We start from the raw sequence: 71,635 nt of genomic DNA, 5'->3' as shown, positions 1-71,635 counted from the left end.
CTTATGTGTTCAGACCCTTCGCCTCCATGTGAACTCAGGAACTGGAGACAAAATTACCCTGCCCCTCTCTTTTGCATCTTTTGATAAACATAGTTTTAATGGATTATGGAGTCTGAAAGCACTTTATATCAGGAACAGATCCCAAGAGCAAAATTCATTTAGTTTCTCTTACATTATATGTAGCTGTTCATCAAATTTATTGGGCAAGGTTCCTAAGCACATGGAGCCCAGACCAGCACTGAGAGAGGCTCTCTCTTCTTTAGCAATCCTTTGATCAGACTGTCAGCATCATTTATTTGCTTGTGTTTCATATTATTCAATGCTCCAGTAAGTTATTTTTCCCAGTTGACTATCAGAGGCAAAGGCTGCTCTTTCAAGTTGGATTTGCACCTCTCCCCTTCCTCTCCATTTCGATTAGCTATGGAAATGATTTTTTTTTTTCCCTAGCTTCTTTTGCCTGCCTATCTGTATTAGAAGCTTTAGTCACACCAATGGCTGGAGAAGACTCCCACTGGTGTCTTCCCTGTAGGAAAGGCTGTGGCTTGCAATTAGCACACCTAATTGCTCTTCTTGACCTGCTGCTGGCCAGGGCAGAGCACGCAGAACCAGCTGCAGCATCCTGCCTTTCCCCCAGCTGGCAGCAAAGGGATGTGGGGGCTGTGAGTGCTATGGGTGGAAGAAAGGACATATCACCACAAACAGGTGGGGCCAGACAGGGGCAGGGACTGGTTTATTGCACTGGGAGACAGAGAAGGCTATAGGAACATAATAGCTTCTTGAAATTGGATCTCTGCCTGTGGGGAACCGTTGTTCTACTGCGTATGCAGCCATTATTTTTCTGCTAACGACTGTGTGACTGCAGAGACATGGCAGGTGGTGAACTGCCCAGAGCAGCTCAGGCTGAGCAGAAGTGGTCAATTTTGACTGGGCAGGAGCTCTAGGTTCCTCCACTTGTAGATGCCAGGGTAAATACCTTTAGGCACAATTCCCAGCACACTGGGAACAGCACATATTCCAGAGGGCAACTTTCCAAGTGTGGTGTGCCCTAAACAGCTGGTCACTAAAGTTTTCTCAGAGGAGATCCCTTATATCAAGACATTTAACATAGAGTTCTATCAGATGTGTTCAAGATAGGAGAATCTCTCTGGGCTGCCTTTGACCCCAGCTGGGCATTAACTCTCAGGTGATCCCATAGGAATGGGATTTGGAGAGATCAGACTGGAGGCAATACAGATCCATGGGATTTCTCACCACACTCAAACCTGGCCTCACCTGTCCCCATATGCATCACGTCATACGTGGTTCACTGGCAATGTTTTTAAAGTTGCCATTAAGAAATAGATTCTGAGACTGATTAATACTAACGCATATGTTCTTGGGATGCTCCTAACCACATCTATATATTTTAACTTAACAATATTGCCAAGGGACTCCTCCTTTTTGGTGCTCCACCAGCTCCTACTTTATAGTGAAAGGTGATGGAGGAGAAGTCAGGATACGCCCCTTTGTTTAGAGCCAGCTGTAAGAAAATGGTTTTGTTTGCTCAAATGCACTGGATACTTTGTGCAAGTAAGCTGCATCTTCCTGCAGTGCAGGTTAGCCATTGCACATGTAAGATGGTGAACAAAAGTAAGAATAAATGCAGCAGTTCTGCAGCTCTTTCTAAGCGAGTCAGGGAGGAGGACAGCAAACCAGATCTCTTCTCCCTGTGCTGTGGATCTCAGATATTAGCTAGATCACATAGTCCCTTTGACATTAACTCTGAAGAAGACCCACCCTGGATCCAGAGTCACAAGATACCCCCTGCCCCTTCCTATGCCACTAACTTGCTGCAGGATCCAAAGCTGGCTGCTCCCAACCAGCACTGGGCTCTATATTTCCCTTACAATCAAAGTTAGGTATAATTACTTTCATGCCATTTTGCAAAACATACCAAGTGTCTCATGAAGGTTGCTACATTCTTGTTAACTTTTATTTTTTTTGTAACTGGGGAAAAAATAAAACACAGATTATAGTAGCTGATGAGAGCCCTTGCACGCACATTTATATTACCAAGGCAGTGCTAAGAGCTGAACCAAGAGCATCACAGCTGAGCAGCCAGCAAACAACCAACTTTCTTCTAGTAACTTGACTCCCACACAGCATTGGAAGTCTGCAGCCTTTGTGGTTGTCTCAAAGTACCCAAACCTATCCAAAGCTGAACATTCTACAGCAAGGAGAGACAAAACCACTCTATAGAAACAACTTGGTAACATCGATCCAAAGAGAGAAAATATTGTCTATGCAGACACCAAATTACTCATGGGAAACAGATATGACTCCTTCTTAAACACTGTTTTTAAGAAGTAGTCTGAGAACATACGGTGGGGATGCTACAGCCAATGTGATGGTAAGAAACTCATGCAACACAACATCTCAGAAAAGGATTTAACCTCAACTTCATAAATACTGCCCATCAACAATTCCTGCATGTAGCTATAACACCTCAGAAAGTTTAATTACCACTTATGAAATGGAAGACAAAATGAGCTACGTGACCTTTCCCACCCCAGATCCTGTAGGTCAGCATTATTTAAGACAACAGGGAGCCTGAAAAGCTAAACATTAGTGTTGGCAGATGAACAGATGGATGGATCACTGCCAGCATAATCCATCTTCCCACTTGCCTTCGTAGGACTGGGTGACATTCAAAACTAACTACTTCCCTATGCAAAGAGAAATGCATGCAATGCAATGAGCAGGCTTTAAAATGGACTCATCAGCTGGCAGGATCAGTGGCAAAATGCTTTATGGCTGCTATTTAATGTTGCAGGCGAGGCTGTAAACAAGAGACATCGGGCTGTGACGGAAGCGACCACAGTGGATTTGCTCTAAGCTAACCCCTGAGCAAGTTGTAAAAATCTGTCAGGATGCTGTCATTTTTCCATTGTGGATAAATGCTCTAAATCTAATTAACCTTTTAATCAGAGCAGATAAAATTATGGTATTATCAAAGGGGATGTTCTACCTACAGTTTCATGGAAAATTTCCATCTCTGCTCAACTTGAATTTATTTTTTTTTTGCTTGGGGCTCTATGAGTAAATCCCCCAAACACTGAAAAACAGAAAACAGTGAATTCCATTTCGTAGGACATTTCTTAACATGGCCAGTTACTGTGCAGGCATCAACTCACCCGATGCCAGATGAGACTTGGTCCAGAGCTTTCAGACCCAACTCAAATACCTGTTGCCTGAGCACAGAGAATGCTCCTGCTCCCTGACTGGGGCGGGCACAATAGGAACTGTGATGCGCTGCACCAGAATGAATCATGGTACCCTCCCCAACAGAGAGGGCACTGAAGCTTCCAGAATCCCACATATCCCAGGACTTTCTGGTGCTCAGCAGGAATTCAAAAGTAAAATAATTTCCTTCATCTGCTAGCTATAGCAGACTGTTCTGTCAGCTACTACACTACAACATGACTTTTCTAAATTGAAACAAGTAACTCCAATGTGTACCTTTGTGCCTACAGTATGCCAAAGGACAGAGATCTCAGTTTCTGACTGGTCTACAATATCACCCAGATTAGACTGTATGTTGTCAGGTTGGTTTTTTTTACAATGGCTGAAGTCTTCAGGATTTTCTACATCTGCTGGCAACCATTAGTACAGTTGACAAAGTCAGCCAGTGCAGCCAAGTATAGAAATAACCCCAATCAAGATCTGAACCTGGGACTCTAGGTGAATGAAGCTTCCTGACTAATCCACTGCAGCATCTGGCTTCCCTGAACTTGCTTGTGTAATCTGAACCAAAAAAGCACTCATTTCCATTTACTATTGTCCATATGCCAACTTGAAATATACTTGCATATTAGCATTTATGCACCATTCAGTACAAAATCCATATTGCTCTTTTCAGCAAGCAGCAACAGCAAGAAGAGCGAGTTGCAAAGAGAATCTGGAGATGGAGCTTGTAAAGATTTCTTTCTAAGCATCATATAACTCTCTTTGCAGATGGACAGCGATGGAAAAGTTTTGGGCCCCTCACTACAAGAAGGACATTGAGGTGTTGGAGCGTGTCCAGAGAAGGGCTACAAAGCTGGTGAAGGGTCTGGAGGACAAACCTTATGAGGAACGACTGAGGGATCTGGGGTTGTTTAGCCTGGAGAAGAGGAGGCTGAGGGGAGACCTTATCACCCTCTACAACTACCTGAAAGGAGGTTTTAGAGAGATGGGAGCTGACCTCTTCTCCCTGGCGACAAGTGATAGGACAAGAGGAAATGGGTTCAAGTTATGTCAGGGCAGGTTTAGATTAGATGTTAGGAAGCATTTTTTCACTGAAAGGGTTATTAAACATTGGAATAAGCTGCCCAGAGAGGTGGTGGATTCACCATCCCTGGAGGTGTTTAAGAAAAGGGTAGATGAGGTGCTTAGGGACATGGTTTAGGAGTGGTGGTGTTTTTATCAGGGTAGGTTAATGGTTGGACTTGATGATCTTAAAGGTCCCTTCCAACCTCACTGATTCTATGATTCTATGATTCTAAAAGTTGTTACAACCTGCTCCAGATGGGCCATGTTTTCTTTTCTGCATGAAGCTAGTATTTATTTCTTTTATATAAAGTGTCTACTAGTGATCCCTCTGGAACACAAGTTGGGTAGCAGAGCAGATCCAGGCCTAGGCGGAGGAGCCCCTAGTACAACAGCCTCTAATTACCTTGACCAGCCTCAATCTGGGACCTCCACCTTTGCTCCTGCCACCCATTGGCCTGGGACCTGCATTTAAGTCCTTGCCCTGGTCCTTGCCTGAACTAGGCTGTATGTATACTGATTCTGGCCTAGCCAACTTGACTTCTTGAGTGACATCAGAGCTGTGTTGGGACTATGGCTTCTCTGGTGTTTGTTGGACTGTTTGCTGAACCAAGATACAGTCATGGGGCCCACTCTGCTCTTCCCATTTGGGCACAGTGGGACCATACCCCTTGTCCCAGGTTGCTGTCTCAACCTGCCTCGCTGCCTGGCTTCTGCCTCACCTTCCTTTCCAGAGATGTCCACCCTTACTTGCTCCCTGACAAGGAGTTTTCTCAGCCCTTGAGTTTGGCAAGTATTATTTCCCCAGGTTAAACAGAAGAAAGAAATGTTCACATGGAACAAGAATAAAAAATCAAGAGTTTTTAAATGTCCCCTGCAGCAACCACTGCCAGGAGACCTTTCAGGATGTAGAAGCAAAGCAGCTCAAGCCTGTCACAGGCTTTCTGACTTCTGAATGGCAAACCACCCAAATGAGAGCCTTCGAATGTTAATGATCTGCTCTAACAGATAAAGGGTAAAGGTGTGTTTGCTGTCACTGCCCAAATCACAGAAAAAATTGTGGCAGCCAATTAACTATTTCTAGATAATGCTTAACCATCAAGGCTAGAAGACCATTAAACTTTCACATCCACTGAAAGAGAAAAAGGCTACATGCCTATAAGAGATTACAGTCAGAGTGGTAATTCAAGGTCCTCATGCTGCTATTACTCCCAATCATATAGATGATGGGTTCTTAACTCCAAAAATTGTTGTATCCCTTGTGGGCACGTGCTGTGTTAGACTTAATCATGATAGATAGCAAGGAATTGATCATAGAATTAAAAACATAACTGGTTGCTTAGTTACCAATGATCACTACACAGTTATATTTGCTGTGTGCAAACAGAGCCCAGTGCAAAACAATTATCCGTCATTAGGACTCTAAAAATGTCAGTTTCAGAGAGCTGAAAACAAACATGAGCCAGGTAATAAACAGAATTTGAGTAAAAAAATGCAAATTAAAATTGGGAGCCTATTTTTTTTTTGCTAAATGTTCAAATAGCCACAATCCTGTGGCTGAGGAAAGTAAATATATTGGTTCGGGGAAAAAAAACCCAGGATTCTTCTTTATTGGGAAAGTGAAAGCAAGCATGTTATGTGTATAAACACTGCGAAAATAGAAAGTAGTAAATAAAAATGACAAGCTAAGAATCGCACAAACTGGATAAGGAAAAAAAGACACTGGGAGAATTGAAGAGTTTCAGGATTAATGATGGCGTGAAGGAGCCAAAATACGTTTGGTCTTAAAAACAGCATAGTGTCATTCCAAAAATGAACTGGAACTACAGTCAGTAGCAGTGCCATGAATGTAGAGTAAGTAGAAAGCTACCTCTGTCAGCTGCTCAGCCATAACTGTCTTGGGAGATCTGCAGCATTAATCTGAGATTATTCTTTTTTTTTTTTTTTTTTTTCTGAATACGAAATGAGATGAGAGTGGCCTTAGACTTAAGTCAGTTTGGAAAATACATTTCGTAAGAGCAGCACATTCCTGCTCATTGGGAACAGAACCTAGAATAAAGCAGACTACAGAAAGGTACATGATTTCATAGTGAAGATATTTAACGTCTAGAACAATTTTCTGGGTGCTGTGGTGATTAGTGGAAATGGTTCGGGCATGCGAAACAGCCCTGTGTCTGTGTGAGGCAGACTAGAAGAGCTAGCAGGTGCAATGGTTGCAGGGATCTGTGAATGTCCCTCCCGCTTCTTGAAACACAGATATACGGGTATTGCTATTTAATACACTGTGAGGAGCCACACTCTTATTTTTTATAATAAGGTGCTATTCTTTCATGTTCCATCCCCAAAGACCAAATCATTATATCTCTCATAACTGTGACCTTCCTTTAGCAAGGTCTGTCTTTCATCTATCAATCAAACTGAGCCTTGGTGCCAGATCTGTGGATAAGCTGCTGTACTTGGATGCCTTAGCAGCAGCACATTTATGAGAGTATGCACCACGCAGATGCTGGCAGGTTAGATGCTCATGGGCTAACCCGTGTACTGAATTTATCACCATGGCTGTAAACAATTCATGCTCAGCATTGCGGGTGTCCAGTTTCTCTTCTTCTCAGCAGTTCATCTTCCCTCTCCTAAAATACATGATAACAAAAGCAGCTACAGACATTTCTGCCTTCCTTGCATGTGCTGTAAAGTGCAGCTATGCTATATCTGATCATGTCCTCATGACAATTTAAGCTCTCTGAATATAGGAATAGTCAGGGCTGGATGCAGCCACAGTAGAAATGGGTTTGGGTTGAATGCTCTGCTTCTCTCCAGTAAAAACTGCATGTCCTGTGTACAGGAAGAGTAAGAGCCATAAGCGCTAAACCCTCTACGAGACCTGGGCTGGAGAAATCCCCTGCCCTGAATAACCTGCAGTTTACAGAGAAGGAATGAAACGAGGAAATAGGTCAATCTGACTTCTTTATGCAACACAGCACAATACAGTCAAAATAAATTCTATAGGGGACATACAGCATCTTTTTGCCTTTGACTCTATTATGAGATTGGTTCTTATTTGGCCAGAAGAGCGGAAGCAAGGAACAGACTGCGCAATTTTGAGGTTGATAGTGAATGAACAGAGACAAGTGTGTTCCTGCCTACTCAAGAGACATACAGAAAGTGCTAATTGTGCTTCAGTGTCAGAAAGTATTTTCCTGTTGTTGAGTTTGAGCAGAAGCCGAGGGAAAGATAGGCTACAAGAGTCATCAGATCAACATTGCATTTGCTGTGGCAGCTATTGTGCTGTGAAGTTTATCATTAGCCTGGGCAGGATGTATGCAGTGTACCAAGAGATGCTGCTTACATATGTATTAACAGTTGTGCATGGCAATGTGTGCATGTGTTACATAAAAGATTAATCCACGTAGATGCTTACTGAATGGGATTGGTTCATAAACACCACAATCTGCCTGCTCTGGAAAAGTATTAGAGACTTAGGAACAATTTCATGAGAGTAAGTCTGTGTGAAAGATGGGAAGTGCCTCTCTCAGCTGCTGTGGCGTCCGGGCCATCTGTCTGAAGGGTTACACTCTGCCCTGGAGGTCAGCATGTAGCAGCTGAGTCCATTTCTGTACATGCAAAGCCATCTTCCCTGTGTAAAGACAGGGCTTTGCCACCTCCTGACAAACTGGGGAGTTCCGTTGCCTCTTCTGCCCACTGTAGATCTACCCCAAATTAGCACTGCTACTAATGTCTTGTTAACTATAAAGGCCCTCAGGTATGTAAACCTAGACCAAATGAAAAAGACCCCAGGAAATAACGGGCTTACCTCATCATATCCCAGCTGGCAGCACTGCTGAAAACATGGTGGAAAACTTGATTTATTAAAATTAATGAAGGAACTGGCTAGTTGTGAATAATTCATTACCTATCAGCTGCTGCTGAGGTAATAGGAGCCCAGCAGATCCTCTTTAGCACCACACAGTGCCTAAAATCTTTAAATAAAATGAAGTCAAAGACTGGCTATTTAAAGATTGAAGGGCTCTCTCCTTGTGAAGTGGGACGCCCTGATTCCTGTCGCTGAGGTCATCCAGCTGCCATTTGCAAAAAAGATGAGGAAGCCAGCCAGCTAACATCACCGATTTTTGTCAGGGTATGAAGCATTCTGCCTCAACTATCAACTTCTGCAGAATATAACGGCTCCATTTTTCATTATTCTTACTGAAATCAAGCTTAGATTTTGGTATTTACCATAAGCTAGGGATGTCTGAGGGTGCTGGCTTGCATTTCTGATCATTATGTATGAAAATAAATCAGCCGAACATGCAAAGAAGTAGGCACTACCATCTGAGAATGCAGATCCTAAGGTGCAACCTCTGCTGCGGCTCAGGGCTTTTGTTAGCACCAGCAGAATCAAATTACCCACAGCCTGGGCAGTGTCAGGGCTGGATTTTGGAAGCATGTCAGATGCCCAGGAACACAATCCCGTTAACTTAATCTAGTGCCACTTGATGAAACAAGGGCTCTTTTTCAACTCTGCTGAAGTCCAGATAAAACCTTTGATAAATGTGTAAAAGCAGCAGCAAAATCAGGCACTGTAATTAGATGGCTGATACTCCTCTTCCTGTATGTCCTCCTGCAGAGGTCAGAGTTAGCTAATAAATGGAAAAACAGATAAATGCAATGAACACCCTCCTGCCTCCCAGCTGCTGGTATGGGGTCTCCTAATGCAGTCACAAAACTCTTCACTAGCCAGAGCTAAAGACCCTCCCTGAAGTCCATCACTTTCTCTTTCCAACTGGTGATGATGGGAACTGGCCCACAGGCCAGCACTGTGTCCCGTGGTGGTACTGCTCTCAGCTCCAGCTCTGGCTTGCATTGCCTTCCTTTGTCCCCAGCTGGGCACCTAGGAATTTGTGATGCCCTGATAGTACAGCAGCTCTGGATCACATTAGGACTGTTGGACAAGACAGCCTTTGACTCAAAATCCTGATGAACAGGGAAAGACCCTGATGCCTTGTTGACCGCCTCGAGCCAGATTTTATTTCTAGATGCCATTCTCGCTTCAGCCAAAGGAGATGATTTTGGCCAGGCCTCCGTGTCTGAAATATTTTGGTAGAAGTACTCTGATGTAGGCAACTAGCATCATAAGACACTTGACCTAGCCCCAGGAGACTGCCAGTTTCCTCTCCTCTCCAAAAATACTGCTTCATCAGTCACTTGTAAGAGTGTTTTAAAAATTAAAGCCAGCTTCCGTTGCCTTGAAACGGATGCAGCACTTTCTTCTCTTGCTGTCTGTTAATAGCCTCTCTATGGAAGGTCACAGGATATTGATCTATGCTCCCGAGCTTTGACTGGACCTGGGCTGAAATCATTTGGAGAAGCCACAAACTGATGTTGCGACTTCTGACCCTGAAGGGTGTGAATGAAGCAAATATTGTTCCTTTCATAGCTGTACAGAGTGGGAGATGCTGTGAACAGGTTGTAACACAGTAACATGTGAGACCTGATGTCTGGTCCCTGGTCTCCTAGGGTCCTCCCAGACAAAACACTCCAATTCCTGTGTTTCAGCTCTAGTATCTGTAAAAGGAGATAATAAAACTACCTTCCAGCATCTGTGAGAACTAGAACTTTCCTCTCCTTGCAGTCTTGCACCTTGCACCAGGGAGTCAGGTAAGGCTTCCTAAAACTGAAATGTAATTATTTGGAACTAACTGAACTCTAGGACTGGTGTTCAAGTGTAACAGCTCCAAGCCACTGTCTGAGCATAAGCTACCCTGAAGGACACGGGTGCCTTCCCCTCTCAAGCTATAAGGAAATGCAGGTATGTCGCAAGGACATGACTGTGGTATCAAAGGACCAGTCGATGAAGCATACCTGCCTGTCTTTACACACCACCAGGGCAACAATGTGTGTGTGGTTTTGTCTTTGCAGCTGCTTTTGGCCTTTCACCATTGTTTTCTCCTTTTCCTTCTTTCTCTCTCATTCTCCCTCTTTTCTTGTTTTGTTTTTGTTTTGTTTTGTTTTGTTTTTTAAACAGTCATCTGTTGTCTTCTGGAAAGGGCACCTGCCTAGTGATGATGTACAATCGCTCTGGGAGCTGGTTTAAGAGGCACAGTGCCCCTCTGACTTGCCAGACAACAGCAGTTGCTATGTGGCTTCCTTTGCTTTGTTCCTTCAGGAGACCAGTTGGTATTTATAGCATTTTCTCTAAGCAAGGCATCATCCCTGAGATATGCTCACATGAGAATGCTTCAGGGAATTCCAGCTGGGAGGTGAAAGTGAAGGATTTAATCATTAAAAAAAAAAAAAAAACCACAAAAAAACACACCACCACAAAGAAAAAAACCAACCACAACAAAACAAACCAAACAAAACCAAACAAAACAAAAACAAAAAACAAAACCCCAAAGAAATCCTGAAGGAGATGCTGTTTCCTTCCACGTGATCCTGTGAGGTAGGGACTGTATGAGAAGTAGGGAAGCAAGAATTTTACCGGTTCAATACAATCCCATTTTTTTTCAGGAATATATTAAAAGTCCATTTCAATGCAAAACGTTTTGAGGAAGAGTGGAGGCTGGAGCCTGTTCAAAGATTCACCTGGTTTCCACTTTCCCAGCCTAAACAGTGAAAAAAAGTTACAGAAGGGTACAAAGCAGCCTTGTTGTTATTCCAGACAGAAAGGAAGGCAAACTTGGTGCACAGCAAGAATAGCACAGTTTAGATATTTCTGTTAAGTTTGTTTGTTGGGGTTTTTTTAACCTAAAAGATATAAAATGGATGTAATTGAACTAGGACTTTGGGGACACTGGTGTGACTGGTCTGGGATCACAAAACAGTCTGTATGTTGCTTGAAGAAACAAATTTGTTTCCCTGGGGTATGACAGTGAGGGAACAGAAGGGCCCTTCTCCTGGTTCTCCCAGTTCTGTCCTCAGTGGTGGTGTGCTGAAGGCACACTCAGTGCCACTGACAAGTGAGCCCAACTAAGTGTTAAACTTGGCTTAGTCTAAGCAGGGGAAGAAAAAAGTTAAATGCTTTTTTATTTTCTCTGAGGATATGGTGGAACTAAGCCAAAAGTGTGTATTTGTACTGCTTCGCCCAAGGCAGCATAAGCACCTTCTCTAGTGAATCACTAGGTCCCCAAAGTTTTTGCACCTCCTAAATGAATGCCAGGTATCCTGAGGAAACACTGCCCGGTGCAAGGACACTGTGACACTGTTGGGCTAATGCATGATGGGCATCCATGGCTGAGGATCTGCAGGATTCTGCCCCAAGCTCCCTAGAATGATGACGTTTGGTATGTAATCCCCAGTATCTGACTTTTCACTGCCCCAATTTAACTCAGTTTTTCTGCCTAGTGCTATTTTCTAATCTTCCAAAAAGCATTTTCCCAATCTGTTGCCTAGTATCTCTCAAGAAGCTGGTGACAGCAGTTCCTCACTGTTCAGGGCCAGCATGAGTGGGATGTTGGCAGGTAGGTGCACAGGACAGCTTTGGAGGTGAAGGAAGACAGAGATGGACAGAAGACTGCTGCCACCATGATGCTGTGGACAAGTCACACAGAGCAAGGTTTGGAAACAAAACTTCTGCAACACAGAGATAATGGGGGCAGGGGCAAAACCGCTCAGATAAATCTGAGGCTTCCTTGCAGCTACAGCAGCCATGTTAGAACACAGGAAGTTCCATTCAAATACACGGAAACACTTCTTTACGGTGAGGGTGACAGAGCACTGGAACAGGCTGACCAGGGAGGTTGTGGAGTCCCCTTCTCTGGAGATTTTCAAGACCCGCCTGGATGCAGTCCTGAGTAATGTGCTCTGGGCAATCCTGCTATAGCAGGGGAGTTGGACTAGATGATCTCTAGAGGTCCCTTCCAACTCTGAAAACTCCGTGATTCCGTGATGTTAACATGCACTAGATGAAGACCAGGCTCAACTGTTCTAATGTGAATTGCCTGGCTGCTTTAATTGGATATAGGCTTCTAAGTTCTAAAGTCAGTGTGTGACAAGACAAACTGGTATTTACCTCTTATCTCCTTTACTTGGCTTGCCCAGTGCTGTGTGGTCAGTACATATGTTCCTGAGCATGAGAATTGTCCACAGACCTGATGAATGTTTTTGCAAGAGGAACAACTAACATTTTACATCTGAAGTATCTGTTCAGACTCTGAGTTGAGGAAAAGCTACTTTGGCCTGAGTTCAGTTTCTGCTCCACGGAATGCCTCCAAGGCACCGATAACCATTATCAGCAACCAGATAATAATCACTGAGCTGCAGGTCTACTCATTGGCAGTGCAATGACTGCACCTGGATACCCGATGGCCTCTGACTATGTGATACTTGTATCACTTGTGCAATGCAGTCAGTGTCCCTCTGGACTTGCTGAGGGACACACCGGTCTTGTGCTATAATGGCACACAGCACTAGAGGACCAGTTACCACAAAGCAGTGTTTTAAGCTGGGAGGTTATGAGCATGGCTGAGGACGAGGTAGCTTTCTAAGATGGGTGCTGGCACGCCGGGCTTCCCGCTGTAGTCCGTGCCAAGGGGCTGGCACAGGGAGGGATGCAGAGTTGCCGAGTCCGACTCCTACCTTTCTCCTTTGGCTCTCTGTTATCCTAGATGATGTAGGATAGGAACAACATGGGGGAGAGAAAACACCTCCACTGCTTCTGAGCACTGCACTGCCCCACGAGCTAATTTGATTAGGTGGAGCACCAGGTTTTCAGCCAGGCCCAGCAAGCCACCAGCAGCCAGGAGCAGCAGGCTGTGTGGTGCAGAGCCAGCAGTGGTTCCAGGCTCAGGCTGGCCGTGCCCTTGCACCAATATACTGACACACCCAGCCTGGCTCCACTGGGGTGTCTCCAAGCCTGTGAAGCAAATTCCTGCTAATGTGGCTGCAGGTTATCTTGCTGACACCCATGTTTCAACCAGCAAGACACTGTCTCAGCCTCCTTATCTCCACCTCTGGTTGGGCTTTGTATTAAGAGAACTCAAACTCTGTCCCCACCCCCATTCAGCTTCAATGATGTAAAAGCAGAGGAAGACATGAATTACTCTGCATTAAGGACTGCAGGGTCTTTCTCTAAAGAAAGCAAAGCAGGATCCTTCAGTACAGTGTAGTCTCATACCATAAGTTTTCTTGTCAGGTTCCCTCACTGGGAGGGAAGTCTTGAGGGTAAGAGTCTCCCTGCTGCTCCATGACCCCATGGACAACTGGACAGTGCATTCTACCATGTGCCCATCAGCCAAGCCTGGCACATGGGGACAGGGGCAAGAGGCTGGCCACTGCCTTGCGAAGGGGCTTCCCAGACAGGAGTGTGCTTGGAGGAGGGCTGCTGGAAGACACTTCTGACTACAGCTCTCCTCCCTCCTTGCAAGATGATTCCCCTCAGTGAGGACCACCCCTGTGTTTGGCCTAGAAGCAGGTTCATCTCCATCAAATTACCACAAACCCGTCCTCACAGTCAGTACATCAAACAGAAAGGAAACTGGAAGACCTGGACTATTGCATGTAAAGACGCTCTACCATAGGCCCAAGTTTATCCTCAGTTACATGGATGTAAATAACCTGATCAGATGCAAGCAAAGGTACCTGATTTTGGCTCCCGCTGGAGTGAGGAGGACACTGCATGTGGTACAGAGCCAGCAAGGGAAGCTACAGTGAAATAAACCACCTCTTAGAGCCATTTACTACATCACGAGGCAAGATGAATCAATAATATGTATCGAGCTGGGAAAGTTAATCTGCATCCAGAGCATCATAACAAATTAAAAGGAAATAAAATCACTACAATTCCACTGGCTCTCATTACTATCACAGTGGAGAGTAATTAAAATCCATGGGCCAAATTCAATGCTGGGAGAGCTCTAGGGAAGCCAGAGGCACTATACAAGGGCATTGCTTTTTCCAGATGCTGTGTGTTTCAAACAGCAGCAGGAATGGCAAAATCAACGGGGAGGACAGGGCAGGGTACAAGGGAACCTATTTAGAAGCCAGGCATTCTGCTGCTTGCTCTTCTTCACCTGGAGTCATGCTGCCCACCTGCTGCTTTGGTGTTTGATGGGCCTGAATTTCCAAAGCTCCAGGCATCTGTATGTGGAACTCCTACCCCAATTGCAAGGCCTTCCCAAGCCAATACACAACTGCCATTCATCAGCCCTGGCTAACACCCCTGTCCTGCATCTTCCCTGCTCCCTCTGAGCTCCTCTCTCTCCTTCCCACTCCTCAGCAGAGCCACCCCTGCTACACCCTCTCTTCTTGCTACAGAAACTCCTCTCCCTACCACAGAGCACCCTCTGCTACCCTGTTGCCTGATGAAGCTCTCAACCCATTCTTCTGTGCTACAAAGCAATGAACGCGTCCTCTGGCCCTCCCACATCCCTGAAGAAGAAGCTGAAGGAGGACTATCACCTGCCCCCAAAGCCACAGCCACCTGCACTCCCATTACAGCTTTGGTCCAGCCCCACATGAATTATGAACTAGTTCTGTGCTATGAAGCAGGGATTCAACTCAAAGCAGCATCCACTGCTAACACCTTGGTACCCTGCCCCTCTCTGAGGCCCCACTGCCCCACGTGGCTCTGTCTCAACTCAGCCCAGCAGCTGAATCCCATTGAGTGGAAGGAGAATGTGTGATGCACAGAAAGCACATCCCTCGTCACTGCACACAGCACTGTGTCCAACTACAGTGTGTCCAACACTGCAGCATGAGGTGAGAGCACAGTCACTGCACAGGCACCCAGAGAGGCAGCTGATGGTGAGACACTGGCTTCTGACAGCCAGTGAGACTGGAGATGTGAATGTCAAAGTTTGGTTCACATGGCTCAGGGGCTGGAAACGGCCATTAAAGGAGAGAGGCACTGGACAGAAGAAATCAGTTTGGGGAAGTCTTATAGCCCGTGTCTAGCAAAAGATTACATCTCAGCATTCTTCTTTAGCCTTCAAGTTTATGAACCTCTTACCTCCTGTTACCACACCCTATGCATGGCTTCCGCCTATGGAAGCTATGCTGACATCAGCAGGATTATGCAGCTGCTAAATACCATGTGTGGCAAACTCCAGACTGCACACATATATTATTGCTGAGGACTTTTACACATGGACACATTTACTATGCAATAATTATGATAATCTACAGAGATAAACCACAGAGGATTGTTAACGCTATTTTACAAAATGATGTTGTGTGGTCCTGCAGGTAGAACCATGGACTGAGAATTGTATTTCCAGACATATCGTGACCTTGTTCACTGCCTGGAAAGGTGGACATCTCTTAGCTTTGCCTCAGTATGCATTTCAAAGGTTCAGTCACTCTGCTAACACATACCCACCTCTCTAACCACATTCAGATCCACCAAGGAACAGCAAAAAAACCTATTTCTTAAAAGTGTTCAGCGCCTATATTCATAGCCATATTATCACAGAATGTGCTACATTATTTCACCAAAAATAAGTACTTGCATCTTTGAAAACAATTCAGCAGGGACTACAGAGACCCTCTAGCAATCTGTCCCTTAAACCCATACCTATCTAGGGGCCAACTTTCCTCATTTCTCTAATTTCCACTGAAAATAGCAGATTATTTCTCCTGGTTCAGCAAGCCAGGAATTCTCTGTGAGGACACCTTTTTGCTTGCTGAAAACGAGCAGCATGAGCTTCTGCTGTGTCATGCAAGCAGATGCATTCACCTTTGCCACTGTGGGAGGGAAAGGTTGGGTCTTGTTCTGGGAGGAAAGCAGAAGACCAGGTAAAGGGAATTGTTTCTTCCACATATCCTAGGAAGGGAAAGTATGTCTAAATTTTTCTCTTTGTGGGGGGCTAGGAATATTATTTTTAATGTTATACTACTTAGCATATACATATCATCTGTCTTTCCTATTACAGCAACTTTGAGTTGATTTGTATAACATTTAGACATTCTCAAAGGGATTACTCTTTATAGTAGCGTAAGCTTGAGGCATAACTGGAATTTGACTGAGTATGACTTTACTCAAAAAGGACTGTGTTTCAACACAGTCTTTATACAAGGTGAGATACAGGTAAAAGCATGGCTGTTAATACAATGAGGAAATAAAGTTGCTGACTCTCATCCCTCTGGACAGGCCAGAGGGAATAGGAAGCTTCTTCCCATGGAGGTCAAAAGCCATCCTCTACAAAAAAATCCAAGCTATGCACTAATGCATACTGCACTGTCATAATTATGCTTATGCATGGAGAGGATGGCTGACATGACTGGGGGCTATGCCTGCAGTTGCTTCTGGAGTGGGCTAACTGTGTTTTACGGATTTACTTCATGCTACTGCTATAATGAAGAAAAGCCTGAGTGTGCTGAGAGCCAGAATAAAAAGTGTTGCAGTTACTGCTCTACTGTTTGCATGTGACCAGAAATAATGCAGTGCTGTGTAGACAAGCAGTGACTGTGTCGCTTGGGGACGTGACTGTATGACAACCAGGTAGTATAGAACCTGGAATAAAGGGCAGAAGATCCTCCCTGAAATATGCGACTGGCAGACTTGGTTCTCAGAGCCAGGAATGGGATGCCAGCTCTTCCCATACCTGCTGGAATGTGTCCTGAGACTCAAGTGGCAGATCAAACAAGCAAGCTATGCACCTTAATGTTAAAAAGTTGATCAGCTGAGGGGCTGCTTATCAGTAAGGAAGGCTTCCATGGCCTACTCCTTCCTCTTTCAAAAACAGATTTTCTTTTTCTTTCTTTTTTTCTCTCCTGTGACTTTGGCTGATGTTTGTTCTCAATGACACTAATGACTTGTGAAGTCTCCCCACTGCAGGTATGGCTTCTGCAAGCATAACGCACCAATTTCCAAAACCATGTCTAGCCCTTAAACTAGGAAGAGAACTGCCACATTGGGGCTCACAGATGGGTTCTCTTGTGTTGTGGAAACCTGAACACTGACTGTCCGCAGAGAACAGAGCTGTTGCAACAGCTGTGGTAAAAAATGGGGCACATCAGTGCAAAACAGTTAAGTACCGCAAACCAGGACTCCTGAGGGAGCGCTCTCATATCTTCTCGTAATTGAGAGGTCTCAGTTCAGCTCAGGCTTGAGGTTATTCCAGGTTAAACTACCACAGCACTGATTAGCAGTGAAACTGTATTAATCCTTTATGAAAGCAGTTACCTCCCTGGCTCTTGAAAGGCACTTTCTTGAAAGAGGCCTTTCAAGAGGGACCTTCTCTTGAAGGGGGTTGCTTCTGTCTACTCCTAGAAGCAGGCTGGAAGGATCAGCCACACCACCATGAGTGACAGGAGTACTTCAGCACAGAGCTGATCGATATGCCCAGGCACCAATATTGTATTAGTCCAGAGGGCTCAACTTAAATCTGGTACCAGCCATGGCTAGTGCTAATTCTGCTCCAGTCAAACTTTGAACCACTTTTTTCCCTCTCAATCTGTCTACAGGGTGGGTTTATTGAGCAAGGTGCCTGAGAGGCAAAGATCCTTAAGATGAGCAAGGACTTGATTAGAGGGAATGGTAGGCCAGTTGTCCTTGAGACAAGCTATGAAGCCCACAGATAAATTTCTCACAGCAGCTCTGACTGGCTGTGACACTAGGAACTAATGTGTATCACTTCAGTGCTAGATCTGAATGGAGCTGTCTCTCTTCAGTGTCTGAGGGTCTTTAATTCCCTTCTTCCTGGGGGAAGAACCTTGCATGAAAAGTTCAGCTGTGTGTACTCCGAGTCTTGTAAATCACTCGCTTGTGGTCAAAGCCACTGTCATCTTTCAGTCGCTAACTGGCTTCCTAAACATGCCTGCAGAAACAGTCAGATTGTTGTGTTGCAAACAAATGAGTTTTGACAGGACACTGCCAGCATTGCTCCCAGATGCCGGGGAAGCCACAAGATGGGCTGCACGGTGTCTGACTGGAGCAGCTCTAGCACTGCATCGACAGCTAGTGCAGCGTCTGGCTGCTTCTGCAAGCACTGACAAAGAACCAAGCCTGTAAATTCCCACTAGCATCTGCTGAAGCTTCATATCCCAAAGGAAAAATGGATTTTTGCTTACATGTATCTTTAAGCATTTCAGCAGCAGAGAAGGCAAGGGCGTAGACGCGCTCTCTAGCTAAAAACACAAAGACATGTTTTTTCTTTATAAGAACAAATTTACTGCTGCTCCTTGACTTCCTGTCTAGGACAGAAGACAAAGAAGGATTTCAAAAGCTTTAGTTCCTTTAGTTCCTTCCTGGAAAGAAGTCTTTAGGACAGGTACGCCTTAATTCCTGATCCTTCTAGAAGGCAAGGGGACAGTCTCAAACCCAGGTTCAAAAAGGTCTGCAGACAACCCCGAGTTGTTCCAGGCCCTGAGTTGTTACCCGGTGAAATGAATATCAGCAGACAGTGAAGAATTTTTGTTTCTTTTTCCCCTTGTGCTTCACCTTGAAGCAGCTGTTAGCAAAGCCAGAAAACTCCTCTGCCCCTCAGTGTATTTAATACAGCCTTGGCAAAGGGACTGCAGTCTGTCATCTCATGAATATGGGAATTGCCTAATTCTCCAGCTATTCTTATTACCTCAGCCTGAGGGTCCCAGCTTTCCATAGCTAATTCCTGAAATCACAGACTTTCCACTGTCCTTGCTGTCCTTGAGCAGCAAATCCCTGCTCTTCACATAACTGATGCTGGTGTCTGCTGCAGTGACACAGGTTTTCCTAGGGCCCTCCCTGAGCAGGCATGGCACTGTGGACAAGGCTACAGACCCCAGCAGTCCTGTGCGGTTCCCGGAGCTACCCACCCTTTGTTGTAATTTACATTAGGGTGTTTTGAAAATAACAAATGCTGCATGGAACTCTGCAGTCGCTCAGGGCTGTCTGAACAGCTCTGAATCCTGGGCAGTGGGTTGGAAGGCTGGCAGCACTAATGGAGTCCACCCCTGGCAGCATAGATCCTTCACAGTGTTCCTACAAGCTGCAGAGCTCCCTGCCTCCTTCTTTGTCCTACCTCATCTGCAACTCCTGTGAAGTCTAGGGGTTTGCTCCCACCTGTCGCTTCATTTTCCCCTCACTGTCACGTATGTTCTCAGTCTACCTTCCCTCCCTGTGCCCATGGCACCTATTTTCTGCTCCATTAGTTTTCCTAATATCACTGATCCTGCTGGCCCTGTCCATCCTCTTCAGAGCTAAAGCTGTTCCTGTACTGGAAGGTGATAATGGCTGCCAGGAACCAGGTGTTAGGGCTACTGGGAACTGCAAAGCATTTGGAAGCTGAGGCTGAGATAATTATGAAGCAGGGTTGCGAAACTTACAGAGACTCTGGCCAGAGGTGCCCAGTTTATTTCCAGAGACAAATGGGTGCAACCTTTGAATGTCAGCAGGTGGTATGTGAGCAGGAAAGTCACCACGCTGTGGACAGCTTTACAATCCTGGCTACAGAGTGCTGCATGTGATACCTCCTCATCTCGCAAACGCCCACGACTTCTGCTGCCAAGCTGCTCTGGACAAGGAGAATGTGCTCACGTGCTGCAGTGGCAGCTGAGGAAATCTTAATGCTGGTTTCAAGGGCTAGGTGCCTGCAGACCATAGGCAGGCAAGAACTTTTCTCAGAGGCCAAGCAGCAGCTACAGTAGCACAGGCTACTGAGTCAGGATGATGACAAGGTAGAAAAAACCCATAAATTCTTCCTGTTTCTTTTGTGATATAGGATTTTTTTCTTCCTAGAGTTTGCCAAAAAGGCAACAGCATCTATGGTAAATAAAAACTGGATTATGTGTTCCAGTAGTTCATTTCTTCTGAGGAGAAGGATCTGGGGGTCCTAGTAGACAGTAGATTATCCATGACCCAGCAATGTGCCCTTGTTGCCAAAAAGGCCAATGGAATCCTGGGCTGCATAGGGAAGAGTGTGGCCAGTAGGTTGAAGGAGGTCATTCTCCACCTCTACTCTGCACTGGTGAGGCCACAACTGGAATACTGTGTCCAGTTTTGGGCTCCCCAGTTCAAGAGGGACAGGGAACTGCTGGACCGAGTCCAGCAAAGGGCAACTAAGATGATTAAGGGATTGGAGCATCTCCCTTATGAGGAAAGGCTGAGAGAGCTGGGAGAAGAGAAGGCTGAGGAGAGACCTTAATACTTGCAAGTATCTAAAGGGTGGGTTGAAGGAGGATGGAGCCAGGCTCTTTTCAATGGATCCCAGTGACAGGACGAGGGGTAATGGGCACAAGTTAGAACACAGGAAGTTCCGTTCAAATACACGGAAACACTTCTTTACGGTGAGGGTGACAGAGCACTGGAACAGGCTGCCCAGGGAGGCTGTGGAGTCCCCTTCTCTGGAGATTTTCAAGACGCACCTGGATGCAGTCCTGAGTAATGCGCTCTAGGCAATCCTGCTTTAGCCGGGGAGTTGGACTAGATGATCTCTAGAGGTCCCTTCCAACTCTGATAACTCCGTGATTCTTCATGGTTCAAAACTGGCCCATACAGAAGCTGTGGAAGGAACCACCTTGGAAGTCCATGGTTTTGTGATCAGAACCTCCCTTTCAATTAGTCATATTATAGGGCTGTAAATACACTAATTCCATCAATACTATGGAACAGTCATGCTGCATTTATATGAACATAAACGAGTGCTAATGTGCCATAGAGCTAATCTGATATGACAGTAATAGGCTCATGCCCAACCATGGAGGCCCTGGAGCTATGCTTGCTCTGTCTTCTCTAAAAGAACTGTCCTCTGAAGCCCTGGAAAGAAAACAAACTGTGATACCATATCTTACCTGCCAGCAATGAATGATGCATCTCACAACTGCAGCACCAAAGTGTTTGGGGGGGATGGGACTGTTTGTTTGGGGGAGGAGGAAGTGTATTTAAAGTGGTACTGGATCTCCTACAAGCTTAAATATTAAGAACTCAGGATTTCCAGAACACCTTGTAAGACTAGATCAGACTCAGCAAGCACCCAATAGATACTAAAACCAGAAAAGCCATAAAGGCATTCAGTCTGCTCCTTTCCCTTCCCTCTGTGACTACTGGGAGCTGTACATCATCGCCTAGTCTGCAGTAGGCTTTTCTTACACAGATGAAGCTTAAGAAGCTTAAAACTTTGTAAATGCTTTGGGGCTACCATTGTTGTCTTGTGGAGTGCTCTACAGACAGGGCAGCAAGACTTAAATCTGAGACTGCAGCTGGGGTGCTCTGGTTAAAGGCCTTAAAGGAGATCAACATAAGCAATGCATAAGGATGGCAACCAGATCTCAAACACAGCCGATCTCCGGTCTGGGCCATAAAAGCAAGTGGACAGACTCCAAAACAGGCTAAACTTAGGAGTTTTCTGGCTTACAGTCACAGTTGGAAGCACTTATTTTGCTTTGGGAAATATGCCCTTCAATGTGAAGCTTACTGAGGAGACACCCTCTCTGTTTTGTGAGAGAGGCTGTCAAAGAAGTCACAGCAGATGACTTTCTGTATATGGCTCACCAGCTCTGTGCATGCTTTGCTGTCTGGCTGTGCAATGCCTTGCCTAATGCACCCTCATCCGTGATGGAGCTGTTGCATTCTACTCTAGTACAAACCTAAAAGCAATCAGAGACTTGTTTTAATCAGAAAGTATTCTTCTCAACAGTATGGCACTAAAGGCACACAACTTTTGGCAATATGCAAGAGCAGTATCCCAAAACCCCGAGGCATACATGGCCTTTCAGTGTCCAAAACAGCTCCTGGAGCAGCCAATGAAATTAAGAGACAATTTTGTTAGAGGCAGTGGGGAAGAGCACCCTAAACAGAGGATTTTGGATCTGTGAGATGATGGCTTAGGTTTTGGATTTGACTTAAATCTTTCTAGGTCTCTGATCTGCTCCTCCATCTGTAAAATGGGATCAGTAAAACCTCCCTGACTTGCAGCAGGGCTCCCAGTCTTAATTGATGTCTGTGAAGCATTTTGAGAGCCATGAATGAAAGAAACCATTACCAAGCCCTCAGGCCTTACTATAATACCAACAAACAATGCAGAGTTGTTTACAATGCTTTTCAGTGCCACAGTGACTAGGAAATGAGGGAAAGCAAAAGTGTAGATGCACCCAGCACTGCTTTGCTGCAGTGTAAATAAAAATGGTAGGAGCAGGTTTTATAGATTTCCCCCTGGGGAATTTTGTCGTAGCTACTATTTTCAACAATGCAGTAAAACTTCTACCTCTACAGATTCAAACAGATGCCCTTGCTAATAGCTCAGGTATCAAAACCTATTATGAATTTGCGAAAATGCATCCTGGAGTTAAAAACGTTACAAATCACATGAAAACGAATTAAGAAATGACTCATTTGCATCCCGCAGATTTAAAGAGCTAGGTGCTGTTCAGCCACCCCTTACAACAATTAAACTCAGGCTAATACCGTACCAGCACACAATATTCCACCTTGCATAAGACAAAAGCCCCATGGCATCTAAATGGCTCTAACCTGCCAATTTGCAAAGTTGCCTCTGCGGCTGCTGTTTTAGGACCCGAAGAGAAAAAGAGGGGGGGGGAGGAGACTGATCCGAAGCCCTGCGCAGGGAGGGCAGCAGCCTGCAGCCCGGGCGACTGCTTTGCCCAGAGCAGAGCCTTTCAGCCCGCTCTCCTGGGCCAACGGGGGCCACCGCTAAGCGCTGCGAGCCGGGAGTGAGCAAATACAGGAGAGAGGTGGAGGGGGTTATGCGAGGCCCCCAGCAACGAGCAGGTGTCAGCTGGGAAAGGTGTGGAAGGGCTTGGGAAGCGTGTGTGTGTGGTGTGTCTCCCCCCGCTCCCCGGGCTGGGCGCGGAGCTAGCGGTTATACCTGAAGGGCCCCGCCGGAGCAGGCAGAAGGACCCGGGGAACAAGACCCAACGAACAAATAAATACATGAAGGGCTGCGCCCGGTTCCCCTCCGTATGCCGCCCGGGAGAGGGGCAGAAGCCAGGCAGAGGCAGGGAGGCCACCCCCAGCCCCGCAGCCCTCCCCGGCGCGCAGCCATTTGCCTTTGTTGCAGCCCCGCGCCCGCAAGGTGCGGCACCGGGGCCGGGGCTGAGACTGGAGCCCGCGCAGCGGCTCGCTCTCCTCAGGGAAGAGCGGCCCCCGCAGCGCGGCGGAGGGCAGACGCCCTGGGGAAGCGGCTGCCGAGAAGGGACCCTGCGCGCCCGCCGCCCGCACCTACCTACCTGCGGAGCCCGCCCTGGACGCGTCGCCTCCCGCCTTTGTTGTGCATGCCCCGGCAGCGCCGAGCTGCCGGCCCGCCACCGCCCGTCCGTCCGTCCGTCCGCCCCCTCTGCGCCCGCCGCGCCGCGCCGCAGCCAGGCCCCGGCTTAGCCCGTCTCCACGGCAACGGCGGGCACGCGGCGGCGCGGGTGGGGTAACGGCCGCCGCGCAACGGCCGCGGGGCCCCGCCCGCCGCGCGCCCGGAGAGAGGGGAGGCGGGGGGGGGGCGGTTAGGGGAGGTGGCTGAGGGGACAGCGCTGGGTGTCCCCGCGGGGCGTGAAGCGGCGGCGGGAGGAGCCGGACCCTCCGCCTCGGCTCTGTGGGAGCTTCGGGGAGGGCTTGGTGGGCGCTGGCGCCGCTAGGAGAGGGTGGCGGCCCTGGCAGCCCCCCGCCGCACCCGGCGGTACCCGCGGGCAAAGGCCAGCGGCTCCCCGACCCGCCGCGGCCAGGACGGAGGGCAGCAGGGGGCTGGGCTGGGCGACCATCCGCCCCTCTCCCCAGCCTCGGTCCCCTCCCTCCCCGCCCAGCGTGCCTGGCAGTGTCCGAGACACCAGCGAGAAGCCGGGGTGCGGGTAGTCTCTCGGCTTCCCCTTACCGTGCTTGGGATCCTTCATTTTCCATACCCAGTAGATTTCCTTTAGATTGACCGCCTCGTAAGTCCCTAATATCTGGTCACTGATCGCTCGTTCTTTTGTCCTGAGGGAAGCGTGGCTCTGGTGGCTTCCGTGACTATCTTCCTCTGTCAGCCTTCACGGGCAGTTAGACGTGACCGCCAGTGGAGCTGCTCAGAGAATAAACTGCAATGGCAATGCCTCCGGTTCTCCCTGTTCCTGAGCTGCATCCTGCACTTGCAACTCTTTTACTTTAATTCACCCCTCATTTTAGGGGTAGCAGTGCCAGCCTTGAACGCCTCTTCCCTTTCCAACAGTAAGGACCTGGCAAACTTCATGGTTGCTTTGATTGTTTCTAGGATTAAGTGTCATTGTTCACCAGCTCTGTCACGTAACGCTAGATTGAGCTGGGTCTTTTTATCTGTCTTGTACGCGTGTATGTTCATCTTGTTCCAAACAGGCAGGTTCTGGATTGGCAAGATGTGTTAAATGAAGTTTCCCTGACTGGAACTGCTCATTTTCATGGGTTTTATTAAGTGATCACGCATACGTAAAGGCATTGTTTCTGTTTGAAGATGTAATAAAATAGAGAAGAACTAAATTCTACAGAGACAAGCTGAATTCAGAGAGAAATAAATAGCATGGCAACCCTGAGCTCTTTCTGTGGGTTCAACATCTGATTATACAGATGTTTTTTTCTTTCTGGGGCCTGCCAAACTCCCATTTCACCGTAGCAGAGAGGGATTTCTGTGGCACTGGGCTCACACAGCATCCTCCACTGCAGGCTTGGAAAACAAATTACAGTGCAACATACGGAACCTCCTCAGTAAGCCTCATCTGAGAGAGGAAAAGACAGAGGAAGAGACACAATGTGCTTAAGGTCACAGAGGAGTTCTCCAGCACAGCTGGGAAAAAGTGCCAGAGCCACAGTGTCCCGACCTTGGTCCTTACCTGCCAGACTTTGCCCTTCTGTTCTAAGGCAGCAGCTGGAGGGAACCCAGAGAGAGGGGATGGGAGGCACCTGTCCTTTAGTTCCCCTTGGTAAATCTGGGCCTGTATATTGCTCATTTAGTAAACAATCTCTTTATTAAATAGAGTTTTTCCCTGTACACAAGGATGGCTGGAGGATGACCCGCTTTTACTTTACTATGAAGAAGGATGACCAGGAGAACTTGGAGACTGATTGCGATGATCTTTGCAGCTCCTCCTTTTCTGATGCATGCTAATTTATAAATAGCCCTGATTACGCTACTTGGAGAAAGCTTTCATTTCTCCTTGTCCTTGATGTATGTGATGCTCTGAAGTGGAGAGCAGATGTTTGCACCAGATTCTGCTCCCATGGAAATCAGCAGTGGAAGACTTGGAGGCGAGAGGTGAAATAGCATCGGGGTTATCTCCTGTCCTCGGTTCAGAGCTCCTATTACAGCCAGCCTGACAGGCCAGGAGACGCCCTTGGACTTAGCAGTGTAGTCTCAAGCGCACGCTTGTGTCTCTGCTAGAGATGAGCATCCTGCTGTTTGCAGAGTCCAGTTACAGCTAAAGCTGAAAAAAAAAAAAAGTATCTGTCTGCATAAACAGGAATTTTCCTCAATTGCAGGAGCCAGCAGAGGACACTGCTTTGTCTCCAACTCTGAAAGGGCTGAATGATCTTTTTTGTTCCTTTTGCTGCCTTCTTCCTGCTCCATGACTTTGGTGGCACCTTCAGCAGGATAAGAGTGACTGTCCCTTCTTTTTTACCTATATCCATCAGAGGATTTGTTTTCCAGATTGCTGAAGCTGCAGCAATAACACTCCTGTATAGCTTTACTTAAGGGAGGGAAGAAACAAAACCACATGACAAATTGGTCCAATTTATCACAGCAACAGAAACCTGCAATTCAGCTAAATCGCCCCCACAGGCCAGCTTAGATGGCATCAATATTTAATGACCTAAGCACTGCTGCCTTCGCAGCTCCGGCTTCACTTCTGTCCCTCCTCATGTCATAGCATGTCCCCCCCAGGTTTGTCACTCCACCCCGTGCTTCCTTTGGGGGTGCGCAGGGTCAGTCTCCAGGCTGCTGGGGCAGGCCTGCTCGCTCTCTGAAGTAGCACAGCACAGACCTGCTGGGCATAATCAAATTCTGCTGCTTTTCCTACCCGGCTGGACCACCTGTCCAGCACATTTGTGTGCTTTCCGGGCATGCCTGTTGTCTGTGGCAAGCAGATGAACGGGAGCAGGACTGGCACCATCTCAGCTCACGGCCTCTCTTACAGTCTTTTTTTGAGTGATCATATAACACAGGCAGGAGTGTTCACCTGGTAGCAGGCTGGAGGTGGCTTCTGCTCAGCTGTCTGTTCCCATTATTCAGGCAGAAAGAGCTGCAGTGAAATAAGCCACCAGCAACATGTCCTGCATGTGGCGAAGGAGGGCCTGAAGAGAGGATAGACCAAGCTATGCCAAATCTGTCCCACCTGAGAGCAAAGGGGGTCAGTAGGGGAGCTCGGGCATCTCTTTTGCTGGGCCCAGGCTCCAAGCTGGCCACAGCAACTGGCATCTGAGAGCATCTCCCAGCACCGTCCTAGCATGCTCCAGTGGCTCCTTTCTGGCTCGCTCTGCCTGGGACAGTAACAGGAACAAGTGACAGGTTATACAGTGACCTATGGCCACAGGCATGTTCCCTCATGGCTCTCTTGCCTCCGTTTCCCTGGTCAGGGCAGAATTTGCACTGCTGGGCTGGGAAGAAACGACCCAGCAACTTGAATTCCTCCAGCAAGACTGCACCTTCCACCAGGCTCTCTGTTTACTTAAAAAACCCCGTTATCCAGCAAATTGCATATTCCAAAGGGGGAGTTCATTATCCACTCTAACAGCAGTGGGTGGCAGAGGCCATTACAATAAATTACTTTTTGGTAAGATGGCTCTATAGTTCAGTTGGTATTTAACACTGGCCGGGGGGCTCATCTCTTTACATCAAATACATTAAGCAAAGCACCTTTGTGAACATCCCCCTGTGCTAAAGAACTGTTATAATGAGGGTGATTAGGAATAAACATAACAGCAGAGGCTGCTGTCTCAAAATAGTTTGGGTCAATGGCAGTATGGCAGAGGGGACTACGCCGCTCACAGAGGACTCGTGTATGTGTGAGGGACCAGCTGGCTCGCTGCAGTTCATCCAGAGACACTGGGCCTTTTCCAGAATCAGAGCTTGGCAGCGGCTGGGGGGTTGCTTCCAACCCCTGGAGCGTTTGGTGACTGCCCCCCAGCCCCTCCACTCTGGTGGTTGCAGGGTACCTGTCCTCTTATGGGCATGGTGTAAAACTAATAGCAGGGCTGTGCGGAACAGCATGTAACTCAACAGGCAGATGCAAGTGTCCTGGCAAATACTTAATGGATTGTTCCACCAGTTAACTCTCCAAGAAAGGAACTGAGAGCCAAATCTAAATCACAGCTGTTAAAAAAATTAACCTAGAGCACAGCTCTTCCTCTTGGCAGCTGTCCAGTTATTAATTTCAATGTATCAGCTGCATCTGAACAGGCTTGGGTTTCTGCCCACTATTTCTATTTATTTGTTTTCCATCCATCTCCACTAAAATTAAAACTCAAAACCTTCTAAAGAGAATGGAAAACAAATATGCTGAACCAGTACTGCTGCCCGCATACAACTGGCAGAAATCACTGCGCTTTTTCCTCCTCTGCAGTGAGGTAAGATCTAATTTTTAAGACTCTCTTGGCCTCTCACCTAAAAAATAGCGCAGGTATTTATGGCACTAGCTGCAGCCTTGAGTTCTCCTTGCTTTCTGGGCACATCGGAAAGCAGCAGCCTTCAGCCCTTGCCTGTAGGTTTTTACTAGGTACCGGGTCACAGTGACTGCAGAGGCTCTGTGCTGGAGACCTTTCCAGATTAAACAGCATCTGCATGGTTTGAGAAGACAGAGATGATGGTCCCGATGGTCACACGGAGGCTACAATCCCTTATAACAGTTTGGTCTGCACCCATGTAACAATGCACTGCATCGGCTGTGGAAAGAACTGCATGTTTTTAAAGGAAAACACATATAATCCAAGAATATTGGCATTTTTTCCTCCCCTTGCTTTGTCCCTTGCTGCTGTCAAGAGGCTGGTGGAGTTCCTCAGGCCAAGCTTTGCCTGTGCTAACTGGAGTTAGCTGTTCTACCCTGCTATAAGCACCCAGCCTGCCTAGTGCTTGCATGACTTCTTATTGGTGTCTTGGTTTGTTCTGAACCCATCTTTATCTCAAAGCACATCATCTGATAAAATGTTTTGCTATAAAAGTCCCAGCTTTTACAATGGCGTGATTCTTTACGCATCCAAATGTGAATAAGAACTGAAAAGCCAAAGGTTATGAACTTACTTTTAAAGTGATACAAATTACAAAATACCCTCATTTACAACTACAGTATTTAAATCCTATTTGCAACAGCTCAATCAATAGGATCTAACTGCTGATGTACAGGAAGAGATTATAAAGTAAGTAAATTACACTAAAATAAGGCTTTGGTCTTTTTCAGTGCTTTGTCTTACAATTCAAGTGTTTTCCTTCCTTAAAAACACACACAAGTGAATGTATAGTGCAAGATATGAGTCTGGTCAAGCAAGAAATTCTTCTGCCTGTTAACCTAAAAGGATTTCCTTCCACCAATAAACAGAGTTCCCAGTTCCGCATTTAGGGCATCATCAGGAATAACATCATCCTCCACAAACTCATCTCCAAGCTTCTTCCACCATGGCCAGCGAGCATATTTCAGCATAGTGTTGTGGGATTGTCTTGCCTTGGTAGCTACAGGGATTGATCGACTCATAAAGACATCAGGATCTTTTTCTGTGGTCTCTGCTAACCCTGGAGCATCTGTAAGAACAAGGACAAGAGATTTCTGTATTTTGTTTGCATTTTTATGAGTATTTCAAACAAAAAAAAAGGAGCACTACCCTCCCACTTCCCACTGCCTTACGTAACTCCTTTCCCCATGCTGGCATTACAATTTTATGGCTGCATGATAAACCTGATTGGAGAAGCAATCCAAATTACAGGTAATCTGAAAAAATAAATACATAATGGGGGAAGGAGAAGGGGGGAAAGCAGGACTACTTCGTTCAGGTGCAGTGGTGGCATCCACCAAAATGACTTCTTATGAAACCTCTCTGTTTCTTGTCTCATCTCTGTGCCTGGCCAGATTATGGTGCAAATCCTCCTGGAAGCTATGCTAAGGCACATGCAAAATAAGGAGGTGATCAGTGACAGCCAATGGCTTCAATGGCTTCACTAAGGGCAAATCGTGCCTGACAAATTTGGTGGCCTTCTATGACAGTGTTACACCATTGGTGGACAAGGGAAGAGAACTGACGTCATCTACATGGACTTATACAAGGCATTTGACACTGTCCCACACAACATACTTGTCTCTAAATTGGAGAGACATGGATTAGACAGATGGACCACTGAGTGGATAAGGAATTGGCTAGATGGCCGCACTCAAAGAGTTGCGGTCAATGGCTTGATGTCCAAGTGGAAACCAGCAATGACTGGTGTTTCTCAGAGGTCAGTACTGGGACCAGTGCTGTTTAACATCTTTGCTGGTGACATGGACAGTGGGATTGAGTGCAGCCTCAGCAAGTTTGCCAATGACACCAAGCTGTGTGGTGCAGTCAACATGCTGGAAGGAAGGGATGCCATCCAGAGGGACCTGGATAGGCTGGAGAGGTGAGCCTGTGCAAATCTCATGAAGTTCAACAAGGCCAAGTGCAAGGCCCTGCACCTGAGTCAGGGCAATCCCAAGTACAAATACAGGCTGGGCAGAAAACGGATTGAGAGCAGCCCTGAGGAGAAGGATTGGGGGTATTGGTGGATGAGAAGCTCAACATGACCCAGCAATGTGCACTCACAGCCCAGAAAGCCAACTGGGCTGCATCAAAAGAAGTGTGGCCAGCAGGTCAAGGGAGGTGATTCTGCCCCTCTACTCCACTCTCGTGAGGCCCCACTTGGAATACTGTGTCCAGCTCTGGGGCCCCCAACATAAGAACCTGGACCTGTTGGAGTGAGTCCAGGGGAGGCCATGAAGATGATCTGAGGGCTGGAGCACCTCTCCTATGAAGACAGGCTGTGAGAGTTGGGGTTGTTCAGCCTAGAGAAGAGAAGGCTCTGGGGAGACCTTACAGCAGCCTTCTAGTACCTAAAGGGGGCCTACAGGAAAGCTGGAGAGGGACTCTTTATCAATGAGTGTAGTGATAGGATGAGGAGTAACGGTTTTAAACTGAAAGAGGGTAGATTTAAATTAGATATTAGGAAGAAATTCTTTACTGTGAGGGTGGTGAGACACTGGAACAGGCTGCCCAAGGAAGCTGTGGATGCCCCATCCTTGGACGTGTTCAAGGCCAGGCTGGATGGGGCTTTGCGCAACTTGGTCTAGTGGAAGGTGTCCCTGCCCATGGCAGAGGAGTTGGAACTAGATGATCTTCAAGGTCCCTTCCAACTCTAACCATTCTATGATTCTATGAAACTCTGACCTAAGAGAAAGAGGAGCTTCTGGTCGCTACTGCTGGATGAGTGCTTCTGGCACAGAGTGACATCAGCATTGTGCTTCCACCACTCTGGCGCAGCAGCGCTGCGTATTTCCTGCCTGGGGGACCCAGCACAGTGTAAGCATGTGTTGCTGATTTGCCTGTTTGGCGAGTGATAAGCTGCAGTCACACAGCACGTGACAGACTAAATAATGGAATTCAGTAACTTGCTGAATTTTGTCCAGCTTGGGTGCTCTCTGGTGGCTGCAGTTTGCTATTCTCCCTCTTTTACTCCAGGCTACTTGTCTGGAACTAAGATGGCACAATAGTGAATTCCATTTCAAATAAAGCCAGAACAGAGAAAATGAAAACATGACTTAGAATTCATAGCTTAAAGATTTCCCTCTTTATCTGGAAGAGCTAAGAGTGCTTCAAGCAACAGCTTACTTAGAACACAAGGTAGTAGAACAAAGCAAAACAAATGTAGAGGAATAGGTTGTGTGAGATCCCCTTCTTAGAAATTTTAATGCTTTTTAACAGGGCCATTGCTCTTCTTGTGAATGTATCAGAGAGATTTTTAGCAGAAGATGCTCCTTTAAAAGCAGGTGTGTATATGTAACCTATAGCAACACATGGATAATCTCTAACGAAGCCTGAATCTCAAGATAAGCAGATGGCAAAGGAAGAAAGATATTTCAGTTTTGAAATGAGGCTTTACCACTGTTCCCTCTAATTTTCTCTCTAAATTAGTTTAATTCAAATGGTAATCAAAACTATGACCAGAGCAGTCACATACTCATTAGCAGCTCCACATCGGTGTTGACCTGAGCCAGTAACGTCTCTCTCCGCTGCACTGCTCTCTGATCCAGTCTGCTCCTCAACAGGAACTGTGCCAGCTTTTCCTGGGCCTGCATATGTAATTCTTTACTCATTTCTTCTGACATTTGGGAAGCCTGGAGGAAAATAACAGTTTGTTACCATGAGGAGCTGGTTATTTAAAATCTTTTGGGGACAGAATAATGTCTAAACAAGGAATGCAAATGCTGTTCTTAATTGTTAACTTAATAATTTTGCTTCCTCTGCAGCTCTCTCCAAAGCTATCCATCATCAAGTATATAAATTTTCCAATTACAATTTGCTTTGACCCTTTTTATTAGATTAATGGTTTTAATCCCCAATATCCTAGTGCCTTGCTGTCAAACAAGCAGGGTTAATATATGCATACCTCATGAATTATCTTGATCAGAATTTATGGAGCTGAATATATTTCATCCCTACAGTATTTTATGTTGCATCATTAATGTGGATTATGAAATGACTAAGAAACAGACCGGATGCAATTTGATGTAGTCATCCACCTTCTGCTGCAAAGCTAGTCTCTGTTCATCAGTCAGTCCCTTGGGATCTTTCCAAGGAGAGAGAGGTCTCCTCCTTCTTCGTTTTTCCAAGAATTTACAAGCCTTTGTAAAGAACATACAAGAATATGACAATCACAGACAGGAAGTTTGTCTTCTCGCTTTGTTTGTAATCAATCAGTGAAAGAAAAATATTTCAGTCTGCATCTGTTTAAGCATAAATTTAGCTATGATGCTGAAAAGACATACAATGATGGTCAGCATGAATACTAAATCGTAAGTAAGAACACTCATAATAAATTACTGACTCATCTGTACTGTGGTGAAGTTCTAACCTCAGGTTTCAAAGTGGAAGGTCTTATATTTTAGTTGCAAGACTGCGGAAGATTTTGTAACCTATGCAAGGTTTTACCTATCTAAACAACTTGTGGCTCTAGACTATCATACTCTGAATTATTTTTTAATGAATTACAGCTACACCGACAGTAAGCGAATAAACAGAGCTTTCTGAGGCACTGCAATAATCCACTCAGTCCTACCTAATGTCAGAACAAGGTATATATACTTACTGCTCTCTGAATGACGACAGCTGCTTTGTACTCCTTAAGTGATTGCCTCTGTTGATGAAAATTTTTTCTTGCTCTATAGCCTCGCCAGAATCTCTGGATAGTTAATGCTGATTTCCCCTCCATTTCCTCCATGTACTTATTTACCTGACCTGCAGATGTAACAAAAATCCAGCTATAACACTGTGGGTTGGGATCTCTTAATAATTTACTTTTTTCAATCAAACTAGATAGTACCAAAAAAGCTTGGGTGCTATAAGTTAAAAACCCCTCTTCATCCAAGGTGCGCTAGCTGTGGGCCATGTCTCAGAGACTTATAGCTGCAATGGAGCTTTGTAACACAAGAAAACTGGGTTTCCCTTTCTCCTGCGCCATTTTGAAGGCAGCAGATCTTGATGAGTAGTTACTGAGCCCTTGTAGAATTAGCATGTTCTCTGTCAGATAATTGGGTCAGAAGAGACAGTAAGACTACAGTGCAAACAGACATGCAAGGTTAGGAAATATATTTGGGGAAACTGTTCTTAAAGAGACCCAGACAGTTTAATCTTCTGATATAGTTTAATATAAATCATACTGGCATGGATTATTTCCAGTAAGGCCAGCTGTCGTTCGTGGAAGAGTCTCATGGCCCTCTGCCTCTGAAGTTGCAGTTGCAGTTTTAGAGCCTCATCTTCCTTCTGTTTTTTTAAATGCTGTAGCTCCTGTTCCCGTTTAGCTCTGCAATACACAAATACATTAACAATTAGCTTTAACTTGTACATTTCTTAAAAGCATTTCTTGTTCTCTTTCTGTTAAATGGTCCAGCATCAAGGAAGGAAATCCACAAAATAATCTGCCATCCCAGCTGTTGGCTGCAGGACCACACTGAGCAATGAGAAATCACCTGCAAGCTAACACATTACCACACTATAGCCACGAAAAATTCTGAGCCAGTCACTCTATCTGGTATCAAACCAAAGGATATATTTTTACTTAGGATAAAGTTCTAAGGACTCTGAAGAGAACAATGCTCCATGAGAGACATTCATAGCCAACATGAACTAGAACAACAATTTTGATTCCATCATCTGGGGAAGAGGTAAAGCAACATTAGTCATCTGCTCCAGTATGCACCTTTTCCAGTGCATCCATCAGCATGCATGGCACATGCTTTCCATAATACATACTATTATTTTTGCACTGACTGCAAGAGTAGATCAGAATGCTGGCTGTTAAGGCTCACTTCTTAAATTTGGAGGGATTTTTTTTCTCCAGGAAATAGACTGATACATTTTCTCCATCAACTTTATTAACAGAACACTAAGAAAGAATTTCCTTGCAAACTCTTCCAGCTCTGCACTAGTTGTTGTAATTTGATGTTAGGATGTTGCCCTGCTGTGTTTGGCATTGGAAAAGCCCCAGCAGATGTTTCACAGATGAGAACTGAAAACTCTGTTAACTGGCCCTGGAAGGTTTAAGCTAATAATAGCCTGTATATCAATTATATATATACTAACATATTAATATAGAGACTAATATATCAATACTAAATATACTGATGTATTGATACTAATAATTACTGAGATCACTTCGACATGGTCTCAGTGAAGCACAAGGACCTGTGAGCTAGGAGGACTCCCCCTCCCTTCACTACCCCTTCTTGTCCCAATGGACCTGACCTCATTAGCAGCTTAATGCTTGAGACTTTACAAGTATCCCCACAATGAGGTAATGACGTGACTACTCCTCTTCTCCTATTGCAGCAAAATCACTTGCCCACTCAGGACTCGCATACCCTCACTGGACCCACAGCCCTGAGCTCTTCTCTAGCACTCTTCCAAGGACAATGAAAGGAGCAGCTAAAGCACTAGGAAAGAGAACAAATGGACAGAGCACAGGCATAAGGACTGTCAGAAAATGGAAAAAAAGACTGTAGACTGGAACTAATGTCCAGTAATCTTGGTATTGCTGCACATCACATATCTTTACACTTGCAGTACTATCAAGTTATTTGTGTGTTTCCCATCACTAGTATAAATCGAGTTGTCTTTTTTCCACCAACCATACTTTCTCCGCTGTCTCAGTAACTGGGTGGGGAAAGTTGGGATGGAAGCTATTGTATAAAAGATGCTCTGGATTTAAAGATCTGGCCCTAACTGATAAACAGCCTCCACCACAATCTGAGAGACCATAATCCTTTTATGACAGTAACGCAAGCCTGAAGCGTGCCCACACATCTCCCTACAGAGACAGATCATGATATATGTGATTACATCAGAATAGTCTCACGGAAACCAGAGGTTTTCAGCCCACATATTTCTGCAAATTAGAGCTGTAAATCCTTGCATTTTTAATCCAAGCAGGCACATATTACAAGTGGAATGATGTCACAGGATCAAACACGAGTTTTGATGACAATTTCTTGATAAAAGTATTAATAAATTTCCCTATAAGTTTTTATCAGCTCCACTAGGTGGAAAACTACAAGAATGTTTCATGAACTTCTCAGATGTGCATCTGTGAAACTACCAATAGTGTCTGTCAGGTATTTAAATGTTTCTTTTTGATACGGATTCTTTCCCATGTAGTCTGCAAAATACATGCTCTTCTTCAGTTTCTGTTCCTCCTATGATAAGACATATTTGTTTGCACAAGACCACACTGTGACAGGAAAATGCCTCTGAACAGAAGCAAAGCACATACAGAGTGAGAGCCAACCTTCCTTCAGCAGTTCATGGCACAGATCAGCCTCCCTCTGATCATCTCTTTATATACATAAAATGGTTTGATTTTTGATGCATGACTAATACAAATTATTGCCATTTTAACAGTTCTACAGTTAGCTATGTAACAGTGAACTAACTTCAAGGAGAAATCACAGGCTTTAATATTCACTGAGGAGGCATTTCTGAAACCAGAGTTTCAGAAGTTTATAACTTGCAGAGTTTAAGACCTTCCCCTGCAGCTGCAGGTGAGCCAAGTTTGGAGTTTCAACCTCAGCATTTAACCACACTTGTTCTAAAATAAATCTGTGAATATAAACAAACCCTGACTGTTAAAAATTAAAAAATCCTCTGAAAAGCTTTTCTAAAGTATTCCAAACATGATATTTCAGTGTAACACTAACTGCAACTTTGACCTAGACAGAAAAAAACCAACACTGGAGCAGTACTCTATTTTCTCAGGACATTGGGACTGACTGAGCCACGAACACACAACTGTAATGACATTAATACGTTTCCATTCCTCTCGATATTAAACAAGCACATTCAAAAGTCCATTTAAATGACTCAAGAACTACTTAAGAGGCACGTACTAATGCTTACATTACTGAAAATATGACACAAGAAAGTCACGTAGCTTGTTGATTGCCGACAGCCTCATCACACTTTCCCTTCTGCTTTACCACACTATGTCTTAGCCCATCATCCAAGTTTTCTGGGCTATGATTTTGGCTTGCAGGTTTGCAAGGTGCCTGATGAGGGCAGGAATATTGGCTCAGAGTATATGGTGGAGTAATAACGAGTGACAAGGATGTCATTCTTGGTGTTTCAGCACAAAAGCTGGAGGGGCTAGTGGCCCTCAATGGACACACTGTGTGCCCCCACAAATCTTCCAGAATGTAAAGGTTACACCTTAGACAGTCCAATATTTTCTTAATGCCAGTCTAGATGACAAATCATAACTGTCTGCTTTCTAACACCTTGACCATAACGCAATGTGATTTGACTATTTGATTTCTAAGATCTAGTTTTGACATGGAAATGCTCAACGTGCAAACAAAGGTTGAAGAAACCTGCTGTAGAGTCTGAACTTGATTTAGAACCCTTATCCAATATTAAATTCCCACTAAATTTCTCAAAAGAGGTAGCCTAACATGTGCTAGTATTACTGCTGAAATCCTACTTCAAGACAAGCATTATTTACGTAGCTTCATTCTCCAAGTCAGAGGATACTATTTCTACGTCACTGAAGTGACTCCAGTTCTGAGAGTCAAAGATTTCAACTATTAATGAAGAACCAGGTTTTGCAAGCACTATACTGAGCAAGCACTATGGGCCTCAGTTTCTGCAGCACTCTGGCATAGCTGATTGGAAACTCCAGGACAGCTCCATATTCAATTTACGATGGAATTTTCTGTCAAGTTAACTGTGAACCAGTTAACTGTTCTACCACCAGTACATCACCCTCTACTGCTATTTAGTGCAATCCCATGCTACAGTGTACCACACTTTTAGTCTTCCATACACCATAATTTTTTTACACAGGAAACATTTAAAAAGCATCACAGAAGTAAGTTTTTTTTCATGGAGAAGCTTGGCAGCTCGGAAAGGGACAGTTGGAGCTTTTGGCACCAGAAGTGGCAGTTTGGTACTGCTGGAAAAGCACATTGTTTGGATGTTTCTGCTAAAAGAATCTGTAGTGAAACAGCTCATATTTGCATTACATTACCTTTATGTTACTGAAATAACAGCTGACTGGAAAAAAGCATCTTCAAGATGAAGGAACTCTTGGTCAGCCCAAACTTATGGCCTGGGACATGGGAACAAATCCTCAGAGAAGCTATTTCCAGGAAGGACAGGAAGTGAATGGGAACAGCCAGCATAGATTTATCACAGGCAAATCATATTTGACCAGCCTGATTGCCTTCTGTGATGAGATGGCTGGCTCTGTGGACAAGGGGAGAGCAGTGGATGTCATTTTCCTTGACTTTAACAAGGCTGTCATCACAGTCTCCCATGCAGGGCAGGGCTGACACTCAGAGGAACCTCCACAAACACAGAAAATGGGTCAACAGGAACCACATGAAGTTCAAATGGGAAGTTCTACACCTGGTACAAAATAAGCTCATGAACCAGGACAGGCTGGGCACTGACTACCTGGACAGCAGCTCCAATGACTGTGACCTGAGAAAAACCAAACCAAACCTTCTTACTAGATTCTTCTCTTAAGTGCTTTTTACAAAGCCATACTGTTTACCTGAAGCTTCTCTGTAAAGTGGTGACTGCTTGGGGTAGTTTTTTCAGCCTTTTCCTTGTCTGAAATCCCCTCCACATAGCCTGGATTACACAAGCTGCTTGATGCTGCCTCTGAAATTAATAAAGCAGTTAGTAGAATATTTTCTCTGCATATAAAACCACTTTATTAGTGCCTGCATATTTGGAACAATCTCAACATTTGGCCAAAAACCCAAATGCATCAAATGCATTTGATGCATGTTTTCAAATGCATTGTAACAGCTTGGGGAATTTAAGGTCCTATAAGACGATTATTATGGTGACACCTGTACTTGCTCCAAAGGCAGCTAATCTGATCATCTGGATCAATGCTCTCTGTGGTAAACAAATGAATCTACAGCAGAAATATAAAATATATATTAGCTGCATTAATCAATGTTAGAAATTTGTATTTAAAACAGCTGAAGCACTAGATATTTCCAGTCATGATTCAATCGAAATACCTACACTAGAGAGAACAGAAAGACAAGTTTGGACAATTAGCAGCAGAAAAAAATATTACAATTGCAGTATGATCAGAAGACACTGAAATGCAATAAACACACACACAAAAAAATCTATTCTAGTCTTAAATGGACTTTTATAAAAAAAAAAAAACACCACTAAACACCCTACTCTGTTGAACATGAAAGCAAGTCTCTATAAGCATAACGGATTTCCTCTAAAGTATTCTCTTTGACAAACCTGCATGTAAAATTTTGGTAAGAAGTTCATAAAATATACATCGTCTTTTTTATTGGGGTCACAGACCAGAAGGTGTTCTTACTTAACATTTTCTCTATATGACTTAACTCTATGTGAAAGCTGCCTAGACTTCAGAGATCTAAATTTGTAACACTGACATGAGAAAAGCAGATGCAGTTATTTTTGTTTATAGTTAGCAAAACTAAATTAATTTTTTCTCCCCCTATGGTTGTATAGAAATTTATGGTGAATCTGCAACAGAAAGTCAGTCTCTCCAATCACAGTCCCATACCTTAATTACTGGGCAATTTCTTGATGTCACCAAAAATGATGGAGGAAAAAAAAAATTAATAAATAGGAAATTTAAAAAAACATTAATATAGTGAAAAAATAACACAGGCTTTGAAAAGCTTCGAAGTGACAGAGTAAATTCATTCTAAAAATACATAAACCACACGTAACTAGGATTTCACATACAAAAGTCTCATTAAACTTCAGCACCTGCATTTCTCCTTTTCCACTGGATTGTTCCAAGTCCAGCAGGTCCAAAAGTTGACAGAGATCCCTGTCAAATCCTTTGCCAGTCCACTCTTTACTTAAAAGCCCTTTTAATCCTAAGAGAGAGAGAAGAAGGATGTGATACCGCTAAGATGAATTTTTCTTTTCAGGATTTAAAACTAAAAATTTTCAAGTCAAAAAATCAAATCTGATTCTATGTGCAAAGCAACACTGGAGATGGAACACCATCAGTCACCTTTGAGTTTCAGTGCAGGGTACTATCAATGAATATCTGGTGCTCCAACCATCACAGAGAAGTATTATACAGTGACTATAATTTCATATGTTCAAGTTGCTATCTATTGTGTCTACATAACTGGCAGTTATCAATGTACTTTCGGTGTCCTATCAGTAAGTAATTGTAAGGTACTAAAAGGATGTAAAGCACCATGCAAGTGCTAGTTTTATTAGCACTGATTTCATATTTTTCATAATATTTATTTATAACTGGAATTCTTTGATGTCTTATCCGTGTAGCATAGTCTAACTGTGAGTATATGTGCATCCAATCCCTGAGACAAAATAGCTTTTTAGGTTCGCAGGAACTAAAAAGTACACTTGTGCCCCCCCCACATCACATACACACTCACTGTGCTGCACACAGGGCACAAGTAGACAGTAACACAAAGCTAAAGCTTTTTATCAGACAAATCCCAGAGCTTGAGAGTTCTGCAGGGAGTTAGAGGGAAAAGGAAGAAGAGCAGGAAGTAAACACATTTGGATAGCCTCCTGAAGAACTGCAGATTCAAGTAACTTTCCACTTTCAAATCATTGTCCATAAGCATATTCATACACTGGGCAACTCCAACACGCATATATACTTACGGGGTCTGGATATGGAGCACAAAGTCATTCATGTAAACAGAAATGCCACCTCTTTTCTATTGCACATGCACCATTTTGGAAAGACGATGACAGTTAAACGCTTCAGGAGAGAGACAGGTGAGACTCCAAATGGAGTCAGTCTGTGCCCTAATGCTGTCTGAGCTCTGCAAAAGCACGTAGCCTGGCTACACCGGGCAGTTCCCTCACAGAAGTCCTGTGGGTCCGACGCAACCATTTGCCAGTTTCTGTACAGACCACACAGCCACATGCACCTTTCAGCTGCTGACAGGGAGTACCTCATGTGTGCCTCTCAGAGGTGTCAATCCATGCAGGGAAAAAGACCAGGCCCTCCTGGAAACCTAGTGTAAAGACTGTGCTAATCTTGGAGATGTGAGGTTCAGGTGATGTCCTCACCGCCGGCAGGCTGCCTTTACTGACAGAAAGCTTACATTGAAGTACCTCATACTGGCAACAGCTCTGAGCCACTGTGAAGCCAAGTTACTTCAACGAAATGGCCAGATGGTGGAAATACTGTAATGCTTTCTTTGTTGATGTTGTTCCTCAAACTATCTAAAGGATTCCAAAGCCTGAGTGAAAACTAACATAAGGATGCAAACTTTAAAAAAAAACACAGAGGAAAAAAAGTGATTGTTTTTTTTTTAGTGGAAACAGGAAACATGGACAGAAGAGAGAGGTAGAGTCTCTAAATGACCATGGCACATTGTCATTCTAGAGCAAAATAAGTATAACCCTTTGATGGAGACTTGCACCTCTTTAGACAAGCCAGCATTCTACAGCTGGGATAATCAGACCACCAGAGCAGCTTCACAAGAATCTGCAATGTGATACCAGCCTTAGGCACATTATACTTAATTTCATACCAAAAGGAAGCCCTCCTCTCTCAGTTTTGTAGGCAAAAGGGTGGCAAAGCTGCCTACCTGGTCCAGAAATTCACCTAGCTGGTACTGCCTAATAAGTAGTCAGCACAAGTGTAAAAAAAGGGAATTGTCTAGCATACCCAGTTCTCACTGTCCTTGTCCTCAAAGGAATGAGGCTGCTCACAAGCAGTTTTGACCATCAATAACATCCAGAATATAAAAGATCTGGAAAACATCAAAACCTCTTAGTCTCCATAGGCATGGCAGAGGACAAAGGGGTTTCCTGGAGCTCCCTGCCAGGCTAGAGTCAGAAACATTAAATGGGACACCTCATTAAATAATGAATAACATAATAAATTAAATAATGAATAACATAGAGCCAATTATATGCATATTCAGTGTTCTCATCTAAAGGCATCAAGACAAAACAATAAAATCATTTCAGGAATTTTTGGAAAGAGTTCATTCCAACCACTTGGATAGCAAAAGACACTCAGCTCCTCAGTAACAGAATAGCACCTAGCAGATAAGCAGTAAGTAAAACTTTCATGCTTCTGGACTAGCAAGCCTTAGCACACTGGCAGTTGTCTGACATGGCAGTACAAGCACTGTGCTACCAGATCTCTCAATATCCGAGCTGCACAGCAAAAAAGATGCAGAGCATCACATAGAAAGAAGTAAAACCCATCAGGTTGGAAGTGACAAACAACGGCTTTAAGAGACAAGTTGCCACATGCAGAGTCCTCAATACATGGAAGAAAATAGATCTAGGAAACAGAAAGATTTGCAGCACCTTAAACTACAATGAAAATGAACAGAAGAGAAGGAAAAAAACCCAAAACAACACAGCACTGCAGATTCCATCTGTGTTGGGTAGTTATTGAACCAAGATGGGAAACTTCCATCTTTGTATTTTTACAGTGAATGTAAGAGGAGGCTGAGTGATTGGTCCCATACATGCTTACAAACCTTTGTAGCGAGCTGTGAGTAACTTCACAAGCTGCTTGCAAAATTTTGCCAGCAACAACAGCAGCTTTGTAGCAGCATTTCCTATGACAGGATTGGTGGTAGATGAAAGCTTATAAACAAGTTCATCCAAAACAGAGTGCAGGGTATCTTCATCAACTTGAAGCAAGACAGAACTTTAAAAAGAAGAAAAAAAAAGAAAGACGGGGCGGGGGGAGAGGACACAGAATTGAAGTGTTAATTACAAACTATGAGCTTTTTAACAGTGACTTATTTTTAGATATGTCAAGCATTCAGGAAACCAACGTACCCAGCTAGCTGGACCAGCAATCTGATCCAGGCAGTACTACTGTTTCAATCAACTGATTCCCATTTCCTCAATTTAACAACAAGATAAAGAAAATAGCTATTTTTTCTATTTCTACAACAAAGACTAAGGAAAAAAAAATCACTACAACAATTCTTGTATATAAAAAAGTTCTATTTTACCAATCAGCAACGAACTGAGTTTTAAATTTAAATTTCAGAAAAATAATTTATATGAAAAATACTAACCTATTGACCCTCAAAATATTGTGTAAAACAGACATCATTATAATTGCTGTTTCAACATCATCTGTTATTAACAACTGCAGGAAGTGATCATTTTGCAGTACTGCAAAAAACCAAAAACAAGCAAACAAGAAATAACGCAATCAGAACCAGACTTGAAAATACCATAAAACAAATAAACTTCATTATGAAACATAAGCCATAGCAAGTAAAAACAGATACTGTTTCTGGAACACACTCCCTCTTTTATAATTTTTACACTAAAATTTACTGGAATAAATAAACTACTTCAACATCCAAAAAACACGTTGAGCCTTGTTTTTTTCTGCCTTTGGATATCCAGCAGGCACTGGTGTTGCAGTAGAATAAAAGCTTTAAAAACTTTTATGTTACACTAGTACCAGTTTCTTATTACAACAGTGGAATTATCACTGGGGTACGAATATCCAGAAAAGCTAAGGACTTCAACGTTGACAGTCTGTTACACCAGGTTTACTTATTGCAAGTCCACAGATGTCATCAAAGCACCATCTTTTTTATTGCAGTGTATCACTGTCTACATACTTAGCAATTTTTCTGGCTGTGTCTGTTTTTAGTTACACATCTTATGATCCTTAATTTTTTGTCCTATATTAGAAATGAAATGAAATTCTGATTTTTAAAACATTGGCTTAATCGAAAGATTATTTTGGTCAGAAGTGTATAGTGAAGTTTGTTAGATACTTGTAAAATTTCCTGGCACGGCAACAACTTCAGAAAACTGTCTTCAAGTCTATCCACTTTTCAGGGGCGGCAATGTACTCGGATAAAGTTTCTGCATATGTTATTCACAGAATCACGGAATTATCAGAGTTGGAAGGGACCTCTAGAGATCATCTAGTCCAACTCTCCTGCTAAAGCAGGATTGCCTAGAGCGCATTACTCAGGACTGCATCCAGGCGCATCTTGAAAATCTCCAGAGAAGGGGACTCCACAGCCTCCCTGGGCAGCCTGTGCCAGTGCTCTGTCACCCTCACCGTAAAGAACTGTTTCCGTGTATTTGAACGGAACTTCCTGTGTTCTAACTTGTGCCCATTACCCCTCGTCCTGTCACTGGGATCCATTGAAAAGAGTCTGGCTCCATCCTCCTTCAACCCACCCTTTAGATACTTGCAAGTATTAATAAGGTCTCTCCTCAGCCTTCTCTTCTCCAGGTTAAAGAGTCCCAGCTCTCTCAGCCTTTCCTTATAAGGCAGATGTTTCAAGCCCTTCATCATCTTAGTTGCCCTTCGCTGGACTCGCTCCAGCAGTTCCCTGTCCCTCTTGAACTGGGGAGCCCAAAACTGGACACAGTATTCCAGTTGTGGCCTCACCAGTGCAGAGTAGAGGTGGAGAATGAACTCCTTCGACCTACTGGCCACACTCTTCCCTATGCAGCCCAGGATTCCATTGGCCTTTTTGGCAACAAGGGCACATTGCTGGGTCATGGATAATTTACTGTCCACTAGGACCCTCAGATCCTTCTCCTCAGAGCTACTTCCCAGCTGGTCTGCCCCTAACCTATACTGGTGCTTTACATTCTTCCTCCCCAGGTGCAGGACCTTGCACTTGCTTTTGTTGAACCTCATTAGGTTCTTCTCTGCCCAGCTCTCCAGCCTGTCCAGGTCACGCTGAATGGCAGCACGGCCCTCTAGGGTGTCAGCCACCCCACCCAGTTTGGTATTATCAGCAAACTTGCTGAGGATACACTCTGTCCCCTCATCCAGGTCATTAATGTATATATTAAACAAAATTGGACCAAGTATTGACCCCTGGGGGACACCACTGGTTACAGGCCTCCAACTAGACCCTGTGCCGCTGATCACAACCCTCTGAGTTCTGTCCATCAGCCAACTCTCAATCCACCTCACTGTCACCTCATCTAGCCCATACTTCCTCAGCTTCCTAATGAGGATGTTATGGGAGACAGTGTCAAAAACCTTGCTAAAGTCAAGGTAGATGACATGTACGACTCTCCCCTCATCCAGCCAACCAGTTATAACATCATAGAAAGCTATCAGATTGGTCAAGCATGATTTACCCTTGGTAAATCCATGTTGCCCACTTCCAATAACTTCCTGTTCCTCAACGTGTTTGGAGATGACATCCAGAATGAATCGCTCCATTACTTTCCCAGGGACAGAGGTGAGACTAACTGGTCTGTAGTTCCCTGGGTCCTCCTTCTTGCCTTTTTTGAAGATCGGAGTGATGTCAGCCTTCCTCCAGTCCTCAGGCACCTCTCCTGTTCTCCATGACCTTTCAAAGACGATGGAGAGTGGTCTAGCAATAACATCTGCCAGCTCTCTCAGCACTCGCGGGTGCATCCCGTCAGGGCCCATGGACTTATGAATGTCCAGCTTGGCCAAGTGGTCTCTGACCTGGTCCTCCTCAACTGAGGGAAAATCTTCCTCTCTCCAGACCTTCTCCTTTGCCTTCAGAGTATGGGATTCGTGAGGGAATCACACACAGGTAAAAAGATCAACTGTTTCTTATCAGAAAAAAGTATGATTTTTTTAAAGACATAGAATTGCAAAGGGAAACTACAAGAAAACACTTCTAATGGTTGTCTCGGAAAGAGTAGAAGGGGAACTCTTTAGGATTTCCCTTTAGTGGATCTTTCCCATTTTAAATATTGCTGTTTCTGTGGAGTGCACTACTTTAAAAGACTGATTTAACAACTAATCCAATTTAAAAAACTATGTAGATATTATCTTAAATGTGATTCTTGAGAACTGTAGCTCCCATAAATAAATTTTCAATTGTTTTAGGGTTTTACTTTTCCCTTACCGCACGCTGCTATTTGAATATGCCCACCGAACAGCCAGCAGATGGCATCAGTTACTGTTTGGAACCAGCGTAAAAAATCTTGTTTTTCTTCATCCTAAGCAAAAAGAGAAGTAGGTAAAAGCATGTGTATGTATCTTCACTGAGGACTTCAGCTTGATGCAGTGGGAAGGCTTGTATGTTTCAGGGATTTGGAGACCAAAACTCCATCAAATTTCCAGATGAGGTTGCTGAAACTGTAGGAATCAGTCAAAAAAATAATTTGCGAGCCCTTCAAAGCCAAAGATCAATCAAGAAAAATCTAACCATACTAAAAAAAGCATCCATTCCTGAAAATATCATAACACGGAGATAGAAGTCTTGTTTACTCCTTAAAAAATAGGAGGGCTAAGAAGACAAATAATAGCTCAGTACAAATACACCATAGATTTAATCCACGAAGTGTGAAATATATTATTTAAGATTAACGCACAGGAAAAAAGGGTCCAAAGTGGAAAAGGACACAGTAAAAATGGAAAAGGTTCCTAAAAAACAGCATGGTGAGGCTTCAGAAGCACCTCCTAGATGGAGGTCTGGGAGCAAACACCAAACCACTATTAAGCGGAAGTTTGAGCAGTTTGCCAAACAGACTGTGTTATGTGCTTGCCTGTGATAACACTGGACCAGAAAAAGTGACCAGGAAGAAGTCAGGTTTTAACATGTGAATGCACATACAGACGCACAGTCTAAAGTCTGTATTCCAGGTGCGAGCCACAGGCCACTGGAAATTTAAAATCTTGGTGTGTGGACAGCAAAGGGGCTTTTGATAGTACTACATTGCTGACAAATGTTGTTATAAAGCATTTGGCCTGCTGTCTCCCACATTAATTCAGCCTCCACGAATGACACTCTGGAAAGCCTATTCCTAGATCCCTGCTGTAAGTCCCACCCATCAGTCATGGTTTAACTTTGTCTTTGGTTCTTACTGACAACGAGAGATACAAAATCACAGTAATAAGTTAAGCTGTAATACTATCTGTTCTGTGTTTTGGCAATACGTCAGTTTCTGAAAGCTATTTCAGTACTTCCCTTGACTTCAAAGGCTTGTACAAAAAGCAAACGAGGGCAGAATAAACTACAAATCTCCACTGGTAGAGTGGGATTTCCAAAGTTCCACTGAGCAAGCACCAAGTCTGGGTGCCCAGTCACCTCTGAGACCACAAGGTTTAAAAGCCAAAGGACTAATTATAATGTAGACTACATTTGCATTCAAAAGAAATCTTTGCCCACAAGCATGACTCAAGTAGCATGTAGGCTGAGACATAATAAGAAAGTGTGGGGGAAATTACATATTGTGGATAAGACTGGAGTCTCCTGGGATGTCATTCAGGAAGCTTCCTTCTTAAGCACTAAATGCACTTCTAAAGTACTGAACTAACAGAAAATACATTACCCTACTGATACTTTCTGAGGATTGATTGTGTTTGTGGTGCTCAGCACAATACTCCATAGGAAACCTTTGACTATCTGCAAGAAGCCAGTGAGCCAAGAAATGCGATACTAAGGGGAATTGGGGATATTAAAAGAAACTATCAGAATCCATGAGGTTGATTATTTAAATTATTCGTGGGTTTCGTTTGTTGGGGTTTTTCTTCTGATTCTGGAACTTGGAAAGCTTCAAGTGCGTGAGGGAACCTAGATGGGCAAACCCCTTGTTGTCTGCAAAGAGGGAGAGAAATGTGAGAAACTCTTCAAATGTACAAATTCACAAAGTCTGCCTTTGGGGTTCCCAATGTGCAGGTTCAGAAGCAGTGAGTATTTTTGGAATTCTTTGCCAATTTCGCAGCAGAAATTGTATGGCAAAACAAACTTCAACAAATCTGATTTAAACTCTTAAGACTTCCTAACCCTTTTTTGTAAAGCTGAATAAAGCAGTGGGAACAGAGACGTTACAAAGACTAAACTAATTATATGCAAAGTGAAAAAGACACTACCGTGACTGGGATGCTGCCTTTTGTAAGGCATTTTTTTTTCTATCCTACTGCTCTAATTCTTCTACCCTACTTACAATTGCATTCCTTCCCCCCACCTTTAAAACTTGCAAAAAGTAGTGGCCAAACTCTTTAAACAAACCTACACCAACAAACCAGCTTTGCACATGTAATGGACCAAAGACTCCACAATGACAGATTTCAGTTTCAAAGCTCCGAGGCATAAGAAAAACTACTGCAATTTCTGGAAAATAAATTTTCATAACAGTCTCCCTAGAATAATATCCTACTTATACAATATGTAACCTTAGAAAGTTTACAGAGATTCTCTGCTCTTTTAACCATGAAGTTTAAATACCTTGATTGCTCGGATAAATCGTGCTTGCAAGCGTCTTCCCAAAACCAGCAGGTTGTCTATAGCTGAAGGAAGAAATTTTTTGTAAAATTCCTCAGGATCTTCTTTCACCTCTAGTCCTACACAACAATGACTGAAATGGAAAAAAAGAAAAAAGAAAAAAAAAGCAACCTGAATAGATGAGGGCCTGTTTGAACAGCTTAGAATGAATGTCACGTCATCAGAGAAGAAATGCTTCACTGGCATGGGACAATTCAACACTGAACAGCAGTTAACTGCTGTGACTGGCTCCAAGCTAGCTGCCTCAAAAGGAAGAGGAATAACTGGCAGGCTGGAGACAGCAAGTATATTACTACTTAATGTAGCATGTCTCAGTTTAAAACATATCCAAGGCACTTTCTCCTCCAGCTTCATAGGATCTGTTCAGGCTTGTTCCACGTGCTCTGGGAAGGGCTCTGATGGTCAAAAGGGGGATAAAAAAGGGGCAAAACAGAAAGGTAGACAAAAACCTGACAAAAGAGCCTGATGATGAAGGGGGTGCAGATCAGGCAACAAAAATACATATAAAAAAATATGGTTTACTACAAAATCTTCAGCGAGTCTGCCTACAACTTTTCTCTAACAGAGGAATTCACATGTGGGCTAGAAAGCAGTTCTTCAGATCTCAGTTTTCTTATTTTACTCACTGCAAACATGTTGGTCATTTCTGGAGGACTTTTTACGAGAAACTGGGTGTTTTACAACTGGGAAGCTTTTCAATTCTGTACTCCACACTGATACTAGTGCAACAAATGAGCCTTCCTAACTTTTTATGAATTTTGCTTTCTGACATGTTACCGAGGCTTTGTTAGCTTGTTGTGAATGCACACACATAAAGCTTTGCTTACAAAAGCCCTTGGAAAGCAAATTCTAGGCATGAAGCTGAGATTCATCTATTTACAAAAGGACATTTTTATAGCTAAAATAAATTTCAGTTTTCTCTACAAACTGAAACAACTTATAGGGGATGATTTAAGTATCATGCAACTCTGGTGATAAATCTTGCATCTCTTAGGGAAATTACTGGCATTAAAAATTCATGCTGCAGATATGGCATAAATAAGAGATGGTTACCTAATTGCTTCATGCCTTAGAATTTTGCTCCCTAGTTAAGCCAAAATCGAGTACAACTCAGGAAAAATTTAAAACTTATTATTTTTCCTGACATCAAAGATTGAGATTGCATCACTGGGGATTTGAGTTTAAAGTTGTCTTATTTACTAGCTATGAATTAAACTTAATTACGCTATTCTCACAATATCACTACATCAAGCTATCTAGTCTGTATGAACTGAGTCCTGTATTATGTTTAAAATGTAAATAGATAAAATGTAAATAGATATTTAAAATAGGCATAATAAATAGATATTTAAATAAAGTCAAGCCAAGCTGTGAGTCAATCAGGCTGAAGATTTTTGCAAGATGAAATCTAAGTACACAAACTTTTTTAAATAACTGCAATTCAAAATTAGCAATTACTGGGTAAGAACTGTGAGCTGACGAGTACTGTTCCCAAAAAAAAGGTAAAGCCAACACAAAAACTGTTCCCACCAAACAGTTTACCCAGCTCAATGAAACACAATGCCAATGAATTAAACAGGACCAATTAGGCTATGCCTGACCCCTCTGCTCTTGACTGCTCCCTGCACTTTAACCCTGGCCTTTCCTGAACAACAAGCCTTGTTCTGGATGGGAGCCAACGTATTACAACTTGAAAATAAAAAGAGCAAGATGAAAGGCCAGAAAAAAAAAAAAAAGAAGAAAACTTCTTAGCATTTATTTTTTACCTTAGTGTCTCTGCTAGCTGGGCAGCAGTAGCCCAGCCTCCATGCAGTCGAGAGTGGTCTTGCCTGAGGACCAGCATGCAGTACTGAGTAAGATCATAATTGTATATATCTTGCTTAATTTTTTTTGATTCTTCACATCCCAAGGAAGCACTATTTAAAATTCCTGTGGGAAGAAGGCAGGAGAGAGACAAAAAGGAACATAAGATTTTGATGTGCAAGGTTTTTGTTTTTCTTTTTCCAAAACGTGTACACAGCGCCAGGATTAAGGTAATTCTAAAAGTGCTAAGAACAGCATAAAATATTTTGTCAGCATTTTTCACTCCTACAGCTACAATCCATTTGTTAGATTATATGACAATCGGGAAAGATAGCTAAACTTAGGTTTCCGTTTTCTCATTACACATTTAGTAGTAAAACACACATTACCTGGGATATAGCCCATTTGTATGAATTTCCTAGGCCAGATAAAACCACAACCACTGCAAAACATATAGCTTCCTTATAATTACATCCCAATTTAGAACAGGACCTAACTTGTTTCTACTGTTTCTATGAGCAGTGGCTATGTGGCAAAAGGAAAGACAGGGGGAGTCACACAGGAGCTCACGATTGCAATTCTATGTTAAGACTTAAAAATTGAATGCTAACGACCACTCCAGCTCTCCACCCAAAAACACTGGGAGAAATTATTTGACCAAGTGTAAGATCCTTGTCCATCATCAACAGGAGTCTTACAAACATGGTGACAGCTGAGAGGGAGAAAAGACTTCCTCTCCATTTGCTCCCCAGCTCCTCCTCCTTATTGTTGCCAAGCCAAATGCCACTCAATACCACTCTCAGGAAAAGCCATATTATCAACCCTACAGAGTTTCCAGCCCTGCCAGAAATATTCAGAAAAACCTTCTGTATTTAAGGAGGCAGAAGGATGAAGGACTGTCCATACTTCACTACCTCCATCCTTTTATTTTAGAAACGGTATTAATTACCCTTTAACTTCAGAAGTAGCAGGGGGATGTCCTGTTCTCTGCTCTCAGTGACCTGAGCAGCTAAGGCCAGTACCCGGGGATCCGCAGCTGCCAGCCCCGCGCTGGGCGTGTTGGCCATAGGAAACAGAGGGAGGCTGGCAATACCATCGATTCAAGCCTCTTTCCCTTTTTAATCGTTTCGGTGCTGGTGTAGGGTCCTTAAGCCACTACTTCCATCAAACCTCCAGCTACTGCACCATCAGCTGGAAGCTGACGCTCCACTCTGCGCCTCGGGCTCCAAGTCTCTCCCTAAGGAAGGAAACAAACATGGAGGAAGCCCCATCCATCCATTCATCCATCCATGCATGCATGCATCCACGCTCCCTCACGTCGCCTCTCGAGGCCGCGGGCAGCGGGACTGGCTCTGCCGGCAGCGCAGGGCTCCAACAGGGCAGCCCGAGAGAGGCCCCACGGGGCGGGCAGCGTGAGAGGCCTCCCTGAGGGCCATCACCTCAGCCACGGGCAGCGGGGCGGAGGGGGGGGGGGGGGCGGGGGTTTAAGGGCCCACGGAAGAGCGCTGCAGTGGGGCGGCGAGGCACCCCCTCCCACCTGAGTGCCCCCACGGCCTCCGCTAGTGGCGGTCCCGATGCCACGGAGCCCCCGGGACCAGAGACCCCCACGCGCGGCGCCCGCAGGAACGCTCTGAGGAAAGCTCCTTCCCGCCACTCCCTCCCCTGACCCCTCTCACCGCCGCGCAGGGGATCCCCCACTTGGGGGGGGGGGGGATGGGGACTGGAAGACTGAACCCGCCGGCTCTAACCCCACCGCGCCCCCACACCCCCTCCCCCCCCTCCCAGCTGTGTGGTCGCGGCCGCTCTCCACCAACCAGAGCTCTCCCCTGAAGGAGGAGGGTGTTATTTGCATATCCGCGTGCGGGCTGGCGCCTCCGACGCTTCCACTCGTGGAAAGCGACAGAGGGACGCCCGACGGTCCAATCCGAGCTCGCGTTTCCCGCTGACGCAAGTCCTAAAGAGGCGGGGCTCCGCCGCCGGCGGCCTATGGGAGGCGAGTGGGCGTGTCCGGGTGTGTGTGAGGGATGTTCGGCGGCGGCGGCAGTAGCAGTGGTGGGGGCTGCCCGGGCTCGCCATGGTGTGAGGGGCGGTCTGAGGCACCGCCGCAATGAACGGAGCGGTCCCGTCGCTTTTCGACCCCAAGGAACGGGTGCTGAAGCTGGGCGAGAGCTTCGAGAAGCAGCCGCGCTGTGCCTTCCACACCGTCCGCTGTGAGAGCTGTGGGGTTGGGGCAGCCCCTCGGGGGGACGCAGCCTTGTGGGGGGTGGTGCAGCCCCTCAGGGGACCAGCGGGCCCGGTGTGGTCTGTGCCCGCCGGTCCCCTGGGGGGCGGGAACGCTGACTGGGCAGGTGCCGCGGCCCGGCTTGGCCTTGCCGGCAGGCCCGGAGGGCGAGTACCAGTGTGGCAAGGCGATGGGGAGCTGGAATATCGTTCAGCTGGTCGGGAAAGGCCAAACGAATCGGGAGCAATGAGGGGCAGATCGGGTTTCAGTTCGCTCCCCAGAGAGAGCGCGTTGCCGCTGGGCTGTGTGCGGCCGTTGTATGCCAGTGCCGTCCCTCGCTTTCTGGGCACTAACTTGGGCTACTTGAGCTTGCTTTTTTTTTTTTTTTTTTTTTTTTTTAACACTTTTGGCATCTAGCGTCGTGTCTCGCTGCAGTTCTGCTGAAAAGCCAACCTCTGGCTTTGCCCTCTTTTCTTGTGCTTAGTTTTTAGAAGTTAAGTACAATTCAGCAATCAAAGGTTAAAGGCAGTATTAATCACAAAGCTAGTATACCCTCCCTGAGTACATAATTACTATCTAGAGAGGTGTGTGCTCAAAGATTCTGAGGGTAGCTAGGAAACAAATGCTCTCAGGATTATAGTTCTGGTAATTTAGGACTGCTGCTTCTTGTTTTGATGTCTCATTATTTATAGACTGATCCCCAAGATTCAGTCTCACGTACGTTCTCTGGACAATGTGCCGTATGCTTTCACACAGTGCAGCAAGATGGGTGATATGCTTTCTGTGAGCAAATGGAATGGTACTTAGTAGGATTGTCTGCAACTGTGGGAAGGGAGGGAGTAGGCAAAAGCTATAAATGGATTTAAACAAATGCTGTAACTTGAAATTTACCCTAATTTTAAAGAGGACTAAAAACCACCTCCTGCCCTTATGATTTCTTGCTGACTCCTGTAATTTGATGATTTGTGCTGAAATCTGTTTTGAAATCTCTCTTCCTTTCCAACAAATGAGGCATAGAAACTGGCACGTTCATCAGTTCTGTGAAATACAGAACTTTTCTGCACCTGAAGTTTTTGTTAACAAATGTGTAAAGGGGAAGACATCTGCTGGTTAAAAGTTAAGATCAGAAGTCTGCTTATGGACACTGGAATCAGTATCTTAACTTTCTGAAGTATTAACCACTCAGTGGCCTATATTAAAGCAAACATTCTCTAATTTGATGAGAAACTTTGGAACTATTGTATGCTTATCCCTGTAAGATGACGTGTGAGGTTTTGCGGTAAACAAGGTTGGCAGGGGCTGCTACCTGTGTCTTAGCTCAAAGCCTGCTGCTGCGTGCGTAGTCCTGCCCACCAGCTCCTGCAGCTTGGTTTTCTTGCCTGGTTGGTGTGCAAGCTGGAGCCACAGCTTCCAGCTGTGGTCTGTGCTGCCCGGCCTGTGGGTTGCAGGCTGTGGTATCGAACTGGGAAGCTCCCTGGCTGTAACAGAGTGCTGCCACCCGTGACTGGCAGTGGGTGACATGACAGGTTGTGAGGTGAGAAGCATGTGCTATGGCTAAGGAGTGTGCTGCCTAATGGGTGCCCTTTATGTGCCTGGTCTCTCCATGCCTCCCTTCAGCTGCAACAGGGTGCTGGTCCCCAGCATGCGAGGCAGGGCACCAGCTACCCCCGGGGTGCGAGACTGCGCCTGCGTTTGCTGCAACCACGGGTTCAAACCCACTTATGTGCCTTGCAGAGCCTCTTGATGCTGTCCTGTCTCCCTAGATCTGCTCAGGCACCCCTCTTAGCTGTAGCCCATCCCAATTAATTTGTGGTGGAAATACTGTTTTACAGGTACTACATAGCTGCAGTGCTAATGCCTGAACACATGCTCATTTTCAATGTCTCAGATTTTTGAAAAGGACCAGAAATTGATAACTACTTTTGTTTAAAACTTATTTTAATCAATACTTCAGATGTTGAAAGAAACCAAAAAGGAAATTAATATTTAATTGGGAAGTAATTTCACTTTTGACAAAAATAAATATACTGAAATTCAAGTTTTGTTCAGCTTCTGACATGCATGTTATAGTAAAATCAGAAATTGATATTGAGGATTGATGTTTTCAGTCACTTGTCTACATCTCCTGTGTTTTGGATCGACATTTTCAGGAACTAGTTGATTTTTCTGACAGTAATTCTGTGAGGATTTATCTTTTGAAGCATAACACAGCTCGTTCAGCCTCTTTAACCATTAAAACCTAAAAACATTTTTCTGATTTTAACCAAAAGGTGTTGACGCTTATACTGAATCTTGAGAAAACCATCTTGACTTTGAATTCTACTGACTTACAGAATAATCTGCTCAGGGGAATGGTAGATGACACAGTAGCAAAAAAGGCTTTAACATAATAGCCTCCAACTGCAATTAAAAGGTGTCTGCATTTATAAGATTCCTGAAAAGCCTGTAAATAATCCAGTTTGTTTTTGTATTTAGATGACTTTAAGCCTGCATCTATTGATATGTCCTGTGAAGGAGACCTTGAAGTTGGCAAAGGTGAACAGGTGACAATAACACTGCCAAATATTGAGGTGAGTGGTGGGCTTAAGGGAACGATTTATTTTGTTGTCATAAGTATATACTGAATATAGAAGGATATGAAGTTTCAGTGCTGTTTCAGAGCTGCTTGTGTGGTGGTTTGTTTTTATTTTTTTTTTTTAGAGTAGTAAAACAATTGCTCCAAGAATGTAAAATTACAAAAGACCTAAAGGTTAAACAGCTGCGCTGTAACTTTAAGTGTATTCACCACATTGGAAATATGCTGTAGGATGACCCAGAAGTGTTGCGTACACAGAAAAGCTTCATGTGGATGTTGGCAGTGCAAGTTTCCTCTTGGTATTTATTGCTCTAGTGCATGCAGTTCTAAAGCAGGAAAGACTGGAAAGGGAAAATTTACTACCTGCCATGCTTTACTGGTCTGCTGAAACTGAAACCCCTTTTGGTAGAAGGAGCCCTACAGTGAGCATGCTCTCATTGGGAAGAGAGCATTTAATCAGTTTCAAACTAAGCTAAGCTGTTAAGCTAAGCTAAGTTCCCCTCAACCACCAGCTGCTTTTGGCCATGGCTACTGTGAATCTAATTTGAATTAACCAATAACATTTTTAAAGGCTAGAAATGATCACTTGTAGTGAACTTGTCATCACTGTGATGGATTGCTGTTTCTAAGAATAAAAAAAGACTACTGCAGTAACACTTACTGGACTTCTGATTTAATAGGGCTCAACTCCACCAGTGACTGTGTTCAAGGGCTCAAAGAAGCCTTACCTAAAAGAATGTATCTTAATTATCAACCACGACACTGGAGAATGTCGCCTAGAGAAACTTAGTAGCAACATCACTGTGAAAAAAACCAGGTGGGTGATTTGCAGGAGAAACAACTATGCTTTACTCATTGTGAAAAGTGGTTTGTTACTGAGTCTAAATTGGGATGCAGGACTACCCATTAGTATTTTTAGCTAAATGTCATTTTTAGAAAGTAGCTGGCCTTGTTCAATAGAGTGAAAAGCCTGCTTCCTCAGCACACTGATGTCACAGCTTTCAAGTCTTGACTAGGGGCAGAAATGGAGTTTTTATTTCATGTGTGTAAGTAAAAACTGTCACATTGTTGAAAGAGATGGTAACTATTTTCTGATGAGTTGGGGGTGGGGGGAATCTTTTTGGAAAGTAGCTTGCCTACTGTCTTCTGACTTCTAAATAAGAAAATAAAAAAGGTAAGTTTTGTGACATGTTTCGGTAATGTTAATGGCTTGTTTTTCTCATACAAAGTTTTTGAATACTTTTTTTTTCTGCTGCTGAGTCCATATAAGTAATTTGTAGCAGAATTATTGTTATTATACTTGGGTAGCCAGGTATAAAAACAAATCAACTGACAAAGGCTTAAAAAGATATTAGCACTATATTAAAAAACAATCTTTATTATATAATTATATGGCAGTTTCATAATGTACCTAGAAATCTAATGATGATATTTAGAAAGGCATGACAAATAATTCCATAATTTAAGATACTGTATCCCCTGTATTCTTGCCTTTTTCCTTGCATCTTGTCTTCTAGTAATTACAAATCTTTTACTTTTACACGCAGAGCTGATGGAAGCAGTAAGGTCCAGTCTCGCATAGAACAGCAACAACAGCAAATGCGAAATGCAACTAAGGTTCCAAACAATGTTAAAAATTCTCCACCAAAAGAAAAGATGTTTCCATCTTCTCCTATGGATGATATTGAACGAGGTAAGCTTCACTGGCACATAAGTTTCAGAAACTTTGCTCTTAACTAGCAATTAGTTCTTCAGAGCCAAGGTTTTTTGTTTGTGTGGTGTTTTTTTTTTTGGTTGGTTTTTTTTTTTTGTTTGTTTAATTTGAGATTCATACTAGAAGCTGATTATGTAAGCACTTTACCCTGATGTGGAAATGACCACTCTGACTCAAGTGGGAACAAAGCAGTATTTGAAACTTGCTAAGGTAAAAAATCAGATGAACCATTAGACTTAATAATGCCAAGGGTCCCACTGCCCTCTCTTTGATTCTGTCATCTGCTGCTACTTTAATCAAGTATATAGTTGATTATATTGTGGCACAGGAACCAACTGAGTCACTTCCATTTTGACATCACTCCTCGTTCTTTCTCTGCACTCAGCAAACATATAGGTTACAGTGCTTTGCAACTCAAAATACATTTTAAATTACTGGATAAAACCTTGTGAAAGATGAGTTTCCAATAAAAAGATAGCTAAAAACTGCATAAATCAACTCTTGAACAGGGCTATATACTGTATTCTTGTGAGACTCTGGTTTGGTGTGACATTCGTATTTCACTTAATAGGAGGCCTTATTTCCTTTTGGAGGACAAGGAGGATAGCAGGTGGTAATTACTTGCTACAGAAATGCTGACAGGTGGCAGTTTCACTGACTGGAATTGACATCTGCCTCCCAAGATGTTCTGAATTTCTTTAAACAGATTTTTTTTTTTTTCAGATGTGTCATTATGAAGGTTTTGTGGTTGGGTTGTTTTTTTTTTTTTTTTTAAACTTTTCTGGTCTGAACTCTGACCAGAAATCTATACTACACAACAGTACTTGAATACACCTCAGGTTGCAGAGAGGAAGGAGTACTTGAGCACATGGTGGTCTATTGTTTTGGGGGGAATGGTGGTGTCAAACATCGCAAGTCACCAAAGTGGCTGCCAACATGTATCAAACTCTTGAGTAGTGCCAGTCCAATTTTGAGTACTACTAAAGAATGCAGAATAACTGACAAATAGGGATGATACAGATATTTTAAAGTCATCTAGTCCATCCTTCTGTCCTAAAGTCAAATTTCTGACTTTTTTTTTAACCTATTCTTAAGGCCTTCCAGTGACAGATCCTGTGTTCTCTCTGGCAATCTGTTCCAGAGCTTTGCTCTCCTTACTGTTTGGGTTCTTACTCTGACAGTAAGCCCATTACTACTTTCATATTGATTATGCAAGTATAGACGAGATTACTCTGCTGCTTTTGAGCAGAGCTTCATCTACTCAGAAGCTGCTATGTCTTTCTCATTCTTTATGCAAAATGATGCCAGTTGGTTCGGTCTTTCTTTAGAAGTCTTCTGGATCCCTGATTCATTGTCACTCTCCTTTAGCTATCTTACGACGAGTCCAAAAACTTCCTGAAGTATAGTGCTTAAATACATTTACTGTTTCAGCTAAGGTTTTAGCCGTGTTGAGTTGAGCAAGACGACTGTTACAGGCACTATTCATCTTTATACACAAAGACCAAACAGTATCACGTCCCAGTGTAATGCTTGTCACTTTTGCAGAAGCACAGTGTGGTAGAACTGTGCATAGTGATCCACTGTAACTCAGGGACCTTTCAGAAATATTACCTACTTAATTGTTCTTCATCCCATGGTTGTGTAACAGACTATTCCTGCTTACGTACACTACCTTGAACTTGTTACTAACTTTGTTTTCTTGGGTGGGGGAAAGATCACTCTATTTTTGTCCTCTAGTATACATACAGCCCTTCCTTCACTGCTGGAAAATACTTAATTTAAATTCTATCAGATTAAAATATGTCAAAATTCAAGGCAGAGATCTTATTCCTCAGTTTTTGGCATTTACTGTTAGCCTTTCACTTAAAAGTTGACTCTTATTAGACATTATTAGTGAGAGCAGGGAGGAAGTGGAATTAAGTGCATAGGACTGAAGTTGTATCTTTCAGTTATCTTGCAGCTCCAGATGTGTAGTAGATCAGCTGTTTCTTTGGCCTTTCTTCTCTAGAATTAATTTTGAAATGATTTCTTGATCTGCTAGCTGCATCCTAATTTTTGCCTTAGCTTTTCTGTCCTTAAGATGTTCTCTTAGACATATCCTTAGTAACAGAAGGATGCTTTAATTTTATTTTTTTTTTTTCTTCCCCTCTCCTTCTCTTTCCTTATGTTTGAGTCAGCCAGTATGGTCTTTTATTGTACTTTCTGTTCTTCCTTGGCATTGGGTTCATTTGTCCTTGTAGCCATAGCTGCACAATTTCAGGTGGCATTTTTCCTGAACACCATTTTCCTTTAGACTGGCCTTTGATAAGACTGACTGGCCGAAGCACCTTTCCTTTAGAGTGGCCTTTGATAACTCAGAATTGGAAGGCTTCATGGAAGTTTGTGTTGAAGCTTAATCTCTTGTTCTCCCTTCTTCTCTTGATTAAGCTCTGAGCTGTCTTGCATCTTGGTGACTTTCATCTTCAACCTGTTCTTATGTATTTGGTAAATTTGAAGTGAGAAGAGCAACTCCCCTACTTGCTTTTTACGTCTGCTGTATCGAAGCTGTTCCTGATGTGTTCCAAGTGCTTGTAAGACCATCTTAACAAATGTCTGTGTAGTTACAATCTTCTATAATGATGAACCTCTGCACTCTGGGTAGCTCCTCAAGTTGCTGTATAAAATCTCCATCCACCACGATTCAGTAGTCTGTTTCAGACTTCTCACTTCAGTAGCACCCCTATTTTGCACAATTACTATGGGTACCCTTTGTGCCAATCTTAACTTCCTCTGTATGTTGCACTTTGGCTAGTATATATCAAAAATGTGTACTGTGCAGCATGATCTAGCCAGTCATACTCTCCTAAATATTGGTGTAGTCAAGTGAGTTATTTCATCAGGAATGCAAGTTGGTTGAGTCCATTTGATCTGTTAATTTACAGTATTTCTACTTCATGGTGTCCTAGCTTCCCTCCCTGCCCCAAATCTATAAACAGATCGAGGATTTGGTGAAATCCTCCTAATAGTAGTAAACTGTGGATGGTTCATTTGGATATTCTTAATGCTTAACTCGGTTTTGAGCAAAATGTCCCATAGTCCAAACAAGTGTATTGATTGCAATGCTGAACTGCTGGGAGGCATTTTGGGTGCAGCTGCAGACATCTTACAGCTAACTTATCTGTGTGGTAGTAACTGCACTTATTAGTCAGTGAAAGGCATCTTTGGGGGTGCTATGGAAAATACAGAAGACTTGCTAGTTGCAGAAATTAAAGACTATGTGGGATGCACTACCCTGTGGAATGTGGGGTTAGCATTTGGGTTCACAGTCACCCTTGTTCTAACATTTGGCTTGAAAGGGAGAAAGTGCCCAAGCCACGAGAGAAAAAAAGCACATGACAGGCTGGATCCTTGCTTGTGCCCTTTTCTCTGTTCTGGAGAGTTTCAGTGGTTTTGGTTTGTGTTTTTTTTTTTTTTTTTTAATCGCTATGGTGTGTGTACCTGGTTTCTGTTGTTGATTTTTCTTTTTTATTATTTTCCCCTCCTTCTTTTATTTCAATTACAATAAATATTAACTGAGAAACAAATTATGTTGTTTGCAGAGCTAAAAGCAGAAGCCAGTATTATGGATCAGCTGAGTAGCTCTGACAGTTCATCTGACTCTAAAAGTTCTTCGTCCTCTTCATCAAGTAGTGAAAATAGTTCTAGTGATTCTGAAGACGAGGAAACGAAGCCCTCTCTTCCTATGTCGATGCCGTATTTGCAGCCACAGCCTACTGTGTCTGCCATACCACAACAGGCTGCCCCTGACAAAGATGCCAGTCATAACAGATCCCAAGAGAGCAGTGGTCATATGATGAATACACTACGTAAGTAAAAGGGCTGTTCTTTTCTTAGTGCACAATTCCAGACATCAAGTTTCTGAAAGGAAACCATATTGTTTTTAAGTATGTCTCTGTTATAATTAAAACTGTGGGAAGTGATGCTAGGGTTTGATTGTTTAGCAGCGGTCTGAATGAGACACTGGGCTAGAAGGTTCTTGGTCCCCAGAGATACTAAATTAAAGCTGATGCAGTTGAAATTTTTTCCTAAGCTCTTCTGGCTTCCACCCAGTTATATACATTGGGACTGGAGAACAGTAATTTTGTATTGAAAATACTTGAACTAACAGGGCACTCCCAAAACATATGCTTACAATTTCTTGGGTGGAACTATGGGAAAGATACTGTACTGGCAATACTCTGAATTACAGAAGACATGGTGGGTTCTTAGCTACTTCAGATTCATGGCACTGTTCCACTGGACAGCATGGCAAAACTGTCCTTTGCATATAATGAAGGAGGCGATTTGCTTTCAGGTGATACTATCTTATTCCACCCATTCAGGCAACTAAAAATGTAATTTGAAGAGCAGCTGTGATGTTCTTCAAGAAGCGGTTGTTGTGCAGTCTGGAGTTGAGTGGTTAGTGTATTGAAAAAAAGAGTTTGGACAGAAAAAAAAAAAAAAATACCACTAGGTAGAAAACCTTAAGTTCACTACCTAAATAGCAGGAGTATTCACACATAGAAGTGAGTATTCAGCTATGATGAATCTTCAAAAATTATTATATTTTTAATTAGGTGCTTAGCTGCAGGCTCTCAGTTTGAAGATATTCCCATCAACCCTGGTTTGCAGCCTAAGATCTTTAAGGTTTATCATTTATATGTAAACTTGTTATACTGAAATTTTAGACTCTGGCTGATCTACTTTTATTTCAGTACTTAATGGATAACACAAACAGGGTTTTTTTTTTTGTAGCCAGTATTTAAATACTTAATTAAATATCTGTGCTGGTTATTTATGTACTGCATTAACAGATAAGATCAGACTGAAAAGTCCTGTGACTTCATGTGCAAAGGACTAAATGCTGCTTTCATTTTACTGTCACTGTAGAGAACAATATCTCATGTTTATAATTTGCGTAACTTTAGAGCGTGCCATTTATTTCAACCCTATTCACAAATGGGATTTCCCGTTCTTCGTGCTTTAAATAAAACTGTTACGAAAATGAGATTAAGCTCTATCCCCAGTAACAGAATCCCAGCTGGTAAAGCTTCCACTGAGAAATACACTTACAAGTACAGGTGGTCAGGTTCACCAGTTCCAACAGTCATAGTGAGAAAATGCTGCTTACAATATGACAACATCAAAACTGTTACAGGGGAAGTTGGTGGCTTGATAGTGCTCGAGAACAATGTTGACAGGTAGAACCTCTGTCTGTAGCATCAAGCCCTGGGCTTGACTCTCTGAGCTCGCCTAGATTTTTAGCTTAATCCCACTTACTTAGGTTATGGTTACAGATCTCTTTACTGCTTAAAATGATTCTGTCCCCAGCTTCTAGTATGGTTAACGCTTAAAATGTACTTCTAGACAAAGATCAAAACAGTTACTTTCAAGGAGAATGCTTTTCTCCAGCTCCCTTGCTTGAGGGAATTTGGCAGGAGAGTGAAACCTGAAGAAACTAAATAGATAGCACATGGTTCTAGCTTGAATGGCAAGAGTTCTCAGTTGGGGTCCTGTACAGTCATTTCTTCCATCTCAAATACTGTTTTGTAAAAATAAAATATTGAATCAACAAATGTCAGCACGAGCTGTTTGGTTGTCTAATCCTGTTTTGAGGTTTGACTGCTTTTGTGCATGACTAGTTTTGTGCACCCCTGTAGAATCATGGCCCTACTGGGTAATTAGTGAAGTTTTCCTTTGGCTTGCTGTGTGCAGGCAGAAGGCTGGGGGAAGGGTTAGAGAGCAGAGTTTCATCTTGCATGTAGAAATCGCACAGCTGAGATTTTGTGGAACTTGGAAAATATAGGAGGTGGTGTCTAGGGCACGGTAACCAAATATTTCTGTCAGATATACATGATCTACCTTTTCAGGAATCTGGGGCTCAAGGGTGCCTCTTGCCCCCAAAATACTGCTTCTTCCCCTTTCTGTCTTCAGAAGCCAATTGTATAGGCTCAAAACTTGCCTTGTAACAAAGCTTATAAATGGTAGCACTAATTAATCCGTTCTTCATAAATATTTGATCATGTGTTGCTTTATGTCTACTTTTTGTTTAAACAAGAGCTAGATTAAATAAAGTAATTTTCCAAAGAAAAACAGCATAGATTGGTTATTCTGGGCCCTTGTGTTATGTACATAGTATTCAGCACAACTTCACTTCTTTTGCTACTTGGTGCTGCTACAAGCAGAGTCATGAAATAATCTTCCCTTGTATTAGTTTGGTGTTGGTGTGACCACTGAGATCTGTGAAACACGGGTCACTCATATGAGTTTCCTCATCCCCTATAACTCACAATAATTCAATTGAAGGTATTAAAGTCACTGATTTAAAAGTTTAGGAAATGTCATAATTTGCAGTGCAGTCTATTTATCCAATTGCTAATAAGCAATTGGCACTGTGAAAATTGAATTCAACAGTTTTCCCCACTTTATTGCTGCCTTATAAGTACAATAGAGTCTAGATGTTTGTGAGTCCTAGTTAAATGAACTTTCCATTCTTGCACCAAACCCCTCTGAAAACTACCAACTCTAATCTGTGTTATTTTGCCATCTCTCTGAAAGTGTCTTTTGGAGGTAGGGTTATAAAAACGGGGCAGACAGTTTTCCCTGAAGTAAATCCTAATGCATTATTCCTGACTGTGGAACTTGGAGTTCTTGCTTTTCCCATCTGCTGGTTTTCACAAGCATTGGTATTTTTGGCTGGTGTTATAGGGTTTGTGTAATTTCTATTAACTATGTTGAAATAACTTTAGAAGGCTGCAGAATCACTATTTGGAAGTTTATCTTCTTGTTCGTACTCCCAGTCCTTTCCTAAACTAGGTAGTACATAACAGGGCTGGGATTTCTAAGGATCCACTGTAAGTTTTCCTTTGAGTGATAAATGCATGAGTTTAATTACTAATGCCATTTTCTGCCTTGAAATACTATTTCTTAGGATAATATATTGTCCTGAGTAATTATTGACAGATTACTTGATTTTGTTTTTTCAAAATTGCTTTTTTAATTTATATTAAAATAATATGGCTGTAAATGTCTCTATATAGAGGACTGGAAAAAAATAGTCTACAGTAGTGCCTTAAAAACTGCTGGAAAAGGCCATCTTCACTATTCTTGTCCTATATAAAGTGTGTTCTGTTCTGTTGCAGAGATTCATGTACCACTTTCTAAGCTTTAGTGATGACACAGTGGAAAACAAAGGCAGGCTAAATGCAGCCACGTTAAAGACTTCAGTGTTCTGGCAGAAATGATATGCCTGACAACAAAAGATCCAATCTGAGTGTCTTGTTGGGCTTACCCTCTTGAGGTTACTTTTTTACCCATCTGCAAAAGTGATCTGTGAAGGGTGCTACAGCTGAGGAAAAGGCATGTGAAAATAGTGTGCCTACTCAGTTTCAGTGATTTTTTTTTTTTTTGTTGGTTGGTTTTTTTTGCTTTGCTTTTTAGGCCCTTTCTGCACAACACAGTCTGAGATGCATTTTTTTTTTAATGGCTGTTTGGCAAGGAAGGTGAGAATAAAAGCATACTAGTTGGAACAAATTCTTAGAAATGTGTGGGAAGTTGCTAGATGTGATGTAGATTCTGTATAGCGTGCTGCTGTATTTTTTGTTAGTTTTCTGTCATCCCGGAAAGATTCCCTTCCTCTCACCCCCTAAGCTTATGGACATCCATTGCAAGCACAATGTAGTCTTTCTTCTTACTTCCCCATTTTGAAATATATATATATATAGCCACCAAATTAAAGTGCTGTGTAAAATTTCTTTTGATGTTTTGTTTGTTCACTTGTTCCAAAACCTGTTTGAAATAGTAGGTCACTGATACATCTTTAAATGGTACATCAAAGAGCTGTTCTTCTTGATTGAGACACCACTTTGTTTTCAAGCACAGCTGAGTAGCATTCAGATGTGTTTCAAAAAAAAACAACTCATTTTTCACTAAACTGCATTCACCAGCAGTTTTCCCACTTACGAAGCATGAAAATGTGGGTGGCAAAGATAGCTAGGTGTTGTCTTTTGTGATCTGATGATATTAAATAGATGCACTTATGGCTAATAAGCTAATGGCTTCCTTGCCAAGATTTTAAAATTGCAGAAAAGAGATCTCAGGTTCTGTCACTGGGGAGCTTGCTTCTACACCTATTTATTCTCTTATCAAATAGTTTGGGTTAGAAGGGATCTTTAAAGATCATTTAGTCCAACCCCCCTGACCTGTTTGGTATTAGTTTTTGTGTGCCTTTAATTGGGAATGGGAATATCTTGAAAGAAGAAAAGTAATTCCTTGAAAATGACTAATATGATGACTGACACTCTCTCTCTCTCTCTCTTTTCTAGGAAATGACTTGCAGCTGAGTGAATCTGGAAGCGATAGTGATGACTGAACAAATTTTTGGCCTTAAATGTATCACCTTTTTTGCTAAATATGTCTTAGCATCTGTTTTGCACTAAGATTAGATTACCAGAGACTGGAATGAATGTCCTCGATTTTGAATAGACATCCTAATTTTCTACTGACACATCATGTCTATACTACAGCAGCATTGATATCCTGTCAGTGCTATGGTTGTGTGTTTATTTTTCAAATTACTGTATTTACAGTAAAATTGTGTATGATCTGATTTTGATTATTTTTGCCTCAGCCACCTGTTTTACTTGAAACTGATTCGTAACAGCTAGTTACTTTATATAAATAGTTATGGAATGGAGAAATTTCTGATATTTATGGAGGCAAGTTTCCTTCCTATCATTCAAATGCTGAATGCTGATCTCACAACTTTTACTTGGAGGGAGTGAAAGAGAGAACAACAAAATGAGGTCTGCTGTGTCAGCTACGCTTTTTGTTCAGTTCACAGTTCGTACCTTTAAGGAAACTGCTGAATAATGTGGTCCACCAGTGCAGTTACAGTTTACAATTGTTCAACACATTGCTGAATTCTTAATTTCATTGTATTATAGGACTTTATATTTCTGAGCCTCAAGATTCCTAAGGGAACTTGTCTATTCTCTGCCTTTTTTATGTAACTTGAATAGGCTGGTCTTTTTACAACCTTTTTGTATCTAAATTTAGATAACTGCAGAGACAGCAATGAATTTCCTTCATTTAATTCTGTAACAGAAATCAGAAAATTTCTTTGTAGGAGTATAAAAGTAATTTAATAAAGCAATATTTATCATTTTCATGTGTCTGATTCTGTTTTTACTTGTTAAGAATTCCACTTTCTACCTATAGTGGTCATGCAAAGACATAGCAAGCAGCTAATATGGACTCCCCACCCCGTCTGCAAGACTAAAATGTTTGTTGCTTTTGCCTACATTGGCAAGTTCATATTAGGGCTTGTTGCAAAAGCTTATGGCAGTGCTAACATACTGAAGAATGCTTATTACAGATTATATCCAAATGCCATTAGTAAATGATACTGTGTTAGAGAAGAAAAGGTGTTTGCCTAGTCTTAGTTTTCCTTATTTGAAATTATATTTCAAGACTTGAAGAACTGCAGGTAGGAGTCCAAATTTCATCCTGTGGTTCACTACTGAAGAGTTTTGTAACTAAAAGTAGCAAATGTCTGCAGGATGAATTCTGATAAGTCTGCTCAGCCTTGCACAGAAGTTTCCTTTGCTAGATTGCAGTGATTGAATCACATCTCTGTATCTAAACTGTGAGCATTGAATTCTATACGCAAGCCTGAATGTGCAGACATGAAAAAATGCACACTCAGTAAACCTATACAATAGATGGTACTAGACCAGCTTATTCTCTCAACTGTGCTGTGAGAATCAGCCTGTGATTACCTCTAGACAGATTAAAAGACCAAAACCACGCTCACCCCTCACAAAGGAACTTTTATTAGTACCACCAGGCAGGAATGAAATATTGGAAAGTCTGCTTTTTGATACTTCCCCACCCTGTACGGCAGCGTCCATGCTGTGCACCAGGGAACAGCTTGCTAGTCTTCCAGCTTCCTAAAGCTGGCATCATAAGAAGCAAAACATTTTCTTATTTACACTCAAAGGAAAAAAGCTCAACTTAATAACCATGGGCAAACAGGTCTTTGAGAAGAAAAGGGCTAATGAGCAACCTTGAGGAAGGATGCTATGTAATAACTGCCATAAGATACTTGGAAAGTTCTCAAGGGAAAGGGTGTTGACTTCTCTGATGGATCATAGTTGTTGGTACAGCAACTCTAGCAGAGTACTTGCTTCTTCACACCTGCTGCTAATAAAGTGTCCTAGGGTGGTGTGAGGAGTTGGGATGTTGCAAGTAACCTTAGGACTAAGGGGTCAGCCCTGAGAGCTAAATAGAGGGGTGCATTATAATGCAGTGTCTCGAGCTGAAATGTCCTCTTTTTGCCTTACTCCTTCCCCCAGTGGTTTATTTGCATCAAAGTCTTCCTTTAGGCCGGTGCTAAATTCTAATTCTAGCCAGAATGATGCTGTTTTTTCTGAATACCAGTGCATCCAGGGTGTATGGGAGTGAGCAGTTGTGTAGAAAGCACTGATGGGGCCAGGGTCTAAGTCATGGATAGCGTGTGTGCTTATGAATTGTAATCGCTCCTTCAGCAATAAAACTGGTGAGTACAACCTACCTGTATCTGGTAGATAATTGCTCTCCCCAGGTGTACAGGTGCTTAAATATAGCTCTGGGAGTAAAGCAGATTTCCAAGTTCCTGAGTTTCAGGACTGTAACTAAGCCTGTGCTATCTTTAGGATTTGATCTTTGGGTTGAAAGCTTTCTAGGATGGGAAGAGTCTCGGTTAAGCTTTTGTCTAGCATGTAGTACAAAGTGATTAGTGGCCAGTCAGACACTACCCTGTATAAATAAGTTTGTGACTTGGATGGAAATATTCTGTCAAATGCACAGCTGTGATAATTGAGGAAAGGGTCCCTTTCAATATCAAGACAAGAGATAAGATTCTGAAACAGAGTTTCTATAGAGATAAGGGAAAAAAGATAACAAACATTAAATGGGTGAAGAAAAAAAATGCTGGTTCCAGCCCAAATGTATGTGATCTGACTCCCCTTCTCCACGTGAGTGTCAAACATGGGTGAGTGAGCTAAAGAGCTTGCTTAGGCCTGTCCTTGTACCGAGGGGATTGCCTTGGGTCTCATTTCTGACTTGCCAGGGGTATTTCCCCTGCTAAGGCTTGGATTGCGTGCCCCAAGCGGTGCCGAGCCCCCGTATCTCCTGCTGTAGAGTGTTCTCAAACGGCAGGGGTGAGAAGGTGGTTGGTTGCATTGAGATTTATAAGTGTGAATAAGGGAGGTAGGCTAGCAATAGAGAAACAGATCAGGTTGTCTTTTTAGTCTTGGAAATTTCTTTTTTTTGGACCCTGATTTGAAAATTCCTTTCCCCTCCTTTAAAAACAGTTTATTCCTGTCATGTCAACTTAACTAGCAATAAATCAAATCAGCAACTCCTACAGGTTCCTGTGACCACGGTTCCTATGACCTCTGAGTACCTCTTTCAAAACAGCCTTCTCAAATATATCTTATTCTATCCCATTGCTTTCAGCTATTTTGTCCTCACATCCGGAGATTTAAAGCCTATGTGTGTACATATCTCTAAGCAGCAGATAACATTTGAAGAATATTTTATTGTGATATTATAATTAAGCTATTGTGTATGGTTCGGATTTGAGAAACATCTGCATATCACATTGTTAAGTCAAAAGTATCTTCCATATACAAGTGGGAACTTCAGAAATTTGTCTAGTAACTACTTCATCAGGGTTGTCGTATTCAACCCGCGTTAAGTCCTGAAATGGTGGTAATATATGCTTACCAACTGGAACTACCTTGCCTGGCAGCTTCCAGTTTTTGTAAGATCTCTGTCCTGCTCTTGTTTTTCATGAACCCTGCCTTGGGGCATGTGGAGAGGCTGATGTGACCTCTTCAGGGCAGTCCAGGCACCACTGTGTTCCACGGCTAACACTGGGATTGCCATTTACTTGGGGTTTTCTGTCTATCTGTAACTCCCTCTTGAGATCCTTGCCCCTAATTAATGCTGTAACAGGCCTTTAGGAAGTTCTAGTTTATAAGCATCAAACTTGATACAATGTCCATGCATTTTGTAGTTGTTTGGTAAGGAATAACCTTATTTCCCACATAATCTCTGACAATTGTTTTGATGCCTAGGCACGGATTACTGAAAACAAATATGAGCATCAGCTGGAGCACAGGTCATTACGGAGTCTATTGCCGAGGCACATGATATGACCAGAATTACTGCATGAGCTTTGTTTTTTTATTTTGGAGGGAGGTGGGAGATAACCGTTTTCACATTAAAGGACTTTAGTAAGTCACTTCTGTGTTAACAGACAGTGAATCATTTTGAGAACGGAGCAACAGTATTTCTAAGAAGAATTATTTGTTGGGTCTTATTTGACTGATTTCTGGGGAACCAAATATAAACAGATCATCTCAGATAATTCCTTGCTTTGGTTCTCAAGATTTTGACCCACAAAAATTTTCATTTCTGGTCAACGCTTTTTATTTTCTTTAGAATTTCTACAGGAAGATTTCCGAGAAGAGCCAAGCAGACTGTTTAATCCTTCTTAAACAGAAGAGATGAGGACGCCTAGGCTGGACAGAAACAAAGAAGCCCAGAGGAAGAAAGAGGAGATGACTTGGTTCATGATGGTTCCCAGGCTGAATGCTCACAGTACATGTGCATTCCTCCTCTCGCCACTTTTTGAGGTCATTCAGCTAACCATGTAAGGTGCTGAGGACAATCTAAGTAGATACACAGTTCAGACCAGCTTTTTGAGGAGATATAAAAATAAGAATGAGGAAAAGAAGTTTTGAATAGGAGTGTTCGCATTTTGTTAAAATATATATTCCTGCTGCTTTGGGGGAGGTAGGGGAAATGTAAAGATGGGAAGGTAAAGATGTACTGAAATGAGGAAGAAAAAGTGTGAAATGATAATTCCTTTCACAGTTTAGACCTAAAACTTGATAGGAGTAGTCATCAACATCCGAGGGGAAGATCGAAAGACCTATGTGTCTCCGCTATTACTCTGCCCAGTTCAATGAAACTGTGGTGACAGTTTCTTCTAGTTGTTAACTGGTTAGCAGTTATGTCCCAAGTGATCTTGGTTCCCCTGTGTAAGAATAATTCATGATGGCTTGGGTATTTGTGGGCAGCAGCTCCTTGCTTAACCAGCTATATGCACAGGAATGGGCTGAATTAGCGGAAAGCTCTGAAGAATTTGTTACTGTGGCTTTTATTTCACCACTTGCAGACTCTCGTGTTGGAGAAAGGCTCCTGAAGTGCAGACTCAGAGCTCAAGGTTTGCGTCAGCAGGAAGGACTATTCAGCTCCTAAGCAGAGATACCAACTTCATATTGGGCTTTCGTAAAACCCATGCTACATCTGCTGTAGTGAAGGGTCTGGCCTGCTGGGAACAGCGAGGGCTTGGGCTCTAGTTGTTTCTGTGGTTTTCTGAATCCATAGAAGTGTATAGAAGCGTAGAAGAACACATAGAGTGTGTTCTCAGATTTTCCTTCTCTGAAAAGCAAATCCCTGTGCTGTGGTGAGGAAGGAATGGAGGTTAGAGGCAAAGATGAAGGAGCCTCTCATTCAACAGAGAAGGCTTTGTTGATGTACAACACATACCTGGTGAGTTAGCTGCTGAGACCTCTCTTGACTTGCTTTGAACAGGGGCCCTTGTTACAGAACCTGTTCCCCACCTCTCATCTCCTATATGCTGTCTTTTCCGGGCAGCTTGGTTTGTCCCCTGAAAATTCATACCTGGCTTGTTCTCCTAAGTGTGCTTACGCATGACAGAAGATTATTTGCTTCATCTAAGAGACGAGGCCTTCTTCATGCTGTTATTTAAAGTTTAAAGAAAAGTGGAGTGTCTTAAAAAGGTAATTAAAGAAGACCCAACAACAACCCAAACTGTTCTTTAATCTCTTTAGTTTCACTTCCACATGCTGTGTATCTTGTTCAACCAGTTTCAATGCTCTTGCAAAACAGTTGCACAATGACTTCCTCATAGCAACCAGCAGAATTAAACTTGAGCTCACCTAATTGGCTGTACCTTTTCAAAGATCCTCGATGTATTGAGTTTCCAATAAACTCTGCAAAATCACTTTCCTCCCCTGCCTCTTCTCCCCCACGTTTTTCCTGCACCTTATCATTTCCACAACTTTTTGGAATAAATACTGATGGACATCCTCATATACAGTTCTCAGAGACACATGGGAGCTCTTTGGAGCCTGCAATGCCAACTCATCCCTTAATTAATTTCCTTTTTACACCTGAATCTCTGCATATCGACAATTTATGAAAAGATCTAGGCTTTCACCAGAGTTTTGACCAAGGGTTTATGTTAGTTTTAAAAAATCTCCTACCGCCAAGTATTCCTAGAAGCTAAGGTTGTTTTAGAGGCCAATGTCTGATTGCAAATCCCCCTTCAAATAACACCAGGTTTTGTGCTGGTTTCTGATTTTGGTGGAATAGCGAGGGCACAGCAGAGGCAGCACAAGGTAATGGGCCACTCAGAGCATCAGGGTCAGACAAACTATTTTGGAATTAGCTGTCTTTCAGCAACTCTTCTGGAAAGGCTTCTGTGCTTCACAAATCCTTTCCCACCACAGTGTAGAATAACTTCTACTTCCATGCTGAATGATAACCTGGGGTGTTTTTTTTTTTCCCTGTGCAAAAGTTATCAACAGAAACATTTAACTACCATTTCATAAATGCTTTTTTTATAAATACTGGTCAAATGTGACCTGAATGTAGGTGGGGAAAACTCCATGCAGATTAGCAGCTACCCAGGTGTTGCTCCCTTATTTGAGCTACTTTCCCCCTTACAAACTGGACTTTGCCTAGTAACATTCACCCAGGATATGGTACTTGTCAAGGATACTGATGATCTGTGGCTGTGGCTATGTTTAACCAAGGATGCCAGACCGTTAAGCTATTAAGAAGTTCTTGCCACAATGAGTACATTTTAGAAAGTGCCACCTGGAAGGAGTGTACTAAGCTTACTGGGGATTTTTTTCCCCATTAATTTGTAAAACAAAACGACTGCTAAAGCTTAGAACCCATCCCTGCTTTTGTACTTTCCATTTGACTCCCTCCTGGTGATGAAACAACAGCTACTCACAGGTGAATAATTGAGGTCCCCGAGAGAGAAACTTGTTAAAATTTTAATAATGTCTCAACTATATTTTTAATTCTATAGAAAGACTCTGAGCTGAGCGAGCCAAAGAAGCTGCCGTGTTACATCAGAGCCTTTGATCCAAATGACCTCTGTTCTGGAAACAAGAAGTGCTTATGCTCTACACAAATCTCTCTAAACCAAACTAAACTATGTGTGAGATTGTCTGTGCTGTACTGGAGAACGATTGCGATCAGGTAGTTTCTGCTGCTGTTAAATGGGAGCAGCTCTGTGATGGGAGGCTGGCAAAGAGCCAGTGTCCGTGGGATGTGTTTGACGGTGCTGGTGGATTGATCCGATGCTTCCTGGGACCTTGAGAGCAATCCCCAGGCAGGTGCATTGGTTGCTGGAAGTGTGGAGACTGCAAACTGCTCCCTACTGTGTGGTAGCTTGTGAACCTCCTGGGTCTTATCAGCAGCTCACACCACACAAAGACCTCCTGCCTGATATAGATGCTCAGCTGTGAGAGGCTGCCTCACAGCTGTGTTTTCTTCACCTCGTACTTATTCGAGAAGGAGGAAGGGCTGTACAAGTGGTAAATTTGTTTTCCAAGCTAAATTAAAGATGTATTTTCAAGCTTGTTCGCCTTGGCACTTCTCACGCTCTTCCAGTTTACAGGGATAGTGGCAGAGTGCTTGGCAGGGAGGGAAATATTTTGATTATCCCACATAAGGTGAGGTGACTGTTCAAGGTAGCGCAGTGGCTCAACAGCAGGACTTCTCATTGATGGACTCTGTTCAGGTGACAAAACCATACAATTTAACACCCAGTCAGCTTGCTGTGCTCCTGCAGCCCTCCCAGACTGCCGCACCACATGGTTCCAATGAAATCAGGCCACTTGGTCTCACAGGCTTCTTTCCCCCCATGTTAGCATGAGCTTCCCTCTTCTCTTCTCATGGGAGAGGGTATTTAGGATTGTGTTAACCGCACCTCTGTGTGGGAAAGGGATAATACACCTCTGCTCCTTCCTGGCTTTGCTGAGGCCTCCTTACCCTGGTCTCATGGGTTAAACCACTGAAGTTCCTTCCCTCCACCTTCCCACTGCATTAGGGA

At 43.3% G+C, this 71,635-nt stretch overlaps 2 protein-coding genes across 2 annotated transcripts; one reads left to right on the top strand and one right to left on the bottom strand.

The window, feature by feature from the left end:
* Window positions 1–28,371: 28,371 nt before the first annotated feature.
* On the bottom strand, window positions 28,372–50,001 carry IQCB1 (IQ motif containing B1). The gene is made up of 13 exons (XM_082483906.1): window positions 49,850–50,001; window positions 48,864–49,026; window positions 47,041–47,170; window positions 44,716–44,809; window positions 41,914–42,013; window positions 41,362–41,534; window positions 38,633–38,745; window positions 37,410–37,519; window positions 33,025–33,167; window positions 32,454–32,602; window positions 31,861–31,989; window positions 31,326–31,482; window positions 28,372–28,880 (listed from the first exon to the last, which is right to left on the bottom strand). Exons 1-13 carry the CDS (start codon window positions 49,965–49,967, stop codon window positions 28,651–28,653), a joined length of 1,809 nt encoding a protein of 602 aa, XP_082340032.1. The 5' UTR covers window positions 49,968–50,001; the 3' UTR covers window positions 28,372–28,650.
* A 926-nt stretch (window positions 50,002–50,927) lies between these two features.
* EAF2 (ELL associated factor 2) lies at window positions 50,928–64,541 on the top strand. The gene is made up of 6 exons (XM_082483855.1): window positions 50,928–51,110; window positions 53,597–53,691; window positions 54,377–54,513; window positions 55,244–55,389; window positions 58,989–59,255; window positions 63,753–64,541. Exons 1-6 carry the CDS (start codon window positions 51,008–51,010, stop codon window positions 63,797–63,799), a joined length of 795 nt encoding a protein of 264 aa, XP_082339981.1. The 5' UTR covers window positions 50,928–51,007; the 3' UTR covers window positions 63,800–64,541.
* Window positions 64,542–71,635: the final 7,094 nt, after the last annotated feature.

Source organism: Vanellus vanellus (genome assembly GCF_965231255.1).
Source record: "Vanellus vanellus genome assembly, chromosome: 5".
Lineage (NCBI taxonomy): Eukaryota > Metazoa > Chordata > Aves > Charadriiformes > Charadriidae > Vanellus > Vanellus vanellus.
Note: the sequence above shows the minus strand (reverse complement) of the source record. Positions and strands in the feature narration are given on the sequence as shown.

Excerpts from the sequence above, each read along its gene's own strand:
- IQCB1 (XM_082483906.1), bottom strand. The coding sequence starts at position 49,967 with ATGGCCAACACGCCCAGCGCGGGGCTGGCAGCTGCGGATCCCCGGGTA. Across the intron at positions 49,027-49,849 it reads GCTACTTCTGAAGTTAAAGG|GAATTTTAAATAGTGCTTCC; the intron begins GTAATTAATACC and ends TTCTTCCCACAG. Across the intron at positions 44,810-47,040 it reads GATTTATCCGAGCAATCAAG|GATGAAGAAAAACAAGATTT; the intron begins GTATTTAAACTT and ends CTTTTTGCTTAG.
- EAF2 (XM_082483855.1), top strand. The coding sequence starts at position 51,008 with ATGAACGGAGCGGTCCCGTCGCTTTTCGACCCCAAGGAACGGGTGCTG. Across the intron at positions 53,692-54,376 it reads TAACACTGCCAAATATTGAG|GGCTCAACTCCACCAGTGAC; the intron begins GTGAGTGGTGGG and ends CTGATTTAATAG. Across the intron at positions 59,256-63,752 it reads TCATATGATGAATACACTAC|GAAATGACTTGCAGCTGAGT; the intron begins GTAAGTAAAAGG and ends TCTCTTTTCTAG.